Source organism: Corticium candelabrum, chromosome 1 (genome assembly GCF_963422355.1).
Source record: "Corticium candelabrum chromosome 1, ooCorCand1.1, whole genome shotgun sequence".
Classification (NCBI taxonomy): domain Eukaryota; kingdom Metazoa; phylum Porifera; class Homoscleromorpha; order Homosclerophorida; family Plakinidae; genus Corticium; species Corticium candelabrum.
Genome location: NC_085085.1, coordinates 4,455,882 through 4,526,258, shown reverse-complemented (window position 1 = coordinate 4,526,258; position 70,377 = coordinate 4,455,882). Strand labels below are relative to the sequence as shown.

The following is a 70,377-nucleotide window of genomic DNA, read 5'->3' as shown; positions in this document are numbered from 1 at the left end:
TTGCAGCGACTGTTCCGACCGCTTTGTCTACTTTTGGTGTTGAAGCCTTTGAAGACCCTTCAACTGCTTGCTAAGCGATTTTAGTACGAGGTCGCGACGTCTTCGCCTTACCTTACCGGATTCGGTAAAGCTACTCATTTTCCACGTTCCCCTGTACGTTTGTAGTCGGCTGGCAGCAAAACTACAGCTGCTTCTGGCAATATCCCAGGAGCCATCTGGTGTTTGTTATTGCTCCTAATTTACGCGTTATCGATTAATATGAAAACCACCTATTACCAAACTCAATTACAGTAGAGCTGTCCGAAGAACTGCTTTCTTCTCTCCTCCCACCCTTCCCTCCCATCACGTGCACAAAGCAGTCTGAAATACCAGGGTAGTTGCTGTAGAACCAAATATGCGTTTACCGTACATTTGCACGAATCTGGTTGCGGTATTGATTGCACCATGGGAACCGCCTCATTAGCATAGCCACTTGACAAAGAGTATTAACCAGCAGAGCAGAACGTTTGAAAATTGCACATGCACTCACATATTCCACCAGCTCATTTTCTCGTAGATGTCGAGGTGTCCTTAGCTAAACACCTAAGGGGTCATTCCAGTCACATTGTCAATAACTGTCGGCGAGACGGCTAGCATGTATTCACGCTGCTGACTACATAGCCATGCCAGCTCTCGCCAGACAGCGTTTATGATTTGTTGCATGGCACGAATAAATTGTGCCTGCCACCACAGCACCATCAGACGGTTGTCGTCAAGCTGTACGTTCGCAGTCGTTGATAGCTATTTGCGTTTCATTCCGATTGACGTCCAAATGTCTCGAAAGAAACCTGTTGAAGATGTGTTTTGGCAGGAATAGAAATGCTCCTCTTCTGTACTGCCATCGGCCGAGAAATAACTAGTCTAGTAGACCACTGTCTCTTCCCTTAAGTGTGAACTTTGAAAATCTGCGATATCTTCGCTGCTTTTTTATCTTTGCAACGATCTTTGTATCGTTAGGTCTGGCATTTCTGTATATTAAATTATCTAAGCCCTTCCAACAAAGAATACCAAAGGATAACGTTTTTGCATATCAAAGGTCAATGAGAAAACAATAGGTGGTGCAACAGTCATTATCCAATTATTTTGTTAGACTAACCGATTACTGTATGTTATCATTACGCTGCTACGCATCTGAAACAGCGTCTAATCGCAACAATTCCCTGTCGTTCTCGTCTATAACAGTTTCATATTGGTCTTGTTCATCGTCGGAGTCTTCTCCTTCTCCTTCGAATTCTATGTCTCTAACCTCAATATCATCGTCGTCATCCTCTATCCCCAGTTCTATGATAAATTCCTCCACACTCTTTTCTTGGAGTCCATCCTTCTCCCAGAAGCGCTCTTCCTCTTTTTGCACATGCTGGCAGTGTTTGTGCCTCATCTCGGATGTGACGGATTGGAATGCATTCGGAACCAATTGCTCGAGGTCTGCAAGCTTAAACGTTAAACGTATTTGTGGACTTTGAGATATCGTTTGACATCAGCCCAGACCAGCTCTATGGGGTTAAGTTCGCAATGTGCGACAGGAGAGCGGAGGACAATGTGGCGCATGCCTTGGCAGCTCCGTTGGTAGCGTACAACTTCCTGTTTGGCACAGACAATTGGATTTTTGCAAACAAATCCTTTTTAGGTCTTTGTCACTAAAAGGAATTCGCTTTCTTGTAAGCCGCTCTTGCATTTTTTCTGCTTGATTATGTCGGAACCTTTTCTACTACAGAGTTGTGGTAAAGGGAGTTATTAAGCACTATAACTGAGTCCTGTTTCACTTCCTGCGTGAAGTATGATAAGGCGTGGACCCTTTCCTGAAGGTCTTTTCCACCCACCGCGTCCCTGTTCATCCAGCCGAAGTCTCTTCGGAGCCATGTGTGAGTTTGCCCAAGTTTCGTCCAAGTACACTATGGGCTTCTCTTCTAGACTGCCTAATTTGTATGAGGTAATTATGGCGCTGCTCCATAATGTCTCTACGTTCATAGAAATATAATTTGTCGTCACGTAGGGTACATCTGAATCCCATTTCCTTCAGTAAGCGAAAGAGAGTTGTCCGCCCGCCAGAAAATACGCCTTTTTCGCGGACGCGCACAAGAAGTTTGTCCAAGGTTGGATCGTCTATATTTTCATACATTTCATTTACTGCTCTCCGTATTGCTGCTCGATCAAAATCATCAACGTTGATGGTCAGTCGGCGTTCTCGTTTAACGTGTTTCTTCTGCGGTGTTTAAAACTGTTGACTTGACAAAAATTCTATGTGGATCTTTGCCAACGTTGTTTTGCCTAGGCCAGTGGCAGCTACCAGTCGGTCAGTGACCCTGTAGCTGCACTACAATGGAATGTTTGGCTCGTCGTTCTTCTTCGAAGAATTGCCTGACACGTTCAATAAGACGCTTTTCCGCTGAAACAACTCGTTCGCTTTTTCTCCTTGCCATGAAACCTCTGCTAATCGTAACTAATAAGTTAATTATACAACATGCATGCGGTTTTATAGAAGACGTGCAAGGATGGATATATCTAAGAATAGGAAGTGCTTGCTAATCATTTGGTCACAGAAGACAGGGACAGCTGGATTGCCTACTTGAAGATACACCAACGGTTCCCACGATGCAGTCAATACTGCAACCAGATTCTTGCAAATGTGCGGTAAACGCATATTTGGTCCCATCGCAACCAAACATAGTAGTTGTTGATTTAAACGTTAGAGTTACCGATATGGCCTATTATCGAGGAGCTAAGCCCTCACGGCTAAGGTGTCTTATCACACCAACATCCCGATCACCCGTGTTCACGTGCAGGCGTTTCAGAGCATCGTGTACAGCTGCAAACGGGCACTGGAATGTACATGCTCTCAGGTTATATCAACGACCATCAGAAAATCTGTGAAGAGCTTATTCTAAAGCTCTGAAGGAACATTCTTCAATTCTCCAAGATTCTGAACAACTACCGAAAAAGCCTGTCGAATTAGCTAATGACTTGCCTAGTAAGTTAAGAAGTCATTTCTCAAAGTGCGCTGTCAACTTTTACTTTGGTAGACAAGATTAGGCTAGAGAGTTGCAGCTGTTCGTATTGTGTTTGTTGTGTTTGGCTAAAGACTTGCAGTATCATATACTCTATTTTGTGGTGTTTGCTAAGTGTAGCTAAGTGCTTTGTAGCATAGAATTGCTAGGTAATAGATTACACGGTTGTGTTGATTACTGGTGTGAAGTGGTGCTATATCGTTAACCTTACGCGTTACACATGCAATAGAACAATGAGCGCACCTAAAGGTCTCGTGATATGTTATAATGAACTATACCAACAAGTGCCTGTCCCTGTCCTCCCCTATAAATGATCATTTACGCCTGGTTTAAAACATTTTGAAACGTTTGGGATGAGTGTAGTGGATGTTGTAGGGTAGATATAAGTAGTATAAATATACGGGACATTAGGCTAGAGTACTAGTAGACTGTAGGCGTTGTTTCTCTTAGTGAAATATAGACGTATAACACGTTACATGGTGTCAAGAGTGTTGGATAGACTTGCGACAAGAGCAGAACAATCGACACAACATGTCAGTTGATGAGCATCAGCCAGAGGTCTCCGCCGCGCCCAAGCCGCAAGTTGACGCACACGCTGTGGAGGCAGCTGCAGTCGCAGGCGCAGTCCTAGTACAAGCGACAGGGCCAGGGGCGGATCTAGGATCTGACTGAAGGGGGGTGCGCGACGGTGCAAAATCAATTGTGGGCGTGGTCAGAAAGTTGTTTAATTGAAAAGGGGAGCCAAGCTGCATCTATATATGTGGAAATAAATGACACATACACGCGCGCGCACGCACAGGTAATGTGTATGTACACGTGCAGTATGTACCGTAAGTATAGTCACAATCACTAAATGCAAGATCGAACAACGAGATCACACCGCTTCTGATATTGAAAGATGACTTTGGCATATTAGTACGCACAATCAACGTCGTATGCAGAGATTGTCAGTGTATAGAGAATCAAAAAGCCTTTAAAATATTGAAACTACGTCGTCTTTGGACTTATATATATATATATATATATATATATATATATATATGCTTCCAAGTCTTAATTAATGACTACAGATCACAGCCATTGTCCACAAACTGATCTTGCAGAGGACTAACGAGTAGCATGCGCCTAGGATGTGCTGTGGCAAATCGATCCAAAACCCGATCTAAATCAAGAGGCAAAGACTTGTGAATGTAAAGAAGCACAAGAGCATTTAGACAAGCTTGGCCCATTGAGCTTCTTAATTCTGCTTTTATATATTTAAGTGATGAGTTGGCTCTTTCAACATTAGCGGATGTGACTGGTATTACCGTCAATAGATGAAGGATGCGATGAATGTTTGGATAACTTCGCGCGTTCAGATCTTGTATGGCTTGCTTGAGAGTAGAAGGAAGATTCTCGGCATCTGGTTTGACCCACTTTTTCTGCCGCCGTTCCACTTCTGCATGAATTGAGATAGATTCCAGTAGATCAGGTTTGTAGGCGCTGCGAATGTCTCTTATATCTGAGGGCAATAGCTGTTGCTTGGAAGAAACAGCAAAGCTTGCACAGCCTTCTGCATGTGAGAGAGCTACAAAGCGACATTTTAGTTTTAAGACCAGAGAATCCAGAAATGGAATGAAAACTGATATGCGCCAGTATTCGTCAGCAGTAGCGGCAGGTGAATTGTTGCGATGCGTTTGCCTTCCACCTAGTCTGGGAATGACAGGAGCCTCTGTTCCATCCAATGAGGTCAAAACGGAAGCAGACTTGAAAATTTGGGGAAAGGTCTCATCTGCTTTCAGTCGCCTGTTCGTCAGAACCTCAATTGTGTTATTGATTTCCGAATATGCCTCAAATGTGTCCAGATGTGATCCTTGCAAAAGCTGACATAAATTGAGATAACCGGACACAAAGACGTTACAATGCAGAGCCACAATGAATCTGTCTGAAGACAGAGCATGAAACAGACCATTGGCTTCAGTCCTCAATTTTCTATCAAAAGACATGAAGATCATGGGGATCAGCAATATCAGTTTCAACCTGAATGGCCATCGACGGAGCAGGTGATTCCCCACTAATAACCTGCAGGCAATAGATCACAGATTGATAGATGACGACAAAGTCTGTATTGGCTGTATGCCGCTCAACCCATCTAGCTTGAGACGACAGCTTCAGTTTCAGCTTTGGGATAGCCGGCTTTCCGTCCTGCTGGCACCAGTGATTGATCAGAGCTGTGCATGATTCCAAGCACCTTTGACGTTTTGGAGAATACTTGAAGTATATTCCTATGGATTGCAATTCAGATAACATGCATTTGAACTGACTGCAGAGAACAAGCCTTAGTCAACGCAAGATTAAGTTGATGACTGGCGCAGTGATAGTACCTTGGAGCGGGCACTTGTTCACTAAATTTCGATTTGTAACCGTTCAGGTAGCCACTCACAGAACCAGCTCCATCATACGCCTGTGCGCGACAGTTATTGGGATCTAGACCAATCCGCTTCAGCTCAGACATGATCTTACCGCAAATGTCCTCACCAGTTACCGACTTGCAATCTACAAAGAAGACATGCTTTTCTAAAGCGCACCCTCCTTAACGTAGCGGATGGTCAACCCAAGCTGCTCCCATCCGCTAACATCAGTTACCTCGTCAGCCTGAATCCCGTAGAAATGCGACTGCTTAATTAACGTCAGCCACGATGCTCGCTGTTAATTCTTCGCCCATACAATACAGTAGTTCATTCTGTACCGTCTTGGGTATATTGCGCATTCTTTGGGCTTGAATCAGCATGCCGTCGTAAGACTTCATCTCCACATGCTACGGCAAAACGAGTAAGGGCAAGGAAATTTCCCTGAGATTCACTTTCAGTTGAACTCAAGTCGTCGCGGTGACCACGAAGACCCAGTCCCTGGCGACCTGCAAATTCTAGACAGCAAAGGATCGAAAGGAGTATGTATCGATTCTTCTCTATTCGTCAATGAGATCTACAGCTGATGTTGAAATCTATTCGTTGTTTGGATCGGAAGAGGTAGTGAGGAATCTTCTCATCTTCTCGGCAGCGTCTTCATGATACTCGAGACAATCGTGACATTCTGCATCTTCCGGTAACTTCTTGAAGTTACGGTAGATTTTGGTGACCATATTCTGTGCTCTTACAGAAGCTTGTCAATGTTTTGTAGGAAACAAAACACATGCCACGCAGAATACACCAGCTTCTTCAAGGTCTCCGTTGGCGTCGTAGTAACCTAACCAGTCATGCTTGTCGAATGTGGGCTTCTGCAAAATTGCTTTGAAAAAACTGAACGATTTCCTGCGATCCACAACGAACGTAGCTGGAATTTCGGTTGTTACTTCTGGCTGTCTGTTGCTAATTAGAAACAGTTTGTTCTCATCTGAACAAGAGAGTCCAGCTAGACCGTCCATGACAAGTTCACTATGCCGGGAAACAATGCCCTTGGTGCTACCGTGACCCGACTTTATTTGTTTACTCGTAGATAGGCCGTATTGGCCGTCACCGACAGCAACTGGACCAGAAGAAACGAGAGTCGTTTCTGCGGGTTGGGAACACAAGGCTGCCTCTTCTGATCTTTGTCTCTTTGCAAAGAAACTGGCAACACTAGGCTGTTCTGACCGTCGTTTGGCAGGACGTGACGGCATCGCGTTTACGTTGTAGCACCAAGCTGAGAGAGAGGAGAAACTACGAGTCGTAACTCATCAGTTAATCAGCTTTCTGACACGGATATACCCGGATTGGAGCCTCGTGATACTGAACAATGTGCGCAAAATGGTACTAAATATATATAGTACATCGGGGATTGGCGTTGTTTGTGTTCCGCCAACAACCAGGTGTGACTCCTATCTTTACCGGATACACTAAATTAAGTTGTCCTTTCGCACTATGTACACCTACTGTATACATAGTATGATACTGCGTCTAGAGACATTGGACTAAGTCTGCCTGAAGGGGTGGCGCTCGCCCCTCGCGCCCATGCCTTGATCCGCCCCTGAGTGCCGATGCCAGGACCACTCAGAACAAACGGAGCGCTATCCCAGAACTGGAGAGCGTGGCAGCAGGTTTGGAATTCTTATGAGATAGTGGCGCGTCTCAATTCCCAGACAACCGTCTGGCGACGTTCATAAAGTGCATCGGGCATGCGGGACTGAGACTGTATAACAGCTTGCCGTTCGCGAATAATGCAGAGAAGAGAGATATGGCCAAGGAATTGAAACAAATGGAGGCCCACGGCATTGGAGAAATAAACGTGACGTACGAGAGATTTCTCATGGATAGGAGACAACAACAGCCAGGTGAGACATTTGATACTTTCCTAACAGCAGTAAAGGAAATAGGGCATAGATGTCAGTTTGGAGATAAAACTGATGAAATGTTGAGAAACAAAATTGTCTTTGGAGTCCTTGATGATAGCCTGAGGAAGCAATTGCTTCAGAAGAAGGGGTTGACTCTAGCATCCTGCGTAGACGTGTGTCGAGACCATGAAGCAACTGTGAAACAAATCAATGATATGGGAGCGAATGGAGATGATGATGCACATGTAGTTAGACGCTCCAAGAAGACGGTGAAGTCCAAGCCTGGGATGACAGCAGGACAACCAAGAAAACCTGAGAAGTCCAGATATGAGTGCAGTTACTGTGGATTGAAACATGCAAGAGGACGAGATAACTGTACAGCAAACGGGAAGAAATGTAGCAAGTGCAGCAAGATGAATCATTTCGCGAGGAAATGTAGATCAGACACAGCAGACAAGAAAACAGTCCATTGCACACAACAGAGTAGTGATGAAGACGATCTGTTGCAATTGACTCTTACTCAGCAATGTGCCAATTCGGTACAAGGGTACCAGAAACAAATATTTGCATTGATGGAAGTAGGTGGAAGAAACGTCAAGTTTCAGTTAGACATGGGGGCAACGTGTAATGTCATTCGGAAAGAAGACGTGCCACCAGGAACAAAAATTGACCCAACAGAGCAACAGTTGTCTATGTTTAACAAGACCAAGCTCAAAGCAGAAGGCAAATGCAATATTTCCCTACGAAACCTGAAGAATCAAAAGAAGTACAGGAGCAGGTTTGTTGTTGTTGAAGGGGTGACATCTTCTATCGTCGGAGCTAGGTCTGTAGAGCAAATGGGGTTAGTAAAATCAAGTACGACAGGATACGAGCAATGGAGGAAAAGAAGAGAGACCAGCAACAAAGAGATATTGATCACCCAGGACTGACATTGGCAGATCTGACTGCAAGATTCAAGAATTTTTTGAGGGTGAAGTAGGTCGACTGGGCGAGAAGTTGCAATTTGAAGTTGATGAGACTGTGCAACCAGTACAGTTACCAGTCCGAAGAGTTGCTGCTGCAATGAAAACTAAGTTGAAATCAGAATTACAGAGACTGGAAAGGCTGAAATAATTGAGAAACAGGAAGCACCGACGAAATGTGTGTAGCACGTGGTTGTGGTTCGGAAGCCAAACGATCACATTAGAATATGCTTAGATCCAAAGCCTCTCAATAAAGCTTTGCGGAGAAGTCACTACCAGATGCCAACACTTGAGAAAGTTCTCCCTCAGTTGAGCAAAGCAAAGATCTTTACTGTGGCAGACGCAAAGAATGGCTTTCGGCATGCAGAATTGGATCAAGCAGCAAGTGAGATGACCACCTTTGGAACCCCTTTTGGTCGATATAGGTGGAAGAGAATGCCATTCGGCATAAACATCGCACCAGAGGTTTTCCAAAAACGAATTCGTGATGCCGTGGAAGACCTACCAGAAACCTGGGCATTGGCAGATGATATCTTGATTACTGGCGATGGAGATACGAAAGAGGAGGCGATTAAAGATCATGATCAGAAGTCAATTCGTTTCCTGCAAAGATGTGAATCAAGAGGAATCAAGCTGAACAAGAAGAAATTTCGGTTGACGCTAGATAACATCAAGTACATGGGTCATATCTTGACCAACGAAGGAGTCAAACCAGATCCAGCAAAGATCAGGGCAATAGTTGAAATGGAGAAACCCAATGACGTAGCTGGGGTGCGGAGGATAAAGGGCATGGTGAACTACCTTGCCAGGTATTTGAAAAACCTGACAGACGTAACAGAACCAATGAGACAACTTAATCATAAAGATGCGAAGTTTTATGGACAACAGTCCAAGAGGAGGCATATCAGAAGATGAAAGACGCAGTGACAAAAGCACCACTTTTGAAGTACTTTAATCCCAAAGAGCGAGTGACGTTGCAGTGCGATGCATCCAGCCAAGGATTGGGAGCAGCAATACTCCAATCTGGACAACCTGTTGCTTACGCAAGTAGAGCATTAAGAGATCCTGAGACTAGGTGTGCTCAAATAGAAAAGGAGCTTTTGGCAATAATTTATGGTGTTGAAAATTCGATCAATATGTCTATGGACTACCAGTCATTGTGGAATCGGATCATAAACCATTGAAGATGATACAGCAGAAACCACTAGCAGCAGATCCGAAGCGTTTACAAGCAATGCTGTTGAGACTACAACGGTACGATGTGACAGTGAAGTACAAACAAGGAAGTAAAATGATATAGCAGATTTGCTATCGAGAGCCTACCTCACTGATGAGACAGAAGACAGTGAGGGGACATCCTCACGTTTGGAGAAGAAGACGAGATTTCGCAGGCTCCAGGAGGAAGTCTGGCAGTTTCAGAGGAAAGACGGAAACAGATAAAGAAAGCGACAGCAAGAGATGAGACTTCGACAGAGCTAACGGTGATACTAGAGGGATGGCCAGAAACAAAGCGCAAGATATCGAGTCTCATAAAACCTTCCTATGGTGCCAGAGATGAATTAGCAGTTCAGAATGGACTAATTTTTCGAGGAGAGAGACTTGTAGTTTCTCAGAGTATGAGAGCGCTAATGTTACAACGAATACACTCATCACACATGAAGATAAACAGCTGCATACGAAGAGCCAAGGATAACCTCTACTGGCCAGGCATGAGTTCACAAGTCAAGGACAGAGTAGAAAGATGCGAAACATGTAGAAAGTTTGAGACTACGCAACAGAAAGAGAGTTTGAAACCACACTTCATTCCAGAACGACCATGGGTGAAGTTAGGAGCGGACTTGTGTAGTTTTGCTGATCATGAATACCTTGTCATTGCAGACTACTTAAGCAATTTTATAGACGTGGAAAGTCTAGAAAAGACAACATCAGGTGCAGTGATTCGAGCACTAAAGAAACAGTTTTCAAGACATGGTATTCCAAATGAGCTTATCACTGATTATGGCCCACAATTCGTGTCTAAGGCGTTTGAGAAATTTGCACAAAACTGGGAATTCACACACACAACATCAAGCCCAGAATATCCGAAGAGCAATGGAAAGGCAGAGAGTGCGGTCAAAGTAGTGGTGCGCTAGGAAAGAAATGTGCGCGGTTTATAATTAGACCATTAGGTGGCTTAGTAAATGACTGAACAAACTAAAGGGTCTGAACAAACTAAACCGACTAAACCTCGGATAATTAAACGGCTGAATCGGATAATTGAACGCGGGATTCGGATAACTCAATACCGAAATCGGATAATTGAACGCAAAATATTAGAGTAACTACTGCAGCTGCTGTATATCTAAAAATTGCAGTAACAAAGTAGTTTCAAATGCTAAACGTAGCCTCGATGGCACCAGACCCTCTCGTTGAGAACAGTCAGCTGGGACCAAATGGGCCAAGAGAGGACACAATGGGCTTGGACTGTTTGGTCCGCCCAGAATGGACCGGCCAAGTTGGTTCGAATTAACTTAATTAATTATGGGCACTTTGGATTGGGAACTCAAATATTCCATTACACCGGTTTGAAGCCACATAGCTTCCACTATTCTTACTTATCGTCGAGGGAGCCGACCCCCACGACGCAGCTACCACCTAGCTTTCAACGTTTTATTTATCGTCAAGGGCGCGCACTAGTCTAGTGTAGCCAGACCTTTAGACCAAAAGAAGGTCTGGTGACTATCGCAGAATCTTCCTGTATTACGCCAGAATGTTGCCGTGCCTAATTGGCAACACCGGAAAGTTAGAGTGACCAATGCATCAAGCGACCAAACGACCAACCGACCACCGACGCGCGCTAGGATTAGACTGTTATCGCTGGTTATCACTGGCATTTTTAGCTTCGCACTGCACATGTCAGTCTATACTCTCTTTTCACTCAGTCTCTCACTTTAGACTAAAAAATTGCAATAGCTCTCGTATTTGATGGTTTTGTACTAAATTGTCACGAGAGCCGACGCCGACGCCGACGCCGGCGCTGACGCCGCCAATTATCTCAAACGTCTGTAGCAAAATGACATTGCACTAATTAGTGATTTAGAGATACGCATGCGTAGCGAGTAGAGTTGTTAGAGTGTTCAGGCGACCTCGTGGTTGTAACGTAAATACTACATTATACCGTTACACTGGTGACAGAAGTGTCTGAATGATCGAGCTTACGAATGGGGAGGATCTTGCCCATCACGCAACGCCAGATCAGACTGCGGAGCCGCCACTGACTCGGCCGGTCATCATGCCGGAGCTGTACAGTAGCACAGAGTCTCGTTTTCAGGACTGGTTTACTACCTTTGAATTATGCGCCGAACTGAATGATTGGAGTTCATACGTCCGACAAAAATTTCTAGCCGTTTGTCTCCGTGGATTAGCGCGTGAAGATTACGACAGCCTCGATGATGTTACCCGTGCCGACTACCTGCTGCTGGCGAAGGCGCTGTCTACACCAGCCTAAATCCAAAGAGCCAGATAACAAAGTACAGAACCGAGTTTCGTGCCCAACGCCAACAGCACGGGGAATCCATAGCGGAGTTAGCGCGTTCCATCCGGAACTTGGCACGTCTGGCGTATCTGTCTCTCCTCTCCCCACCCGCGACCAACTGGAACGGGATCAATTTACTGACGGACTGGCGGATAGAGATACCCGTCGTAACGTTGTTCCCGCATATCCTAAAAGTCTTGACGACGCTGTTCGCGCGGCCCTGAAATTCGAAATCGCCAGTAGAGACGCTGCAATGCCCACCACAGAAAAAAACAACGCTCTCAGGACAGCCAGTCATCCGCTCAACCTTATTGCCGTCTTGAAGGCCAATACCACTGCTATGAAAGAAGTCATAGGTGCCCTTCACGACCTGACAGCAGCACGGCAAACAGACTCTAGTTGCTATAGCCGTAGAGAAAATAGTAGATTTAGTGCACAAAGTGGACGCGGCTCTAGACTTAGTGAAGTGATCTGTAGAAAAAGTGGCCAATCCGGTCACGTGCAGGCAGTGTGTACGAATACTAGCCGTTAGTAGTGCGCTTGTTCTAATATAACGCCCGAGCAGCATGCTAACAAAAGCAGAGATGACTCGCAGACAGCTAAAACACCAACATTGACTCGAGTATTGGGTGCTATAGACGACATCCGTACGCAACTGCTAGTTGACAGGGGTCTGCAATACCGGTAATGAGCCAAGCGCTACACGAACAACTCGGACGCGAACTTGTTTCTGTGCAGAGGAACACTATATTAGCGACTGGCTACCCGGTAGCTGCTCTTGGATTGCTTTCGGTTACCGTCTCTACAGGACCCACCAAATTTCACCACCGCGCCATTGTATGCAGACACGTCACCCATGATTTTATCATTGGCATTGACTTTCTCAACAAACATGATTTCGACATCAAGTTTTCAACACTCACTCTGGATTCTAGTTTGGAACCAAAGCGGGTACAGCTGTTGGTAGCTGCTTCGACGGCACAGCCTTGCCAAGTTGCAGTACAGGAGACCGTGGTCATCCCAGCATTTCACGAGATAGTGGTGCCAGCCGCGACAGTACCACAACCGGGTCATCAGTCTAACATGTGCTGCGGGATGGTAGAGCCTCGCCAGGAATTTGTCGACCGTAGCCAGACTCTTGTAGCTAGGACGCTCGTTAATGCAACTGCCAAGGACATTCCTGTTCGACTCGCTAATAATACGGTTGACCCTCAAACTATCTACAAAAACACGCACGTCGGCCACTTTGTCCCCATCCAAGATGAGGAGAGAGACTACCAGACATCAGTCAACTCTTGTGAAATAGAAACTCACCCAGGATTAGACAGTGAGAGGCCTATATATGACCAGAGACCTTTTGACATCGAGCATTTGACAAGCGTACAACTCAATCAACTGGAGCCTCTAGTACGCTCAGCATGCCGAAGTCATTACCCGATTGAGCCACATATGACTGCGATCACAGTCATCCGGTTGAGTCACAGTCACCATCCGGCAGTTTTAAGAGTTAGTCATCAGCCGGTTGAGTTCTTCGATTCAGTCATCACCCGGCTTCTTCATAGTCATCTTCCGGCCACAGGTGCAACTGTCACGAGATATTCGTTCTTTAGCTAAACATCTACCTATGTAGATGTACACTATAGATGATCGGGAACAGAAATTAAGTACTTTAGTTTGCAGTACAATCGCGAGTCCTGTAACTTGAAATCAGTCTGGGACGGCGAGCAAAGAACAAGAGTACACAAATCACTGGAGACCAAAATCACCAGCAGCTTTGCATCATGACCGGTGATATGTGTACTGTACGTGTACCCGACATGAGGTCTGGAGCATCGAGTCGACTGTCTGGAGTCGCGAGCAAAGCAAGAGAGTACACAAATCACCGGGTGTTACTTGTTACGGGGATTTGTGCACCCCGGTGATTTGCGCTTTGCTCGCGGTTCCAGACCGTCAGCTCGATGCTCCAGACCTCATGTCGGGTGCACACACATCACCTAGTCTCGCGTAGCCAGACCATCTCCGCCTACATCCTTCCGGCGAGAGATAGTCTGGGGAAATGCTTATCTAAACAATTCTTGTTCTGCGCTCCCCACGAATCATGGAGGATAAAGACCTCTTTATAGATAGCAGAAGGTCTATAAGTAGGTGTCACGCAATCGCATTCCGCTCATTTCGTTTGTGTTGAGAACACAAGGCGCTATAGCGGCACTCTGCATTCAAAAAACACGCTAAAACAAGCAGAAACTGAATAAGACTAGAGGACGGCGAAAGAGCGTAATAGCTAGACAAAAGCACGTCCCATGCTATACGTCAGACACACAAGATCACGACAACAGATATAGAAATCAGACGTCGATCGGCGAAGAAGCACAGCCTCGCGGACAATTTCGCCACAGAACGTATGTCCCTCCTGCAACAAGACAGTAGTTCAACGTCTACAGATCGAAGAAAGAATATCCAATTAGTGTATGTTCACAGGCATGACCCTAATCAACACAAGCGAAGTGAGGGGAATGCGATTGCGTGACACCCACTGATAGACCTCCTGCTATCTAGAAAATGGCTTTATCCTCCATGATTCGTGGGGAGGGCAGAAAAAGAATTGTATAAACATTTCCCCAAACTATCTCTCACTGGAAGGATGTAGGCGGAGGTGATCTGGCTACGCGAGACTACATATCACATGATGCAAAGCTGCGCACCGTCTCATTTCTTTTCGCCGCAACACTTGAAGACAAGTACGATTTATTTCAAAGAAGACTTGGTAATTGCAAACCAGAACTAAGTGCATGGTAGTTGTGATTTGAGGTTCATCCATTGTCTGTGGTTGCCATTTATGACAAAAATGTACTGCTGTGTAATTGAACAGCACTAAAGCGTGTCACATGCATTTATGAGTGTGACAAGGTCATACACCCACGTACTGTACATATATAGTTCAGAGACCGAAAGTGAGTCAAGTCTTTTGAGCATGCTAATTGCAATGCCACGTGACTGTCACAGAGTCTCGTTTTATTGCTGTTAGCATGCACTGCGCTGATGACAGAAATTTCATACTGGTAAGGTATTCAATACTGCGGAATACAGTATAGTTTGTTACTATGTATCCAAAGAAACAGAGAGAATGTACAAACAAATATCAGATCAACAAAAAATGCATCCCGGTAGACAAACACGTACACATATAAACAAACCAATGAACAGATATAGACAAACAAACTGATTAACTGACCAACATCCGTACATACTGTATTACATACATACATACAATAATAACATGATGATGACATGTCCACTGCTGCGGTGAAGACTATCGAACAGTGTCCTTTGTGCCTTTTGTGAGCATACATAGATACAGACATACATACATACGTATATACATATATACATACATACAAACAGACAGAAAAACACACAGGCAAACAGAAAATGTATAAACAGACTGAGAGCAACTAACCTGCAATAGAAGGAGTCTTCAACTCCAACCCCTCTTGCTGTTCCTCGGACTTTGCCGCAGGACTCGTGAGCTCCTCAGTACCAGCAGTCTCCGCCCCAGACGTCTCCAACTTTCTCCCACGCACCAACCCGTCGACACCTGGTTGCGCTATGTCAGCAAGCTTCCTCTCAAGTTCTTCGCATTTACTCTTCCATGTGTTGACACTACCCTCTAGATCCTTTCTCCTATTATCATACTTAAGTTTAACGTTTTCCTTGTCTACTTTCGCATTTCTTCGACATTCCAGTAATTGACTGTTAAGCGACTTCACTTCATTGTCGAGTTGCTGTACTGCGGACTCAGCTTTCTCGCACTTGTTCTTAAGCTCTAGAATTGAGCCTTGCAACTCCTTGATTTCGACTTGGTAGTTGTTGCAGCACGTATCTAATCTTGCTTGTGCCTCTTTGTTGAGGCTCTCGAGGTCCTCTTTCAGTTGTTCTGGCGTGATCATGAGAGACATTCTATGTTTGAGTTGGGCGTTTTCTTGGGACATCTCGTCGCGGAGGTCTTGAGTGAGTTGTGTTTCCGGTAAATTGCTTGGTTGATTTGTTGTTGTCGCCATTGCCTTGGGTTTGTGCTGCCGAGGTCTCTATGGAAGCTCACGTGTTGTGTTGTTAGTTGTCACGTTCCTCTAATAGTCTGTAAAAGCGCACGCTAAAAGCAAATTGAATGTGTGAAGAATTCCATCTAGACCTTGCACAAGAAAGGTGCGTGTGCCTATAACACTGCATGCGTAGCTATAGGGGTTCTGGGGACGCGAACGAACCAACCCACTTCAGTGAAGGTCCCCTTTTACCTCTGTCTACGACGAATCTGCATGCAATATTTGTACCAAATGTAGAAGCTGTACAATCTAACTGCGGAAGTGCAGGCCTGGGTCACACCTTCCAGATGTAGCTATAGATTGATGTAAGCAGATTTAAAGTTCAAGACTCCTCGGCGCGTAATGCGCAGTGTATCAGAATTAGATGTATACTATGCATAATTGCCAATTAACGTCGTCCAATAAACCTGATAATTCATAAATAGATTCATTAGAATAGAGCATGTTGAATTGACTGAGAGGTCCACTAGAGTATTGAAAGCGCCGACCCATTAATGCGCCAGCTACGCCGTTGCAAGACTAAAGTATGTTAGTAAGGTAGTAAAGTCATTTGTCATTTGGGAATTTTTTTGAGTGGGAGGATGACAGTTCTATCTCTGGCTATACTTGGAGAGAAACTTTCATCACTATCATGTACTCCACGTTTGAATTACGCATGTCTTTGAGCGAAGGTACGTAAACCAGGACTGGCCCGTTCGTGGTGAACTGTACACCTCAAGATATCAGATAATAATGAACGTGGTTACTTATAAATAATACCAACAATGTCTAAAAACCAGATCAATTAAACAGCAAACGTATACATACAAAGTACCCTTTGATAGCAGCACATTTCTAGCAAAACTAGTGTCCGCGAAATATCTTGCATGCCAGTTCATGGATTCTCTTGCGTGTCCCCAGACTGATCATTATCATAATTTAACAATTTGACACCCCTCTTCCAAAACGCATTAGCGCTATACAATCGAAAGTAGACTCCCAGAGGATAATACGCTTGCGTTACAAATGTCCAAGACTCGGTCGGATACGAATAGTCAATAAGGTAACCTCTTGCCGACCTGGCCTCTCTCAATTCCAGCAAACAGTCTCCTAAACCTATTGCGAGATTGGTGAGACTCAGAAAGAATAGCGCAATGCCATAGAAAATATTCCGACAGTTGCTTTCTGTTTTTACATCAATTTGATGACGAGAATTCAATATCAGAAGAAGCCATGCTTGAAGAAAAGGACCTTCCAAAATATCTAGTGACAAACTTGCAATCTGCAAATTGATTATACCTTGTTCCTGTGTCAAGCCGCAATCATTATTGTGTTTACATTCTCCAAAAGAAACCAGATTAAAGACACAATGAATAGTAACTGCATTAGAGGTCAAGATCACTATGACATCATTGATATTGATTCCTTTGAACAGACTACTATCCCGTTTTTCTTTCACAGTACAGTTCTTCAAGGTAACACAGACTGTAAAAAAAGCCGCCACTAACAAAACCACTTGGTATACCACTTGAGCAATTACAAATACTTTTATCATGTTCATATAGTTGTTGTTCGATCTTGATAACAGCGAACACAATGATAACTTATCAGAGGAGGTGTTTGGTGACATGGTCAAGTCAGTGGCATTTGTTGTTGAATTTGACGTGGTGATAACACAAACTGAAATACAGCCATAAACAGCGAAAGAAAGTACTCCAATAATAATTCCGGGAAAAAAATTGCACGGTATAAAGTTGCTGGGTATTTCATCACAACTGCTCCTGTTTTTTGATGAAATATTCTTCATCAACACTGAGACTAAAATCATGAGAGTAACAAAACAGAATTGCACTTTAAGTGGCGTAAATATGTTGTTGGTCCACTCATCAATTTTCTCCAGTGCACATTGGCTCATATTACTTGAGAACGTATTGTTGCACTTTCTAAAGGCACTAAAGGTTGTTTCTTGAGCGCCTTCATCTGCTGCAGTTGACACCAGCATTATGAGAATAGATATCACATAATAGCCAAGAAGAAAACGATGACAACAAACAGACTTTACTTTTACCCAAACCTTTTTGGGCTCAGATGCATTAGATGTCTCAACAGTATTGTTTGACTCAGATGTATTAATTGACCGAGCTGCCTCAACAGTATTGTTTGACTCAGATCGAGAAATGGGGTGTTCAGGGTTGTCCAACCATATAGCTACCATCATCAAGACGGTAGCAAAGATAAAAAAAATTTCGCTTATCAAGTAAATGAACTCAAATCCTATCAGTGCCTTTCCCATATGTGTGCTTGTCTCTAGAGTTGCTGAAGATTCTTGTAAACAACGCCTGAAGACATCCATCTTCCATATGTTTCCACCAAGGATACCTACTCCAAGTATGGTCATTGGAACTATCTCTGGATAATAGCAGAAAGCAAATTTAAGCATTCTTCGGCTAATGTCACAACATTGACGACGTCCAGGAAACTTGTATTGCGATTTGCATGGGCAGTAGCAGTTCTGTTTCATCACGTAGCCAAATCCCAACACTGCTGGGACAAACAAGAAAAATACACTTTGCACCGCAGCATATGCTACCACTATCGCTTCTTCACCGTCAAAGCATGCGTCAGGAAGCCGAATGGACACAGTAAAAGCGGCAACTGCAACACCTACAGTGAGAGCCATATACACTTTCGCAGCTGGGTCATCACGTGTTTCACTCTTTGTTCTGGTGTCCACTTCAAGTGCACGTTCTTGGTCCTGACCGGTAGACATACTTTACCTAGCTCTCCAGAAATGCGGTAAGCTCAAGTACAATATCCCGTATATTCAGTGACAACGCGGGCGACGGTTTGGTTGTAAACTTTCCGGACCTTATAATCGCACGTTCAATTAAGTTGCCATGACAGATTGCGGACATCATCTCTTTGAGAAAGCTAGTTACAATTAACTATCTCTCTCAAATCAAGTGTTTACACTGGCAACCTTCTGACTGGGATGGGGCCTTCGACTATGACATGTTTATCAGATTGATGGGAGTTGCCACCACATTTTCACATTGCAGTTGGTGACCTTGCGAGATACTGATCCCGGAATTTTGGAACGCGGTTTGTCTAGCGCTGGAAAGATGTGGTCTGGTAGTACGAGAGTATCAGCGCAGCCAGTCTGCCAGAGCCCTATATAGTAATTTCTTACGGCTCTGAGCGCAAGCCGCAGCCAGAGCCTCTGCACTCAGAGCCGTATCTGCAGCTCTGGGCGCCGCCAGATCTAGAGTCCTATACCAACAGTAGCGTACACGAGGTCATTCTCTATTACTAGCAATACCCTATACAGGCCAGGGCCCCTTAATTAAGTATGTCAAGACATATAGAAATTGTTGATTTTGAGACATCAAACTCGTGAAGATGGAAGAAGATTGATTCCTACTTGACAGCTGGTGCAGTTCTGTGCTCCTTGAGCTTCTCTTTATGTGTTTTCATATCTTAATTAAGTTAACTGGCGTTTCAGCGGTTCTTCTCCAGCACATTGCATCCTTAGTACTCTTCTAGATTCTGTGCACCTTATAAATACCTGTTACTACAGCTAGTTGTGAGCATAGCTTTAGCAAGGTAGGGGCGCATTTCTTTATTCTCTACCAGCTAATCTGGTTGAAGTCGTGTTTATTACGGTAACATTTCTTTAGAAATCTTCAACCAGAGTCAGTAGAGCTCAACCACCCTCCACAAGCTAATTAATCCATGCAGCCATACGCTGGATTAGTTGGTTGAGCTCTACCGATTCTGGTTGAAGTCTTAAAGAAATGATCTCACCCGGTAGAGGTACATGCAACCTCAACCAGATGGAGAATAAGGAAATGCGTCCTAAAACTTCTCAAAATCTATTTGCGTTCAACAATTAAGGACCAATTTAATGACAGGATGACATCACTGACGCTATTGTCTGTGGCCGGTGTGGTTGATTTGTATCTCAAGAGGAATCCTCGTCCTATATGGCCTTGGAAATTTTCACAGCTAATGGCTAATTAACTATATAGCCTTTCAACTAGTGAGACGTTTAAGTGTTAAAATGTTTTTCAATCTGCATTGTTGCACCGTTTTAAACTCATTACAAGTTAATTGAATAACATTATTATTGCTGTATATCATTAAAATATTAATGACGTCATCAAAAATGGAAGCACAAGCTTCCTTTAGCAATACCCTGTGCAGACCCTAGCTAGAGATATATACGGCTCTGCCCCAGTGAATAACCTTGCGCACAACCACTGATACCACTCTGGAAGCAGCCATTGTGTAACATTGCGATGGCCATACGCGTTTTTAGAGCTTGATTAATTAACTTAATATTTTCATGACTTATGTGCGTTTTCGAGTGTACATGCAACGGACTTTTATGGAGCGTCAATTTAGAGACGTTGTTGTCAAGTTTTGTTGACTTCCTCACGTGACCTCATGGACACAAGAAACACATTTTGGACTAACCAATGTGGCGAAATAATCTTCGCAAGCTCGAAGCTTCTGTGTATGTTTCATTCGTTAGCTAATAAATAAACTAGATTTTGGATTTAATTACTAGACAGGAAGGCAAGCGACTTGTGCAATAAGGGTTGTAAATGAACGACCATGGACTATAGCAACTTCACGTCCACCTACTGGTGCTATCACGACCAGGTTTAATTAAGGTTACAATAGCTTTAATTAATAACGAATTGTAGTTACTTGCACTAGAACCAGTGTAATACACACAGGTGTCAAAAGCAGTCTTACAGCATCTGCTCTTGCATCAGGTAGTCAACCAACCGAATGTTGATTTAACTTTGTGGTTTGCTGAAAATGACTGTATCTAACCCTTAGCAAGACCAAATCTATGACTATTAGCAACACAAGTATAGAAGAATTTTTCAATTCGTCGAGGTCTGATACGTAAGATTAAGCAGCCTCTCCAGTATATTTACAAGCTACAAATACCTTGTATTGGCGTCCAGATCAACAGACATCTCACTTGGTCTAATCAATTGAACATATTGTGTCTATGTCTTCTCTGACTCTCTAAACCATAGCTACCTCAGAAAGACAAAACTGTCTTCTATACTATGGTCACGTGATGTGTGATCAGTTAAGAAGCAAGTGCGCCAAAAGTTACATTCAGTTAGTATCACCCTCTCACTTATACTTATATACACATCACGCGTCCATCAAGTAAATAACTTATTGTATGATTAGTGTGCTATACGGCTTTTACCAGCACAAGGGGCAAAGTCAGAACCCTGCAAACATATCGTACGTTAATCATACGATAACCTATACTTATACAACATTTATTCGTTCTTTCAACGAAGTATGCTTCTGTTGCCTGGCGTAACTGTTCTAGAATCACATTGCACAGGGTAGAATCTATCAAGAATTGTGCTCTTAGATTAATCACTGGCTCTCCTTTGGAAACTAGAACTACTCTGCTCCTCAAATTTTTGAGTTGTCTAGTATTGAAGATTGCTGGAACTATCAACGAACTTTCATGACATTTAGATGTTTATTAAATCGTATCTGCCTTATATTCCTACAAAATTTCTTGCCTCTTTGCCCTAGATCATCTCCTAATTTGCAACACTCTAAGTTTCAGTTGCAATGGAGTATATATCTTCCAAGTCGAAGAACAAATCTTTTGAAATGAGGCTTAATGTTCCTTCAGAGCATCCCAACAATCGAACAACTTACTCCATTCTCACCTTATTGCAATATCTGTATACTCCCTCAAGAAACGTTACAAATCTTTGCTTGTATCTGTCTAATTTATACATCTATAGTCTGCAGTGTTGTAGTTGATATATATCATGTTTACATGATTGTATAGTGTTAATTCTCTGCTCAACTTGTATACAAAATTTCAAAGAGAATGGCGATAATTTAATTAGTTGAAAGGCCGGCAAATAAGCAGACCAAAAGACATTTTGTTAGGATGTCACGTGTGTATGAAGTAATTATATAATTAATTACTACACGTAACTGGACGGAATTCTAATAATTGGTCATCTCATCAAGATACCATGCCATCATCTCAAGCCTTTACAAAATGTTAAATTAGCTACTAAAGTTACTTGCCAGCAGATTAAATCAACAGTTATTCTGTTTACACTATACCATTTGCTAGTCTCGCATAGCCAGATTTTAACCCCACCCTCAACAAATTGTGTCCAGCATCAATCAGAACAAAATAATTATCAAAGTACTTATCTGGATAGGCAGGACAAGTGTGATGTAAGCAGTCCACTTTCTTATTGGTCCACAAAAAATTAATCCATACCCAGAATCAACTACACCGTAACTTCTTTCCAAAATTGATGAAAATATCACAAGAATGAGTGGTACCACCCAACATTTTAGCATTTGTATCGCATGGATCTTGCAACCAAAAGCTTCGTGCTTTCAATAGACTTCCGATCATCCAGCGAAGATTGAAGATGAAACATGTCCAGCAAGAGAACATGACCATGTATACAGATAACTATTAGCACTTCCTATAATGCAATGAGTTGCAACTTAGTATAAGATCATATATAAACAACAGGCTTAAACCAGCAGCAGCAACACAGAGCACAGATGGATTATCTATCACTGACTGCACACACTTCAAAAGGAAATTATATCGTCTTTCAAGTGATGAAACCCAAGAAAATTTGTTGCATGGCAGAAGACATCTTCCTTCACTATCCATGAATAACCAATTCAGGATGACAGAATTAAATGATTGTCTTGCAAAGACAACTAAAGTGGTTGAATAGACGTCAGGATCAAGATTGAACAATAGCAAGAAAGCATGTATTGCTGTACTGGATTGGTGAAATATCCAACTTTATCCAGTAGAAAACAGAAGCAGAAAAGATGGGAATGACATAGCACAACAGAAGTATATATCCTTCTCCCAGTTAAGCAATTACAGAGCGACTTCTCTCTAATTTATGAAAGAACTAATTGTTTCTAAACGTCTCACACTCTATCGTATTTTATAGGATACACTACACGCGCCTGCAGCTATACATAGACGTACATGACCGTTGCTATATATAGACTCACTCTCTAGCTCTAGGTGTAGATGCGGCACTGTTAGGCTAAGAAATCCTGTCGGAAGTCGAGCTGTAGCCTGTAGCCTGTAGACTGATTGTTGATCGGTTCAAGTAAACACTATTGAGTAAGATGCGCATGATCGAAGCCTGTACACATGTACGTTACGTAGTCAGGTCTCCAGTTTCATTCCAGCTGGAGTGCTCTGTGGTGATTCTTTACGAACGACCGCACTTCTGTAGAACGCTTTGCGCCAAGCTATCTGTTACACAATGCCCACACTCCACAATGCCTATGACTGCATACACCGCACAAACCAGAACAAACAATGGCAGATTCCCGTGGTGTATCCGGACAGGAGCTATTGTGACCTAAGACCCTGATATCACACTACATGCAGTACTGTATGTAGTTGTGTACTAAAAAATTCTCAGGAGTGGCGGGCGATGTCACAGTTGCCTTTCCCATATGCATGTAGTGGTGTTACCTTGACTCTCCACTCATGTTTACTAATACATGTGTAGACCTTGAACAGCTCGTCAAGTCGATCTAGTGTACATGTTGAACGTGTCATTGCACTACAAATCCCTATTCTTTAAATGCATTGACCTGCCAATATAATCATAATGTTATGTTAATTAATGCACGAGACTGGCTTAGCAGATGGGTTGGTTATTTTATTTGTATAGTCTGAAGGTCGGTTAGACAGCATGACACTCACAGATTATCATAACTGAATAAAAATTTTATCATATAAATTGCCAATTTTTGAATATATCCGTTGTATAGGATAGAACCAAAGTCATGCTACTTTTTTAAAGCTTGAATCAGACCTTACATCATCACTCATTCAATGCTGGTCGATTATCTTTTTTGCACTTCTGTGGCAATCAGGACATAACCACTAAATTTCCTCAAAGTACACGCCTAATTTTATATGTGTATACGTATACAACTGTTATATCAACAGGAATCACTACAAGCACTGGCGTAGCTTGGCATGGCTAGACCAGGCTATAGCCCATCATTTGTAAGTGTGGTCATAAAAATTGTGGACTAAATACGTGTGAGGACCAAAGCTGTATATAGTATATACACCACCCTTTCTCCGAGTTTGTATCTGCCACTGATTCTACCGTACCAATCAATTAGGAGACAATAAAAGTAGGCGTGCTCGGCGCATCGTGAAGTTTAGCCCCCCTCATTTCTAGAGGTCACGCTACGCCCCTGCTACAAGACGGTCTATCTAAGCTACTTTAAAGCTCAAACTTGTGAAATGAACGAAAATTTACTCGAATGGCATAGCAGCCTCATGGATATTAATAAACACTTTGTCACTCCAGAATAACATTTCCAGGTAGAAGTTTGTCTAGAATGCCACAATTTCTAAGGTAATTGTCAATACATGACCACCCAGCCTCTTCAAGTAAAAGAAACAGCGTTCCGAGGAACAATCCAAATCAAACATTTTACAGCATTATAGTGATCATAGTTTGACCATGTTTGTGCTATGGCCATGTGTAAAGGCAGCTGGTTTCTCATTAGGTAGTTGAAACCAATAATGAATTCAAGATAATTACAGTTTTCTAAACTCCACTGGCATAGTCTTTGCTAGTGGTTCACGCTCAGGCCACATCACCAATGGTTGCATGTACCTTCTTATACATGTAACATAAATCCGCTTCTCAAAGTGCAATATACTGTAGACTGATGGGAACTAAAGGAGTCGGACAAATCTACGTTAGAGATATGGATTTTCAACATTCACTTCATCACTGTCACTATGGATTGTTGAAACCAAAGTAGACTTGTCTGGTCACCAGGAGCAACAGATGTGGCTATGAAGTTGAAGGAGAGTCATCAGAGGTTGAAGGATGGTCATCGTCCAGTGTTACCTTATTTTCATCACTTTAAACGAACTTTCAGTAAAGACTTATTTGCCAACTGCTCCTCTTCCAAGACTTTTCTTGCCTCAGTAGCTAACATTCTGACTGAAGGCAGTCAATATAGTTTCCATCCTAACTTCCGGCAATATGAAGGTGAACAAGCTATATCTACAAACTAGGTCTTCAAGCAAAAATGCAAATCCTCAGATATGGTACCATCTGTTTCCAGTATGTAGCCTGGCACAATTCCTCTGCCATCACAAGTCTTCGTTTCTTAGATGCCAGGACTCACCCATATTGAAGCCTATGTTCTGCATTTAGCTCTTCTTTTCTTAATGCTGCCTATATGTACTCAAATAAGGACGGGATAAAACGTAAGCAGGGTACTGGGATCATTGTCTTTTCTCTATTTACAAATAATGATCACTGTAATGTACAGCCAACAGAAATTAAACAAGTACACATACAGTATATTTAGACCCACCATCACTACTTAGTAACTACATTTCCCAATATGCTGCTATAAAATCAACAAACAGAAATATTTGTCACTGAATCCCGATCAGAAAATACCACGTTTAGGTCTTCGTTCTGCGACTAACGATGAATTCCAAGTTCCTCCGCCACGTTAGAATATATTGGATTTGGTAAACGTTTACATGCCTCCAACAGCAGATTATCCATGTTCTCCACACCAGCTTGTTGAGACCTTTCATGGATAATTGCAGACAACTTATCACCATAACTCACTTTGTTATGACACAAAGCTTCAAGCTGATTGTGGTTAAAGTTCAATTTGAGTCCAAATGAATACCACTGAGATGTACCATGCCTAATAACAGCATCAAAAACTTGACTAGAAGGAACTGAAGCAGGTTGACCATAGGGTTGAACAACCAGCAAAGCACCAAGACTTTCTACAATCACCTTATCACCAACTACTTGTTTTACAGAAGCATTTGCTCCTTCTTCCTTTTCCTTCGCTTCTTTGATTTTTTCTTCAGAGTAGGTAGCAATTAGTTTCAGTTCTTTCCGGTCATCCAAATGTTGTCTACTCAGATATTCAGTCTGATATTCAGTGTCAGGACTGTCACTGTATAATATATCTCTCCAAAGAGACATGACAGTGTCCAGCAGGGAAACACATTTTTGTTCTGTTCCCTTACCTCCACGACACACAAAGTCAACAGAACGAACAGGATCTATCATGGCTACCAAACACTCAACCTGACCATAAACTGTATCACCTTGCAATAGGATCAGCCCATTCCTCCACAGCCTTGCTTCTGGGTCTATTGTTGTGCAAACCTTAGATTGAAACTTGCCAAATGTACATGGACTGAAAATGGTCATCTGACTGCTGCACACTTGACGTCGACCAACATGAACTGTCTTACTCTTACTGTCATCGCTCTCCCACATGGCAGACAGATCCTTATGAGGCAAGAGAGCTGGAAACATGTACATGTCGTCTCTGCCTTCCACTTTGAAGCAGAGACTAAGAGATTCATTTACAGCAAGGACTTTCTCCCAGTCAAGTTGAACATCAATCTGATGATCCCTCAAAAAACGGCAGATTGCCAGTTTTGCTTCTTCTCTTGTTACTGTGCCATCTTTCCTCTTTGACATGACATGCCAATTGAAATCCTCAGAAGCAATGATAGGACGGATGGCATATTGATGCACGCATGCAGGATTGAGAGCTGACACATCACCAACAACAGCAATCTAAACATAAACCATAACAATAAAATGCACACACACACACACACACACACACACACACACACACACACACACACACACACACACACCCTCCTCCTCCTGCATCGCTGCCCTAAAACAGTCATGCTATCCCTGTACGGAAAGTAAAATGGCAAAGTCCAAGGACTGTACATCCATGAAACTCCTGCCGCTGCGCTCTTTGTGCATAAGAAGCAAACTGAGAGACTTGCACAACCTCTGCAGTTATGCAAGAAAGAACCGAGTTTGGGTGACGCCATCAAGCCGACATCCCGGGCCCGTGCTCAAATGGTTATCCTCTGCGATGCCCTGCTTCTGCCGTAATACCTTGTCCTCATCGTTGTAAATCTTTTTTCGGGCATCTGATACGTCTTTAGAGTCAGAGGTAGCCAAACGGAGGCAAGCAACTACACACTACAGCGTACTGTGGCTGCCGCCATGTCACATCAGCAACACACACACACACACACACACACACACACACACACACACACACACACACACACACACACACACACACACACACACACACACACACACACTGGACAAAATGGATATGCCCTTCAGTACAGTACTATAGATAGCACCCACAGCCTATTTTTAGGTGGGGCCTCCAGCACTACTCAGAGTTTTAAGCCGTGCTGACGTACCCCTAGGTGCTTGGTCAGAGCATCGCATGGCACTGACTTTGGCACAGCCTCGGAACTGGACCTCAAGCCCACACTTGCCCGTCTGCTGTGTGATGTTCTGCCAAGGCAGTGGTCTTGTCCACCACAGTCAATGATCAGGTACTCATTTATACTCCTGAGTCGAGAGAGAAAATTGCGTGTGAGTTCCTTGCCTAAGGAAATTACGCCTGTGCCTAACCTGCACTTGAACTCATGACCCAAAGGTCCTGGATGTTTCCATTTTCCAAATGCGCTCTCTAACCAATTGAACTACAGACACATCACACACACACACACACACACACACACACACACACACACACACACGCTCACATACTAGTCCGTGGGCCAGGTCTCAGAAAGTGAAGTTGCATTGTACCCACTCTAAGACACAAGCTTCTTTATACCAAACGCTAGATGGTTCCAAATGCAACTGTATCCACTTGGCCCCCTTCAAAGGTGGTCCGATTGTTCGCAATTGTGTATTTCATTAATAACAGCGCCAACACTCTGGAACCCAAGGTCATAGCTTTGTTTTCGGATTCAGTAGAATTTCATCAACTGAATACGCAATATCTAACAACTGCGATGTATTTCGATAACAAATAGAATTGCAATTGTCTAATTGCAAACGCAAAGATATGGCTATATCTGACGATCATAACGTGTGCTGGGAGCGACATTGCTGTACTTGTGCTGGATGGGTTCTTGTCTAACAATCGCCGAAGGAGAATTATTTCGTTGCTGAGAGACAGTTAAAAGATATGAAAACTCTTGTTTTCGCTATGATAAATAAGTAAAAGCAGAAAATCTCGTCTCTGTATCGTAGCTACGCAGTTATATAGCATGTAGAGCTCTAGAGAGCTGTACTCGAGAAAAAAGCAACTGACCTAGAGTTTACAGCCAGGACTCAAAGTCAATTGCAACATTTTGGTAGTTGACTGCAGCAAAGGTGTAAATATTAATGCTACTCATCTAGCTATAGCAATGCAAATTTTTAATTAATGAATTAGTCAATTAAACAAGTCAAAGAAATAGGTTCACATCTCAGAGTCGGTCAGTATCTGTATCATTTGCACAGTCATCATCATCGTCTGCCATCTCGGAAATGGCAAGTCTGGTCGCAGTCAATATATACGTGATTGATTAATGACAGCTGTCGCAGTTTTTTCATCCGCAAACATTTGTGCATAGCAGGTAGAATGTACATAGCTGATTTCTGAAGCAGCAACTGGTAATCTACTCTTGCAGTAACAGTTAAAATTGCTACAGGGGCCTCGTCCATTTGACTGATATGGTTACAATCCAGCCATGACCATGGGGCTGGGATTGTTAGGTTAGGTTCCAGAGCGTGTTTGCAAATGTATGTCTGGTAATTAGCCCATATTAAAAATTAATATGTTGGTCCAAGGCACCTGTACTTGGAGACAACTTTTCACACACAGAAGTTTAGCACAGATCTTGTAGAAGGTCTTGCATGTATCTATAGCTTCGTTCACGAACACACAAGCATGTTAACTGTGTTGACTGTCTGTCAGGCCACAGTCAAGTCTTCGTCTAAACATTGCAAATAGCTTGCAATTTCAGGAACAGGCATATTGGGTCCATGCATGTCTTTCTAGTCCCAGTTTACAAAATCTCCGGTTGGTAAAAATATAGCTGTCCTTCAAAACGTTGACGAAAATGACGCTTCAATTTTGCAGTGCTGTTATCAGCCCTATATAGCAATATACCATTCTCGTCTAGCAGTGAGTTGTATTGAGAGCAAATGTCTGCCATTGTGCCTAGGAGATAGTCTGAGAAAAGCGTTAATGTTTTGTTTTAATTATAATTTGTTTTAAAAATCATCACAGTGCTTCGGAAGACTTCACAAATATTTGGTTATAGATTCAGTAGGTGAGTCTTCAAGGTATCGTAGGTTAGCTGGATTGGTAAAGTGCTTGTAGAATATGGATGATATCCCACATCTGATGCAATTGCATCGAAGACATCTAGAAAGATGCAGCAACCGTTTATCTTGTCCCAAAGTGATGGTTCTAACGAGTGCTTCTGGTTTATTATCTAGCTGTTGGTATTAGGAAAGCGGCTCTAGCTTTCAACGATTGCCTGGCATTTCTTGTCAATCTGACAGATGATGCAGAGTGAAAAGGTTATCTTCAGATTTCTTGCTCTAATCAGTTGACTGATTTTCTCATTTATAATGGTCTTTGGTGACATAGATGATCTAGAATCAGGTCTATCCGGTTTGTCAGTAAAATCAGTCTGAATAATGAAGATGTAGTTAGTAGTACCTGAAGAAATGTGCGGTACCATACTGTGCATACTGATTGGATACACTGCAATATATGCGTTCCTAATCTATCGCTTTGCATGCAGATACTGGCAATTGCGGGCATTCTGACATTCACGCACGGTTACACTCATGAGCAGTGATACACGCTTACTTATTTACTACAAATAGTGCTTGTCAATTACTTGCTAGTACTAGGTCGAGTGTACTTATTGTATCATGCTCGATGGCAGTATCCTATCGGTCCCGATTCCCAGTGTTCACAAACAAGGTTCCAAACGTTGCATCTCTGCTCTAGATACTCTTTGAAGAGACTGAGTATTCCAACTAACTTCTGAGAAAGACGTAAGTTTTCATGACTATTCGTACAACGGCAAATACAACTTAAGAACTGTTGTTGGCGGACCTTCCAATACCTCGTGGGATAAACGCTACAGGTACCGGCACCAGCCGTTATCTTCAACAGTCGAAGAAAATGTAGAGTACACAGTGCTGCACACGGTTAAAATAAGTATTACACAGCTATGAAAAGATCTAAGTCTAGCAATTGCACATATGATCTAGGATACTCAGCTTCTAGACTTGCATACTTGTGGTAATGCCCCATTACATCATAATTTCTGTACTACAGTTTCTATTAGATCATAAAACTCTAAAAGAAACAAGCCGACTTAGCTGACATTACAGTACCAATGCACTTACGCTAGCTATAGGTTAAAAACATAATTGCAGGTCAGAGGTTGACTATTGCCAAATGTGTAACATCCTGAAAATTCCCCAACCGCAGAAATAGTTTTTATCACACTTGAAACAATTGTCTATAAAAGTTTCTGTGGTCTCTAGAAGCGATGCTTTTCTACAGAAGAGCAACACGTGAAGTAACTAGCGAGCGTTAAGTAAACAATAAAAGATAGAGCAAACTAGAGTTTGGGATAAGTAGTTGATTGGTTTTATTAGAATTACGCTTTAGTTGTTAGAAAATGCATTTTCAATTGTGTGGGTACTACTGATTTGAGCAACGGCGAAGCTGACCTCTAAATCCATGATATCAGCGCTGTCAGTAGTAAAATACGCAACTGTGAGCGATCGGACAACTTTTGAAGTGGGGGACAAGTGGAAATTAGTTTCATCTGGCACCATCTATATTTCGGTATAGAGAAACTTGTGTCGTAGTGTGGGTACACAGGGAGTCGATTTCTGAGTGTCTCCTGAAACCTGGCCCACCGGAACACACACACACACACACACACACACACACACACACACACACACACACACACACACACACACACACACACACACACACAGATAGACAGACAGACAGACAGTAGGTAGAACGAAGCCCTATTGGCTTGGGTAGTTATTATTTAGTTGCTTTGCTTAGATGGTGTATAATAGCTCAATGTTTGAAAATATACAAGAGACAGACAGACAGACAGCCCAGACAGACAGACACACACACACACACCTCCTTCAATACTGTAAATCAACAAAATTTCGTACGCATCTAACTTTCTTAAATTTCATAAGCGTTCTCAGGTTTACTAAAGTTAAATGGCTACTAATTTTTGTCGCTCTCGGTTTCAGTAACACTTCACATAGTACATTACGTGTCACGTATACCACACAGACAGGCACCTCGTGAGATAGGACAAGTGTGCCTAAGCGTTTAGCAGATATTTACGCATGGTGCTGTGGTTTTGATTTGCTATTGATTTCGTGTTGATGTTCTGCACAGAAAAGTGGCTTTGTCCAACAAACTCACACTGCCAAATACCCTTCTCAAGACTGCTAGGCACTGTAAATGCACACTGAAGGTTCCACAACTTTGGCATATGAGCTCTAACTAGGTGTTGTTAGATCCAATGCCTATTGTTTCACATGTTGATGAGTGCATGAGGGGAATATGGAAGGCGAGTGACCCTGCCATGAGCTGGGTGTCGTAGTGTACATTCGTTGAGTACGTACGACTCCTGGTCACGCCGTGACGATCGAAAATGACTCGTGTCGTGAGTACAATTTTCTACTTCATCAATGGAACGCTTACAAAAGTTTGCTGCTTATGAAATGGGGAACTTGGACACTTATGAAAGTTTCCGCTTACAAATTTTGTTGATTTACAGTAACCAAAAAGCTGCTAGTCATCTCACCTCTCCTGATTCCTCCAGAAAACCAACTACCTTCTCTATAACCTTCTTCTCTTGTCCTGGACATGCTTCCTGCTCAATTCTCTCCATGAGTGTTTCAGTCTCCATGAATGGATCTTTCTGTGTCTTACGAAGAGCAGGAAGCAACTTGGACACAACTGGCTGACAAAGGCGAGGATACAGAGGAGCTGACTGTAACATAAATCTGTATTAGCAGGTAAATAAATCTAATACTGCATTAGTCTTATGATCACCTGCTGAATGCGCTGCTTCACATTGCAGAACAAATTCTTGAGTTGTCTCATTTCAGGAGAATCACTCTTCCTGCAGTCGAGAACCAAACAATCTTCAATGATGTTGATTTTGCCTATGAACAGCTCACAAATGAAGTCAACCACGCGACGTAACACATGCTGACCATCACGATAATAATCTCCTCGACTGGCCATTATCAACACTGTAGGTATAAACTTTCCATCCAAACTGGCTCTAAGGAATGAGAGCCAGTAGTGAAGTTCATCTCGCAACTCCTCATAGCTGCAGATTCGCCTTTCCTTTCCTCTCACTAGACTCACTAGCAAGATGAAAAGCGAGTTGAATGAAGAAAAGAAGAGGCCGAGTGTTTTGTGGAACTGCCTTTGATCTGCATAGTCCCACAATGAGACAAGACCCACTCTTGGAATATCGACTGTCATCACGTTGATACCAAGTTTGTATTTCTCTTCACTGTTTGGGTCATCTTCTTGATTCTCATTCGTAAAACGCCTCTCTAACCATCCTCGTTTGAGAGCCTCCATAAGTGTCGTCTTTCCGGTTCCGTCTGAACCGATGAAACACAACTTGATGGTTTCTAGTCTCACCGTGTCTTTGGCATAAAATATAGCAGTCCGTTGTTCATCCTGACAATACAATTAACCTATCAATTCTACACATGTACCACCATATCTCAACTATATGAATGTCTCACATTTGCTTTCTTCAGTCGTCTTCTCAGTTCACCGTCAGTCAGTTGGTACGGTCTTTTACCATTCTGACAACACAACACAAACAAATAAGTTAGGCAAGTTAATTGATAAGATAGTGCAAATATGAAATGACACTACAGCGACAGTAAATTCCAGTTTCCATAACACAGTTGATTTGGCCCAAAGTCTGACAAATCAACTGGTTGAAAGATATATAATGTAATTAAACATTTATGATAACTAGTAGCCTACAGATGGTACATCTTTGTCGCCTTGACTGCTGTATGTGTAAATGTACAATTCATCACTACTAAGTAATCTACTCCAAGCCTGAGTCTACTGTATGCATGCTATAATCTTGCTAAAAAATGTTGCATGGCCTTGTGTCTAACACGTATAACACAATCAACCTAAATGACTTCTTGTAAACTTAAGAGTGTCACACATAAAGTGATAAACCATTCACACCCAGATCACAAAAGTTAGCACACACAGAGCCAGTATGCTCTGTGTGTGCCAACAGTAACCATAAATTAATAATTTTCCACTTCATGAAAGACATGATTGCTGCAAGAGTGTCACATATAAAGATGAGCCGCAATTTTTTGCATCGATATGCTCCTCGGTCACTGCACCGACCTCGGGCAAAGTTGCAGTGGGGCTGTGTTTTATTATGATCTAAGAAAGCGTGTTAAGGCATCATACTGCTAAACAGCAGACTGACAGCACTTTCACACACAGGGTTAAGTTGGAGTTAAGCAGAGACACGCCCTAATATATGCAAAGACACGCCCTAGAGATCAATCACGCCAACGTACCAATGGCTTGTCCTTTTTGTGCTCCGCTATCGACGTTTGCTTTCCTATTGTCAAGCAGAAACTTCAAGCCATCGATGTATGCGCTCTACTAATTCTGCATCTAACTACCTGGTCCTATGTGTGAACACAAGTTGAGTGGAGTAGGGTTATCATACCTCTACCCAAGTTATCATAACCCAAGTTTACATTAACCCTGTGTGTGAAAGCGCTCTGAGATGTCAAATGATATTCAGAAAAAGTGTCCTCAAGTAGTTCAACTAGCTAATGCTTACACATAAAAGCAATTGCACAAAGATAGCAAAATACCCAATGCTTCAGTCCAAAGCTAGCCAATGCTTAGTAAGCAGTTCTTATATTAGTATGCTATACAACTATTCATGCATCACAGCACGTATGCTAAATGAAGTGCAGATCCAGCGTTTAAAACAAAATTGACTTATATAATCGGTGTTGTATATTAATGTGCAGTGTAAGCAGTTGCAGCCAATACAAATCCTTACTTCATTGCTGTCTATAGTACACATGACTGACAGAAGCAATTTTCAGAACTCACACTTTCTACATATTGTTGATCAGCTGGTTGTCATCACCAACCAACACCTACGTGTAATTGTGTATACCAATGCTTTCGAATCTTAACTAAACTAATTTCCAAAAATGCTTTCTGTGATACTACATCAACTGCTGTAATTTGATTCTCAGACAATTGGTACAATGTAACATTTAAAAGATAAACATTTATTAAAGGGTAACTGCAGCGCAAAAATAAAAAATATATTTTATGTTGGAAATTGATAGTTCTAGTTGCATACATGACAGGAAAAGTTTTAGATTTTTATGTTAAATATTCGTTGAGATATAGCAGGTCAAAGTTGCTTCCAGTTCTTCAAGTTCCGGTAATGCATTATAATGGGCGTGGTGCAGTGTGACCTCACAGAAGGGAGATGCCACGCTAGCGTGTATTGTAAACAAAGGAATCTGTGACGAAAGAATGTTCGATGTTGCGTGGATGCAGGATGCACCAATTCGCACAAGTCATACGCAATTGTGCTTCAATTTCTGAAGATCCCCAAGCTAAGAAAAAGTGGGAATCGCAAATAAGGAGGACAATTGCAGAGATGTGTGTGTCGTCCAGGTGACTACAACTGAGTACGACACGTCCTACTGAGTGGACAGGAGTCAGTAGTAGCCACTTTTAGCTCGATTGCTTCAAGATACGTACAGCCAGGTCTATTCAAGAACTTGGTCTGGGTTGTAGAAGAGCGAAATTGAGGCCACCATTTTCAACTACCTGCCTCTACACTTCAAGATTGCAGCATTCTGGAACCTTCGCAAAAGAAATGGAGAGTGTATTTGAGAAGCAGGAGGGTAAGGAAGACTCTTGTGCAGGACTAAAAGTACTGCAATAGCTAGGAGAGGTCAGACTCTAGATGAAAACCTAGATCATCATGTGTATTGAATGCAGTCGTACGCATTTAATACAGTATACTGTACAGTGACGTCAAACCTTGTGTCAACATGAATTCATCGTACGAACTTCAACTCATTTGTTCTCTTTCTCACAACAATAGAGTTTTGCATGAACTCACCGCTGTGCCACTATTGTGGCTAGTATTCAACACTATTATCATCCTTATTTGAGACAACCTCAAATACGATTTGACAGCACACGCACTCCACAAGAGTACGTATCCATGATCTCACAACGACAGCATTTGCACCTGTGATGGTTGTTTACTTACCCGGATGTGCATCGATTACATTTGCTACTGTACTCCTATTTCAGAGATCTACTTGCAATGATGACAGGCTATCGGGTAGCCTGTCCTCTTCCTCGTCCGCTTCCAAGGCAGCAGGCGATCTCAAAGTTTCAGAAACACTGTAGCTGAACTCGAACCTGTGTGGTCTAATCACTACAATGGCTCCCAGCAGATCTTCATCCTGTGATTCATGCGATAACAGAACGTCATCATCATGTAAAAACCTCCAGAGGCCTCTTCAGATTCTGCCGTCGCCTCTACCCAAGCAGCGTTGCCTTAGCTATGAAGATGTAGTCATATTTACAAGCCGCTGACTATACAGACGCACACGCGTCTCCCCTCTGTGACGTCACACTACACCACGCCCGTTCAAACAAGTTACCGAACTTGAACAACCAGAAGCAACTTTGACTTGCTATATCTCAGCAAAGACTTAACTTAAAGGGCTACTGCAGCAAAAATCAAAAATTATTTTTTGAGATAAATGAAAAGGTCTATATGTGTACTTTAGTAAAAAATAAAATTAGATTTTTTTGCGAATGTACTGAGAGAATGAGAGCAGTTGAATATTACTTCCGTTTTCCATTCCGGAATGGGGCGGATTAGCACATTGACGTCATTGGAGGCACCCTATCCATTGTTGTGATACTTGAGTATGGTGCAGCGGCGTGTTGCAGCAGGCTGTAACAACTCTAGTCAGTCTGGATTTACTGTATTTTGGTTTCTAAAAAAATCCACAGCTTCATAAAAAAAGTTTGGAAAAAGTTTGACGAACAAGAGATGGCTGGGAAGGTCCAACAGAGCGCAATGGAGTTTGCAGCTGTCACTTCAAAGAACACTGTTTTGAGAAAGAGTCCGACGTAGTACCAACCATTTTCGTGCATGGCAGGTTGATTCTGGAAATGTCTGCACACCGCAACCGCCTCGGAAGAAGAAGAGGCTTGGCTTCGAGAAGCAAGAAAGAGCTAGAGCAAGCGCAGTTGCTTGTTGACCACCAAAAAGAACAAATAAATAATCGTTTCACTTTCAGTTGTTGAAAGCTCTTGTTTCTGTTGAAGAAGAGAGGCTTGAACATTCACAAACTGAAATATCTTCGGAAAGTGAAAGTGACAATGCAACACTTATTATGATGATGGTTTACGCATTACTTATGTGCAGACGGCTGTAGCACTGTCGTTCCATATGCATGTTCTTGGCAATACTGATAGTACGCTGTTTGCAGTACAGTACCAATACGCCAAGACAGTTGGACAAAAACCATGCACTGCAAACTGGCAAGGTATTCTCTCATTCTGGAGAGACCTTCTGCGATTTCGTTGAAACACACACACACACACACACACACACACACACACACACACACACACACACACACACACACACACACACACACACACGCACACACACACACACACACACACACACACACACACACACACACACACACACCACTTGCCCAGTACTCATAATTAGTAACTGCAATCACACCTAGCAGAGACATTTCGTGTACAGCTGTCGGCAACTTCTGCTTCTGCACAATAGGACTGACCACGACAAGTCAGACAGCCGTTCACTGCATTCGTCAACATCAGCAGATGAGGGGAATTCATCAGTAGATGCACTGTCAGCGAGTGGCTTAAACATATATGGTTCCACAGATCCATTGTCTTCTGCTGCATTCAGATGACGATGTCAACGGACTGACATTGCCCTCCCACCTGCTCCAGTACTTTACTCAACGAAGAATCAGATGACGACGAATCCTCTGAATCGCTTTCTGAATCTCTACACGTAGCAAGGTCGCTCCAACGTGCCATTTCTGAACCACTTGCCATACTAATTAGTAGGTACGATGGCGCTACTCTGCCTCCACTGACGTCAGTGAGCTAACACTGCCCCATTCCGCAAATAGTATTGCAAAAGTAGCTTTGGACTGCTCTCATTCTCTTAAAACGTGTGCTAAAAATTTTATTATATTTTTCTAGACTACACACATGTAGATCTTTCATGTTAGCTTATAAATAATTTTCAATTTTTGCACTGCACTGGCTCTTTAAAGATCTAAAACACTTTTTCCTGTCATGTATGCAACTAGAACTATCAATTTTCAACACAAAAGAATTTTTGATTTTTGCATTGCAGTTACCCTTTAAAGCAAACATTAAATGTTTCTAATATACTGTTTACCTTATCTTTAGCATCTGCATTGATCTTCTTCTCCAAGAGACACTCGACTGCTTCGCGATGACCAAGTTGAGCAGCAAAGTGAAGTAGAGTGCGACCAGACTGCATGCACAACACAAAATCATCCCTCACACACATAATCAATAGTACTGTAAACTAGCTCTCACGCTCTCCTCTACTGATTGTCGAAACTGCTCTCCAATCTTTGTTGCAACATTCACTTCATTCCTACTACATGCAAACTGCAGCAGCTGACACACATTCTATTATCAACAATAAACAAAGAGAATCAAGGTCACATTAATTAATTAATCCATAGACAATACAAACAAACATAACCGCTGACTCTCTAACTGTAGAATAACAGTTACTCACCTGAAATGGAATATGTTCAACTGACTGCATGATTGAAAACATCCGACCAGCTATTGACATGTGACCACTTGTGAAAGCCAAATCAAATGGTCTGTTACCATCCTACCACATAGAATTGTAATGTGTCAGTAAGAATATTACAATATGACTTAACAAGGGTCCTGAGTCTGTTTAATATAATACACGAAACTTGCTGTGTAATCAGACATCAGTGCCAAGAGTTTATGAACAATACAGAGACGAGCAATGGTGCTACTGCTCATACAAATTAATAATTAATCGCATCTCACCCTTACAACTCAAACACACAAATATATTTACTCCTCCTAAAGTTGTTCAGTGACTACAACAGTAAACAACATACTGATAGCGTGACACTCAACACTAGAATTATGCTGCAGCCTCACATTCAACTTTCTCTAGCATATTAAAGGGGAACTCTCACCAAAATCAACCATCTCTCAGATAAAAGATTTCACTTCTTGACACAACCCATTGCAACCGTTTACTGCAAACATTTACCGTAACAGGGAAACAAAGCATTGGAATTTCCTGTGCGGGCATGTTTAGTACCCGTATGTATCGTCAGAGTAACTCAGATTGTTCATTGGCAAGGCAGACTGATACCTGTGTACTTTTCAAAGAAAGGATTGTGAGACATAGGGTAGCAAGTTGTGATTTATTGACTAAAGCAACCCGGGACCCTAAACTGTCATGCAAGTAGAGACTGTCAATACAACCATGGAGGCTCAAAAGGACCCTTTTTAGATTAGTTCATAGATCATATCTCAACACATTTTGGGTGCATTAGGAGCACTTGGCACAGTTAAAGCTACAATATTTACTTCCAAATGAGGACAGAGAGTAACTAACTCATACGGGGAATCGTCTGAACAACTCGAGGCCCATTCTCTGCTTTTGTCGCTAATTGGACAGCAAAATACCACATTTTCAATTTTAAAATTTAGTTATAACATAGGTTAAACAGTTCAGTAGCTACAAGATTGTTTTTGCAGGATTTGAACGACTCAGGCAGGGTCAAGAAATTTCATATGCATTTAATGTAATAAATAGTGACTTTCTTAGCATTACCTCTGTGTAGTGTACCATTACATAGTAAGACAACTCTGCTAAAGTAAACTCTCTAGATTTGTGTCATTCATGCCTTCATAGGTATGTCTATTACTTGTTACATAGTCAGCCAACTGACCCTACAACTGATGCTATACAGCTCTACTTCCTATGGGTAAGTTTCCATTGCATCTCTGTAGTATCTGCTGATCAGTCACAATTTGGCACTACAGTCGAACCTCGCTAATCCCAAACCTTACTAATCTGAATTACCTTTGGCAACCTTATCTAGATTTCAGCAAATGTGCATACCTGACTATCATAAATCCTGACTGTCAAATAAATTAGAAGTACAAGCAGTCGTTGCAGCTGTGTTCTTCACCACAAACATAACACATGTGTAAAGATGCGTAAATGTGCCAGTGGTCTGGGTGTCCAAGGCTACACGTTTTGGCATTTTTGCTAAAATCCAAACAACTTCACTAATCTGAACAAACTTTGGCACGGGGCTGTTCGGATTAGCAAGGTTCTACTGTACATAGACCTCTAGTTTCACAGACTATGCTCTAAAACTCTGCAAGGTTTTGCTCTAATAGCTCGTTCATACTAGTGCTTGCAACTGTGCCAGCACGGTGCGCCACAGTTTGGTTCGGCTTCACTTCGCAGTGTGAACGCCGGCTGAACTGAACCGAACCAAACCAAACTGTGTTGAGCTGGCTCACCTCAACCTACCTTGCCACCACAGTTCAGTTCGATTAAATTCAGCTTAGTCCGGTAGTCCAGTGGAAAATCGTCTCTGAGACTTCGGTGTTGTACATCTCACTGTGATGGACTGCTGAGATGCCAATTAAAACAGGGCAATCGCATCTTGTCTCGCAAGAATTACCCGGATATACACAGTTAGCTGAATACACGCCCACTTTCTTTGACCACGCACTCTCGGCACGCTTTCCGCCTTTGACAGTGTGAACGCAGGCCAACACGGTCAGCTGACGCGGTTCGGTTCGGTTTGGCTCGGCTCGGCTAGGCTATGTAACCATGCTAGTGTTTCGCACAAGTCATACGCAATTGTGCTTCGATTTCCGAAGATCCCCAAGCTAAGAAAAAACGGGAATCGCAAATAAGGAGGACAATTGCAGAGATGTGTGTGTCGTCCGGGTGACTACAACTGCGTACGACACATCCTACTGAGTGGACAGGAGTCAGTAGTAGCCACTTTTAGCTTGATTGCTTCAAGATACGTACAGCCAGGTCTATTCAAGAACTTGGTCTGGGTTGTAGAAGAGCAAAATTGAGGCCACCATTTTCAACTACCTGCCTCTACACTTCAAGATCGCAGCATTCTGGAACCTTCGCAAAAGAAATGGAGAGTGTATTTGAGAAGCAGGAGGGTAAGGAAGACTCTCGTGCAGGACTAAAAGAACTGCAATAGCTAGGAGAGGTCAGACTCTAGATGAACACCTAGATCATCACGTGTATTGAATGCAGTCGTACGCATTTAATACAGTATACTGTACAGTGAAGTCAAACCTTGTGTCAACGTGAATTCATCGTACGAACTTCAACTCATTTGTTCTCTTTCTCACAACAATAGAGTTTTGCATGAACTCACCGCTGTGCCACTATTGTTGCTAGTATTCGACACTATTATCGTCCTTATTTGAGACGACCTCAAATACGTTTTGACAGCACACGCACTCCACACGAGTACGTATCCATGATCTCACAATGACAGCATTTGCACCTGTGATGGTTGTTTACTTACCCGGATGTGCATCGATTACATTTGCTACTGTACTCCTACTTCAGAGATCTACTTGCAATGATGACAGGCTATCGGGTAGCCTGTCCTCTTCCTCGTCCGCTTCCAAGGCAGCAGACGATCTCAAAGCTTCAGAAACACTGTAGCTGAACTCGAACCTGTGTGGTCTAATCACTACAATGGCTCTCAGCAGATCTTCATCCTGTGATTCATGCGATAACAGAACGTTATCATCATGTAAAAACCTCCAGAGGCCTCTTCAGATTCTGCCGTTGCCTCTACCCAAGCAGCGTTGCCTTAGCTATGAAGATGTAGTCATATTTACAAGCCGCAGACTATACAGACGCACACGCGTCTCCCCTCTGTGACGTCACACTACACCACACCCGTTCAAACGAGTTACAAGAACTTGAACAACCAGAAGCAACTTTGACTTGCTATATCTCAGCAAAGACTTAACTGAAAGGGCTAGTGCAGCAAAAATCAAAAATTATTTTTTTGAGATAAATGAAAATATCTACAAATGTGTACTTTAGAAAAAAACAAAATTAGATTTTTTTTGCGAATGTACTGAGAGAATGAGAGCAGTTGAATATTACTTCCGTTTTCCATTCCGGAATGGGGTGAATTAGCACATTGACGTCATTGAAGGCACCCTATCCATTGTTGTGATACTTGAGTATGGTGCGGCGACGTGTTGCAGCAGGCTGCAACAACTCTAGTCAGTCTGGATTTAGTGTATTTCGGTTTCCAAAAAATCCACAGCTTCGTAAAAAAAGTTTGGAAAAAGTTTGACGAACAAGAGACGGCTGGGAAGGTCCAACAGAGCACAATGGAGTTTGCAGCTGTCACTTCAAAGAACACTGTTTTGAGAAAGAGTCTGTAGGCTATAGTCCGACGTAGTATCAACCATTTTCGTGCACGGCAGGTTGATTCTGAAAATGCCTGCACACCGCAACCGCCCCGGGAAGAAGAAGAGGCTTGGCTTCGAGAAGCGAGAAAGAGCTAGAGCAAGCGCAGTTGCTTGTTGACCACCGAAAAGAACAAATAAGTAATCGTTTCACTTTCAGTTGTTGGAAGCTCTTATTTCTGTCGAAGAAGAGAGGCTTGAACATTCACAAACTGAAATGTCTTCGGAAAGTGAAAGTGACAATGCAACACTTATTATGATGATGATTTACACATTACTTATGTGCAGACGGCTGTAGCACTGTCGTTCCATATGCATGTTCTTGGCGATACTGATAGTACGCTGTTGCAGTACAGTACCAATACGTCAAGACAGTTGGAACGAAAACCATGCACTGCAAACTGGCAAGGTATTCTCTCTTTCTGGAGAGACCTTCTGCAATTTCGTTGAAAAACACACACACACACACACACACACACACACACACACACACACACACACACACACACACACACACACACCACTTGCCCAGTACTCATAAGTAGTAACCGCAATCACACCTAGCAGAGACATTTCGTATACAGCTGTCGGCAACTTCTGCTTCTGCACAATAGGACTCACCACGACAAGTCAGACAGCCGTTCACTGCATTCGTCAACATCAGCAGATGAGGGGAATTCATCAGTAGATGCACTGTCAGCGAGTGGCTCAAACATATATGGTTCCACAGATCCATCGTCTTCTGCTGCATTCAGATGACGATGTCAACGGACTGACATTGCCCTCCCGCGTGCTCCAGCACTTCGCTCAACGAAGAATCAGATGACAACGAATCCTCTAAATCGCTTTCTGAATCTCTACACGTAGCAAGGTCGCTCCAACGTGCCATTTCTGAACCACTTGCCATACTAATTAGTAGGTATGATAGCGCTACTCTGCCTCTACTGACGTCAGTGAGCTAACACTGCCCCATTCCGCAAATAGTATTGCAAAAATAGCTTTGGACTGCTCTCATTCTCAATGCATGCTAAAATTTTTTATTATATTTTTTTTCTAGACTACACACATGTAGATCTTTTATTTTAGCTCAAAAAATAATTTTCAATTTTTGCACTGCACTGGCTCTTTAAAAATCTAAAACACTTTTTCCTGTCATGTATGCAACTAGAACTATCAATTTCCAACACAAAAGAATTTTTGATTTTTGCATTGCAGTTACCCTTTAAAGCAAACACTAAACGTTTCTAATACTGTTTACCTTATCTTTAGCATCTGCATTGACCTTCTTCTCCAAGAGACACTCGACTGCTTCGCGATGACCAAGTTGAGCAGCAAAGTGAAGTAGAGTGCGACCAGACTGCATGCACAACACAAAATCCTCCCTCACACACATAATCAACAGTACTGTAAACTAGCTCTCACGCTCTTCTCTACTGATTGTCGAAACTGCTCTCCAATCTTTGTTGCAACATCCACTTCATTCCTACTACATGCAAACTGCAGCAGCTGACACACATTCTATTATCAACAATAAACAAAGAGAATCAAGGTCACATTAATTAATTAATCCATAGACAATACAAACAAACATAACCGCTGACTCTCTAACTGTAGAATAACAGTTACTCACCTGAAATGGAATATGTTCAACTGACTGCATGATTGAAAACATCCGACCAGCTATTGACATGTGACCACTTGTGAAAGCCAAATCAAATGGTCTGTTACCATCCTACCACATAGAATTGTAATGTGTCAGTAAGAATATTACAATATGACTTAACAAGGGTCCTGAGTCTGTTTAATATAACACACGAAACTTGCTGTGTAATCAGACATCAGTGCCAAGAGTTTATGAACAATACAGAGACGAGCAATGGCGCTACTGCTCATACAAATTAATAATTAATCGCATCTCACCCTTACAACTCAAACACACAAATATATTTACTCCTCCTAAAGTTGTTCAGTGACTACAACAGTAAACAACATACTGATAGCGTGACACTCAACACTAGAATTATGCTGCAGTCTCACATTCAACTTTCTCTAGCATATTAAAGGGAAACTCTCACCAAATAGTGACTTTCTTAGCATTACCTCTGTGTAGTGTACCATTACATAGTAAGACAACTCTGCTAAAGTAAACTCTCTAGATTTGTGTCGTTCATGCCTTCATAGGTATGTCTATTACTTGTTACATAGTCAGCCAACTGACCCTACAACTGATGCTATACAGCTCTACTTCCTATGGGTAAGTTTCCATTGCATCTCTGTAGTATCTGCTGATCAGTCACAATTTGGCACTACAGTCGAACCTTGCTAATCCCAAACCTTACTAATCTGAATTACCTTTGGCAACCTCATCTAGATTTCAGCAAATGTGCATACCTGACTATCATAAATCCTGACTGTCAAATAAATTAGAAGTACAAGCAGTCGTTGCAGCTGTGTTCTTCACCATAAACATAACACATGTGTAAAGATGCGTAAATGTGCCAGTGGCCTGGGTGTCCAAGGCTACACGTTTTGGCATTTTTGCTAAAATCCAAACAACTTCACTAATCTGAACAAACTTTGGCACGGGGCTGTTCGGATTAGCAAGGTTCTACTGTACACAGACCTCTAGTTTCACAGACTATGCTCTAAAACTCTGCAAGGTTTTGCTCTAATAGCTCGTTCACACTAGTGCTTGCAACTGTGCCAGCACGGTGCACCACAGTTTGGTTCGGCTTCACTTCGCAGTGTGAACGCCGGCTGAACTGAACCAAACCAAACCAAACTGTGTTGAGCTGGCTCACCTCAACCTACCTTGCCACCACAGTTCAGTTCGATTAAATTCAGCTTAGTCCGGTAGTCCAGTGGAAAATCGTCTCTGAGACTTCGGTGTTGTACATCTCACTGTGATGGACTGCTGAGATGCCAATTAAAACAGGGCAATCGCATCTTGTCTCGCAAGAATTACCTGGATATATACAGTTAGCTGAATAAACGCCCACTTTCTTTGACCACGCACTCTCGGTACACTTTCCGCCTTTGGCAGTGTGAACGCAGGCCAACACGGTCAGCTGATGCGGTTCGGTTCGGTTTGGCTCGGCTAGGCTATGTAACCATGCTAGTGTGAACAGGCTATAAGTAACCTTCACAATGAAGAGACCACAACAATACAACCTTGAATAATTGTTTGTCAAGTCACCAGACTATAAAACTATATTCTCAACCTCTGTCTATACCCTGTCTACAAAAGCAACAAATAGACGAATATCAAATTAAGAATCAACAAATACCAAAACCATTGTCCAATGCATATGACTGGTGTGATAGTCCAGTTTAAATTATTATGATTTTAGAAATGCTCTTAGGTACTGTACATAAATATATACAAACCCGAACCACTTGGATTTGTTATAAGGCTTCATTTGCAATAGCGAAAATGTTAGACGTGTATCAAGCAACACAATTGTTTGACAGACAACTCACTATCTTGTACCATACATAATGATATGTAAGTATTGACTCAATAATGTCCTTACCAGAGTCACTATGGTTGGTATATATACGAATGCAACAGAAGCAATGGGTAAGCTTCGAATCTGCTTTTATCAAGGTTCGAAAAACCGGTCGCCAAGTCGCCATATGGCGATCTCTGTCACGGGAATGGCGAGTAGTCAAGGTTAGGAAGTCGAACGGTAAACCATGAGGAAGATACACTTTCCAGATTTCCCAGTTTAGTAGGAGCTTGAAAACTAGTACGGCGTAATCTAGGTACACCAAAACCTCAACTTTGCAGTCTACACGAATGTAAAATGTCCACCCCTGTTCCAGTGCAGAGCGATCCATATGCGCTGAAGCATGTGCACAAGGAATGGCACTTACCTGCACCTGGGAAACACTTATGTAATTAATTAATTAATTAAAGAAACCACACAATAGGCTCGATGCTGACTGACTTCCTGCACAATGGCATGCATTCAGCACTTACGAAAAACCTGCAGAAGTCAAAGCCAGAACAATTCAAGCCGAGATCGGCAAATACTAATATCCCCGGAAGCCAGCTACTAGTTTCTTGTCTCGGTGCCAACTAGATTTACTGGCTAGAGATCTGATATCAGACAATGCTCCTGCAAGTCTGCTTCCAGTAGCTGTGGGCGCAGACGGAAACTGCCTCTACAGGGCCATTTCTTTACTATTTGCGAGGCACAAAAAATGCCATCAAGAAATACGGCTTCGCTCTGTTCTTGAGCTCATGCTCAACAAAGACGATTACTTCAGTTGCTGCAAGAAACGCGCTGACAAGGTGTCAATGGAGTCTGGCTTCTCTCCTAGCGGCAGCCTCACAATCTATTTGTCTAGCTAGTGTTACTTCTGGTAAGAACCTCAAGTATGAGATAATGGTATGTGTGCTTGACGTCTGCACATGCTAAACAACTAATTCTTTAAAAACTCTGCTTGCATACAGTCTATCTGGCATTAATTGTGTGCCAGCTATATAGATTCTTGGGCAGTATTTGGTTCTGGACCAAGACATGTAAGAGGGCATGCATTAGGAAGTGGACGAAAGTGTCCATCACCAAGTCTTGACTGTCTTGACCTCTGCACGCGTTGAGTTGACGAGTTAAACTGTTTGTTGCTTTAGAACTGTTTGCATTACAATTGTTTAGTGTAGCAGACTGTTGGTCAGTTGGTCAGTTAATTCACTCTAAGATGTCCTAACAGTTGAGCCTAGATATTAATCTAGAGAATGAAGCGTATTCTGTGCCTACATGTTGTTACATTGCCGCATGATACTATTGAACTAGAATGAGTGTAACAAAGAGTAAGTAGATCTAATAAGCCTATCAAAGATACTGTTTGACTAATAACTTCTGAGCACCACAAGTAGGCGTGGCCCACAACATTATCAAGGGGTGTGCCATAATAAGAATTGCTTTGTCCACCAACATTTCTTAGGTTTTTTGAACCGTTTTATACTAGAACAGTGTATAACATGCAACACATACCTACATGTAACATGCAGTATTTGATTGTCACTGCACCTACCTTGTCTACAGCATCGGCATCAGCTTTGAAGGCCAACAGAAGATCAACCACATCACGACTGCCATCATGAGCAGCATTGTGAAGTAAAGTTCGTCCCAACTGCACCAACAATACAATAAAGGTCATGCAAAGTAATACAAAATCCCATTTCTCACATCATCATCTTTCCATTCTGTTCCCAGCCTCTCTATAATAATTCTTGCAACATCAACATTTGCGTTTTCACATGCCCAATCAAACATTGAAGGACAAGTCTACACAAACCACACACTTCACTTTCTTTGCTCAAACAACTGATTGTCACACATCTCAACTGTAACATCTTCAATGGTTTGAGTTGCCAACACCAAACGACCAGCTGCTGACAAATGGCGTCTATATATAGCGGCATCATATGCACTCTCATCATCCTAACAATGTACAATGCATATTAGCAATGTGTTGTCCAACACACAATCAATGCAATACAACTGCCAGCGGATTACTGCTCATAATACAACAGTTACACCATGTCTGCTAGTAAAACTCTCATCTACATCTCTTACTACTGCATACACACAATCAACACTTTCTAATCAAACATCAAACGATCTCTATGCTCTTTCAACTTCACATAATTTTATTACAATAAATAAGATTGTCGTAAATCTCAAAATATCATTTGTAAGCACATTAATTAAGCTAGTGTAAACTGATAAACATGTATTTCTCTCAGTCTCTGCAACATTTGTAATGGGTGACTATAGTTATTTACTTTTCACTTTTTAGTATTACCTAACTTATGGTTGGAAGTCGTTATCATGATAAACTACCAAGAGCCTGAGGACTTCCCGAGAATAATTAGCTGTGGCTAACAATCAATTAAATAATGTTTTAAATTTTGTGGGCAATAAAAATATCAAGGGCAAGCCCAAAGACTCGAGGTGACTTGTTGTATGATTACTCAGAATGCTGGCCATTACTTTTACTAAAATAGTCACTAAAATGTGAGGAGTGTAAGATTTGATGGGGTGTTATGGTATTGAATCAGTCTTGATAAGGAAGTCAACACGTGATGTGCTAGCAACTTTGAACAAGTCACATCCATAGTTATTAACTATTGTGTTGTGTTTTGTTCAATGGTAATTTACAGTCTATTAACCGGTCAATAAACAATTTGCAGTTGCGTTGATAGGTTAGCAGTGGCTTTAGTATATGACAAAAAAGTTAGGGCATCAACCGTCCGATTAACTAATTAATTAAAAAGGTGGGACACCCCCTTTGTCACTATACTAGATGCTTTATGACGGGAAAGACTATTTGTCCATCGACGAATTGTAACGGTGACCTGCAAGGACATAGACACAGGTAGGGTCGTTCACATACGGGTAGTTAGAAAACTCACCAAGCGCACGCATTCAAAGTGTAGTTCTATGCAAAGCAGCACTGTACACACTTCACACTTAATTGCACAAGACATAGGAAAAGAGGGAGGCAACAAAGACCGCGAGTTTGATTGCTTCGTTCCTCCATTTCAAACGTACAAGAAACGTACCCAAAAAGGAGCCTTACTATTCAATTATCTAACCTAGAATGAGGTCTTCAACGGTAGCGTCGCGCTTCGAGTAGATCTTGCTGCCATACCTATTGGGTTGTACGGGCTGTTAGTGGTCTCGCGTGGCCAGACGTTTGCGCGCGGGGGGAGGGGCGTGTAGTGTGGCCACTAATCAGCACGCAGGAATGTAATGTGTTGACTTCCATGATTGGTCAGATCCTCGTTACCATTATTCTTCGGTCTGCCGTTGCAACAGCGTTTCTTTCTTTCTCTTGTATCAATCGTGTGTTTGTCATGCCTCGTCATCCGCGTAACAGAGTTCCTCCGAGACCTCGTCCGGAGCGTGACGGTTTTGTTGCTCCCGAGGGGTTCGGCCTAGTTGATCTGTCTTACTTGGCAGCTCAACTAGAGCCAGTTGCGCTTTGCGCTAAGTGCACAAAGGGACATCTACGCCTGAAGATCGGCGTGAACAGAATGGGCTTTGCAATTCCGCTTCTGTTCGAGTGCACCAACAGGTAAGAATGTGTAACGGCGTAGCCAGGTTAAAATTAATATTAAATTGTTTGAAATTGTCTATACTTTTTAGAGATATACTATTAACTTACGGTGTCTAAAATATACACTGTGCCTACTTAGTAACTAGGTCTGTGGCCTTGGTCTATCGCTGCAAATATTTATATCAACTACTAGGGAACACTCATCCCTATAATTTCTAACGTAAAGACTGTACTGTATGTATATACGTAGGTTTACTAATTAACAACGTATCATCTCGGTACTGTATAATTAATTATGTACATAAAACTAGTTGTAAAGTATCCGTAGGTGCCTCACGTTCGTGAGTAACACATCCAACAAAATTTTCAGACCATCTGCTGAGTCCTAGCTAGATTTGTTGAAACCCTATCATGGAAGTAAACATGCAAACTTCCTAGTAGTTTAGATTACGTATATATGCCTGGTATACGTAGTCGTCGTCTTGCGATCGTGATCAAGACAATTGAAATGTATAGTCTAGGTATGCACTCATTTCCATTGTAACGACAGTGGTATGGTATTTACTGACATAGAAATTGATATCAGCAAACATTGACTATCAACAGTGTTGGATGCAGCACAGTGTAGTAAAGGATTGATCATACTGTAAGTATGGGAGGCGTGAATAGTTGACTGTAGGTGGCATTCAACTCCTGAAGGTGTTTCTTGGTTGTCAAGTACACACAGTCCCTAGCTACAATAGAAAAGGATGGGGCGATGGAAGTTCATGAAGCATTTTCTTCGCCATTTGGTCAGTTGCACGAATCGTTCCTAGACTCATATGTAGTCGGACACAGAAACGATATATTAAGGTAGGTCCTATCATGAAACGTGGTTGTAGAGAGGAGAAATTTGAGATTTGTGTGTGTGTGTACACACACACACACACACACACACACACACACACACACACACACACACACACACACACACACGCACACACACACACCAAAAGCTCGATGGAGACCCATATAGGACCATGCCCATTTGTGTTGTGCGACCCGGATTAGAAGCCTCGCTACGCTCGGCAATTACTCTATTAGACTATGAGCAACGATGCCCATAAATTTGGGGTACTGAACCCCCAAGAATCCCCATAGCCACGCCACTGGAATGTGTCGTCTAACTAATTTAGTGACTGAGAATATTCTTTCTTTCTAGATTTTGTGGTGGAGATGTTCGTACGGGCCATTGCTGTTTTTCGTCTCAGAGGGCTGCTGGTAGTCAGGCGTTCCAAGTGAACAGACGGATGGTTCTCGCAGCTCGGGAAATTGGAAGTGGCCACGCAGCTTTGCAGGTATGACTTTTTGTTTTCATATCTTGCGAAATTCTCTATTGCCTTATTTTTATATAGAAACTAGTAGCAGTGGTTGGCATGCATGGTGGGCTTTCGAACGAGTCATTTGCAGTCAACCAGAAGGTTGTCGAGGCAGCCACTACTGCAGTTGCCAAGGAAGAAATGGCCAGAGCTGCTATTGAGCTACGTACCCTTTGTGATTCCACCGTACCTGATCCTGGTAATCAATTGTGTTTAAATTGCTGTTGACTCACGCTTCGACATGTGACGCGAATCCTACTTGATGATTTGACATTTGCTTGCGTAACCTGACTCACTTGACAACACCTGACACAAAAGCTGCTTGATGATTGGACATTTGCATCTTGATTGCATACTGTACATTGCCTGTACAAAAATGCCCATTATGGCATAGACAGCCACAGTTTACAGAATGGTTTCAAATAACTCTGATCTCTTACTAATTATGTGGTAATGTCAAAAACTTGGGTAATCACTAATTGGGTGTTTGTAGCTACTTATCATCCTGATGACAGTGATGACGATAATGATGATGATGATAGTGAGTTTGCTGGCTTTGCCACTACTGACGATGTTGTGGACGTTGCTGTATCGACTGATGGCACGTGGCAGAAGAGAGGGCACCAGAGTCTTTTTGGCATCCAGGCTGCCATCTCTGCTGTAACAGGCAAAGTGCTGGATATTGAAACGCAGAGTCGGTTCTGCAGGGAATGCCAATTCCACAGTTCTTGGGATCAGTCTACTGAGAAGTTTCGGCTATGGAAGGAGGCCCACGCCCCAACTTGTAGCATCAACTTCCGTGGGTCATCCAAAAGCATGGAACAGCATGGGGTACTTTTGATGTGGTGCCGGTCATTGGAGCTGCACAAACTGAGGTATACCACATTTATAGGTGATGGCGACAGTTCTTCATTCAAGTCAGTAGTTTATGCAAATCGTTATAGTGTTCATAAGTGAGGGTAACTATTCTGCTTTCAGGACGGTTACAGCGGCTAAACCTTATGGGGATGATGTCACCATCACGAAGAGTGACTGCATTGGCCACGTGCAGAAGAGAATGGGGACGGAGCTGAGGAGGTTGTGGACAGAGCACAAGGGTGTCCAGATTCGACTTCCATCTGGGGAGTATGTGAGGAAGGGCTTGAAGGGAAAGAACCGGTTGACTGCAGACCTTGTCAACAAGCTGCAAAATTACTACGGTATAGCCATTCGAAGCCACATTGGTGACAAACCAGGGATGATCACTGCCATCACAGCCATATTCTGTCACCATGCAAATGACCATTCCTACTGTCCACCTGGTGAGAGCTCGTGGTGCAAATATAACCGTGGTGATCCCAGCTATGCCCCAAAGGAGATATGGCCAGAAGTGCTAGAGCTCATGGAGCCAGTTTTCGAGAGGCTGAGCGATGAAGACCTACTTGAGAGGGTGCAACGCGGTGACACGCAGAATTCAAATGAATCTCTCCATAGTCTAATTTGGAGGCGTTGCCCTAAGGAGATATTTGCCTCTCATGAGATTATTAAGTTTAGCACGTCTTTGGCAATTATTCAAAGGAACGCTGGAAATGTCGGCTTGGTCAAGGTACTGCAGTCTTTGGGAGTTGGAGACACTGCTTTTTCTCAGCGTCTTCTTGAGAAAATTGATGTACGGAAAGAGTACAATATTCTTAGGAGTCGAAGTCTGGAGAGCAAGAAGAGACGACAGGTGCTGAGAGGGATGAAGAAGCGTGTGGAGGATGTGTTGGAGAGAGAGGGTAATACTTATGAAGCAGGAGGTTTTGGGATGGAGGAGGAGGGTGCAGAAAGTGGATCGAGCAAAGGTGCTCGAAAGAGGAAGAGGAAGAAGACAGTGAGAGAGCAGGAGAGTCAGTCAACAAGAAAGCGTGCTCATCGTGGTACATCATCTGTCAGCACTGCACCATCTGAGGACTGTCCACCACCGGCATCCCGGAGACGTCAACCTACTGTGAGGCGTCCACGAAGATTGAGAGACGGTGATGATTCAGACTGGTCTCCATCAGGCCAGTAGCTTGTACTCACCATATGTGCTCATTCCTTAGCTACTCCTTATTCCTTATTCCGTATCTCGTATTCTAAAATTTTTACTAGTAGTGGTGAATATGGCCAGGCCATATATTTGAAAACTACCCGCTAATGTAATCGGTCAGTGTACATTACTGCAGGTTCTGCGTACTGACTTGCTCAGGTTTCTACACAAACATAGTAGGGTTGTCAGTCCCCAGCATACAAATGGCACTAGAATGATGCTAGGACCAATGAGAGCAAAGACTACCATATGGTAAAATTATTGAAAGAGGAACAGTGGTTGCACATTATATGACACACTGCCCACTACTTACTGGTCCAGGTTTGTAATTTGGTGGTGCAGCTATAAGAGAATATCAGATGGTATTATAGAACTAATAATACACAGGTAAGTTCTGTCACTGTTAACTATAAAAATAAATGAGGGAGACTTACAGAACAGCAACTAGATTCTCCTAGGAGACGAAAAATGATAACAATGACAGAAGGAGCTCGGTTCTTGTTGGCATTCTTTGCCACGAGCACTTAGGCCCATACCAATAAAATTTTTGACCATCCTTGCACACTGTTGTTCCCTACTGGCTGACTCCCTGACTAGTATTGCACATGTGCAAGCACAGTGAACTAGAAGTTAACTAAATAAGTCAGACAGAGAAACTTTCAAACCACTTTGTTCCTTTGTGCTGAGCATTCAGTGACAGCAGTTTGTGATTCAAACCATGTCAGTAAGCAAACCAGAATCAACCCTCTTGTTTGGGGACGTGACGGAGAAAACACAATAGCAGCTTAGTCATAAGAATTTCCGCCTTGCCTTACAAAAATCCTGGGGACAATCCTGCATATTGTTGTGTATCCTAGGATAGTATGGTATTGCAGTGGTTGTGTATAAATAAATCTAGTTGTTGCTGTATGAAATGAGTATCACAACATGACAGTGAGGTAGTAGTGTGTTTGTGCTGTGGGTACTATTGGTCAGTTTTCTAACTACCCGTATTAGGAGTACGTATCACCATATGTTACAGTCTGTCGATGGACAAACAGTCTTTCAGGTCCTAAAGCATCTCTTTCAACTTGTATTATAGTGACAAAGGGTGTGTCCCACCCTTTTAATGCACAGTCATGCAACAAACGCAGAGAGAACATAGCTCTCACACTTCACACATCACCACATCAAACTACATCACATTCACTCACCCTAGTCTTCTGTCCAGCATCAGCTCTAACTGAAAGAAGGAAGTCAACCATTTCATCATCACCATATAATGCGGCTGCCACTAGAGCAGTCACACCCTGCAATGACAATAATCGTGTTTAGTTGTTTCTTTCTACTATAACCTAATATCCACTCTATCACAAATGTCATCACATCATCTAAATTTCATTCTCTTCATTTATTCACTTTCAACACATTTATACCACAATAGAATCAGCTTTGTTCACATCTGCCCCTCTCTTCACTAGCAGTTTAGATACTAAACTGTAGCCTTCCAAACAAGCTATCACCAGTACAGGAAGTCCCTACATTAGAATGAGTTGTTGTAAACAAGCAACAATAAAATGAGTCACTTAATCTATCACTAACATACATCTTCAGCACACACATCCGCTGACGCTCCTAGATCTAGCAATCTTTCAGCTTCATCATCTGCACTTTTCCTCACAGCTTCCACAAGTTGGGAATTCAATGATGTGATGTCTCTCTCACTCATTCTAGTACACCCAGCAATTATAACATCAATAACAATATAAATGCTTACAATTTCATTAACAAACGACAATTCACTCAACCCGTGTTCTCTCTCAATCCAATCCAATCAGTCCACACCCACACCAACCCTTTACTCACATCACACTAATCCAACACCTCGGACGAGGCCCCACACCCTACTACATACATTCTACTACAACAAATTTATTGCAAATGGACGATACCACCACAAACCCATCGAGAGCCATTTGAATAGAAGATTCGCGTGTGTACAGACGCGGAAAGACTCCTCCTTCATCACGTGCACAAAACCAGAAGACGGAAAAACTAAGGAAGGTAAAAGAAAGCGTGTGCTCATCTGTGTCTTGTTGTCATCAAGTTATTTCTTGTGTGCTTGTGCAGTCGGCTTTAACAGAAATGAGAAATTCAACGAGATCGTAGGTAGCGGGGAGACGTCGACGAGTTGGCAGAAAGAAATATTGCGCCCCTACTCACCTTTAATCTGCTCTCCGCTCCACGCAGCTTCGCAGATTTCATCGAGTCCTAGTCAGAATGATTTCGTATGTGTCCGCGGCCGCCGATGTGTGACACGTGACGTCATGGCATCTGACAGCCCATGACGGACGTCACAAATTCTTCAACTGACAAATAATTTGAGCGGACCGAATGCCGGACAGTATCCCAGGATGCTTCACCGCGTACAGTGCCGGCCTTCACATCCGGGGTCCTGCCACTTATCAAAGGAAGGCGGGTCGTTTTGAAGACCAGCATGTATGGAAAAAGGTAAGAATCCAAACGAAAGAACGCGACCGTAAACGGAAACATTTTTTAGCTCTACGTTTGTTCAGTTGAATGTTCGAGTGTGACGATGACGCGTCATCAATTTCCAAGTTCTCTAACTAAAGTTCTGTAGTCAATGGCTCCTTTCAGACAGCTTGGTTTCAAAGTTGGCAGATAAACTGCGACTCTGTTCTAGAGCTCAAGGTATCTACGCTTAATTTAATTATTGTATGTCTATTATTGTAAGTATTGCAAATCATAATTTTCAATGTTGAGGTCATTGCTATAGATATAGGTCTAATTAAAATTTTATTAGCAAATGATTGTAAGTACTTTAGCGGGAGCTGATATATAGCCTAGTCCACCTGCACATATGCAAGAGCTGTCACATCTTTCTAACAAGTTTCTAAATAAAATGTATTTTTGGATGGGTTGTTATTGCACAAAGAAGATTGGTTCTTGAAGATATATATATATATATATATATATATATATATATATATATATATATATATATATATATATATATATATATAGCTATATCTCGTGTATGAGACTCTTTGTAAGAGAAACAGTTTGTTGTTGCGTACAATGGGTTTAGCAATTGGTCTCTCCTCGCCATTGTTTAGGTAAAATAAGATCTTAGAGCAATGATCGATGACAGAGGCAATACAGAATGAGAGAATGATACTGGCATTTTGAAACAAGTATACATGCAGCAGGCAGACAAGCAGAGGAAAAGACAATGTATTATATATTAGAGTGTGTGTGTATCAAGTATTGTGTTTTACACATGCATTAGCTGGAGAGAAGTCTAATAACTATTTGTCATCTTATCAAGATACTTTGCCGTCATCTCAAATCTTTAATTGTAGTTAATAACTATACTTGCTGGCAGACTAAATCAACACACATTCTGTTTACATTATATCTAACTGGTTGTTGTTGTTGTTGTTGTTGTTGTTGTTTCTGTTGTTGTTTCTGCTGCTGCAAGTAAACATGGCCATTGTTTTCAAAAGTTAGATGTTGCTGCTGGACATCAAGAAGTTGCCTTGCAGCACACATGTCTAAGCAGTCCTACTGAAATTTCCTGTAGTCCAGTGCGAGCTGCACGTTGCAAGAACAAGAAAACTGGTATCAGCATCATGGTCACCAAAGTTCCCTGTACTAGCACAACAATGGAAAACGCAGGATATTGGTAATCAAGGCATTGTTTTGGACATTGTTCGGTATCAAATGGGAACATGACAAGGCACTTGTGATACTCATTGACGTAATGAATGATTGTCTCTGCATACATTGCTTTGACACCAATATTGACTAGCAATATTGACACAGACTAAGGATAGATATGAGCCATCAAACTAAATTCAGTCGAAGTTGTTGAATCTCTTGCACTTGGGTATCCGGTTGCACTGTTTGTATCCATTGAACTAATTAGGTAAAGGGACACCATCTCTTCTTGAAATGCTTGTGCCTACAGAATAAGTGTGATCTGAGCAACCCACTTTCTTCTTGGTCCACATAAAATGATTCCATATCCAAAATCAGTTACACTATAATTCTTTCCAAAACTAGACAGAGTGGCACCCAACATATTAGCATCTATATCACATGGATCTTGCCAGCCATAAGAGACAAGTTTTTTTGCTTTCAATGGATTTCTGATCACCCAACAAACATTGAAGATGAAACAGGTCCACCAAAAGAACATGACCATGTGTAGGTAGGTAACTTACAGCATCTCCTATACATGCAATAATTTTCATCAACTTAGTATGCGACTTTTAGCTCAAAGAACAGGGAGGTGTTTACCTGCAGCAACGCACAGAACAGGTGGATTGTCTACAAACAGTAACATGTCCATTTTGTTGCAGTACATTGATCGTATGTCAATAGCAATGGAGCATATTATCATGATGCTTGAAAGAAATTAATTGTGGTAGGGATTCTATTGAATGTTGGGTTGTACATTCTTACTTAAAATTGAGCCAGCCCAAAGAATATATAGAGCTATCATGTGAGGAAATATTCACCTAGAAACCATCACATCTATGATTGATCACATTGATTACACTCATTGATCAAGACTATACAAGACACGACGATGCTTGATCCATACTGTTGTTGTAACAATGCACTACTAACGAGAAGTATCGCTGACTCCACACACTTGAAGAGAAGATTAAAGCGTTTTTCAAGTGATGGAAGCCAAGAAAAGTTGGTGCATGGCAAAAGACACCTTCCTTCACTATCCATAACCAATTCTGGATGACAGAAGGAATTGTTTCGTGAAGACAACTAAAGCGGTAGAATAAGTTATTGCATAAACATCACAATCAGGATTAAAAAAAAAGAAAGCAAGTAAGTTTACATTCGTCTCTTTGGTGTACTACTGGCTGGGTGGAACATCCAACTTTATCTTGTAGAAAATAGAAGCAGAAAAGATTGGAAGGACATAGAACAACAGATATAGTTTACCCCAAGTCAAGTAATTGCAGAGCGACTTCTCTCTAAGCAAAAAATCTCGCCTTACCATCTAGCATACATGCATACACACGGCATATGTGCTATATCTAGACCATGGTTACTCACCGTCTAGGTGCTGTAGGTGCGCTACCAGCGTAATAGCTAGGTTGAGAGAGCCCTTCTGAAGTCAGTCTGGTGTCTGTAGACTCATTGTTGATCAATTGAACGTCTGCTTAGATAACAATGAACTGTAAAGGGAGCTGTCTTCTATGGGTGCACGTGCATGGGCACACTGCCTATAGCTGTACACCTGCATGCATCTGGTCAGGTCAAACTTGCCTCTATAGCCTCATCACCAGCTGGTGCTATTGTACTCTGTTGCTATTATCTGAGATTGACTGCTTGTCTGTACGACACTCTGTTCCAAGCGATGTTCTGTTGCATAGCGCGTCCACACTCCATCCACAAGATGCATATGACGCAGACAACTGTAGATCTTACGTACGCACTTGAACCGCAGAAACTAGAATAAACAATGCCAGCTGTGATGCATCCCGTCACGAACTACACGCTACAATACATCCTGTTGTTGGTGGTGTTTGTCCAGGCTTGGTCTTGAACGTGTTGAATTACAAATAGTAAGGTGTTTCATATGCATTATTACCAAGTCTTTAGTTGCATATTGATCACGATCCACTGCCTGTTAGATCTCTAGTGCACCGGACTGTGGTTTAGCGGATGAGCCTTTATTTTGTTATATAATATTGTGTTTTATAATTCAATCAGAGGAAAGGATCGATCAACTTTAATATCTATCACGTGAGCGTGTTAATTAATTGAGAATATAACGGTTTATTTAATTATAATTGTGTAATTGAGTGTCCTAGTATTTAGCGGATCTTCTAGATCGAGTGCAGTACAGTACAAGCTAGCAGAGCAGTTCAGGGCGGATCCAGGATGGGACCCTGGGGCACGTTTCCATGGCAGTAGAGATTTCAGTTATTCATGAAATGAATTGGAAAAGCAAGCCTATACGTTAAAAGTACGTCTATAGCATACAAAGCCACGGTCCGAACTGCGAGGCGTATTACATATGGGAGATATTAGACGCTTCTTGGATTGGAAATCTGAGAAACGGTAGGCTGCTTCTTCGACTGCATATATTGACTATCTGTCAGAATAACTGGAGACCTAGACCCTCTATTATAGATAAGAATGCATGAATGTCGTCTGTTTGCACTCTAGTCTACTAACTAAAAGAACATGCACGTAAGGAAGAAACAGGGCGAAGCAGGAAACTACACCATGCATCTTTTGCAAAGTGCGCAAGAACAACGGTTAGCGCAAGCTTCGTTATATATATACACATTAAGAGGGAACTGTACATTTTAGGTGCGAAAGGAAATATATCATTCATTCATTCATTTGCAAGTATCGATAATTGAACTGTAGACAGCTAGCTAGGCCGGTGCATGCCGTGCAGAATTTGAAATTCCCTATTTGTTGCATCTCCGAGCGATATTCACTAGGGAATTTGCTATCCCCGAGTCGTATTCTCTGCATGAGGGTCTCATCGCCCCACTTGGCATCCGTTGGGGTATTTGGTATCACATACATATTATCTAGGGGCGCGTTCGATTGACATCTTCTGAGAGAGGCTAGGCTGGACGAAACTGGAAGACTGGAACCCAATTGAACGCTCTATCCATTCCGAGAGGGTTCTAGCGGGAGGCTGATTGCGCATGCTCAGTTAGAACACGTGTTTGGATCTCAGGGCAGTTGTTGCTTGCGTAAATTGCACTTTAGAACTGTTTTATATATATTAAGTATGATGAGTTACTACTCTTGTTAGATGGAGAGCTAGGTGAGTGTGTATATCTCTTGGGACCCCTTTTGAGGAACACGTATGGTCTTCGCGTGCCTGTACCTCGAATACGTGGCACTTTTTCGGTTCCGACAGATGGCAGCAGAATGCAAATTGATCTTCGCGCCATACGGACATAACATGCGAGACTGACCATGCGTAGCCACTCCTCTCTTCCAGCATCTTCCAGCCAGGAGCTGGAAGAGCTGGAAAGAGTTTTTCAGAAGAGGAAGACTGTCAATCAAACGTCTCTTTCATTCCCCCTGTCTTCCAGTTCTGGAAGAGGCTGGAAGAGGTTAATGGAACGCGCCCTAGGTAAACAAGCAGTCGACTGACGAACTTAGTTTTACATACTTGTGCACTTCCAAAGAGTAATTGTGCATTGACGACCATGTACACGCCACTACGCAACAGAGTGCACGAACTTACGGTGATGTCATTGTTTTAGTACAAACACCGACTGCCATGCCACATGTTCTCGTACCAGATGGGTCCAGTGCCACCTATCTGTATACGTCTCGATTGTCTCTCATCATTTCTAATGAGTTCTATCATTCTACAAAAGTGTTGCAGAAACCGAGAGAATCATAGATTACATGGTCTTTACTGTGGCAAGTCTAGTTGGGAATAAGTGAGGTCAGCATGTCGGCGGTGCAAGTATATAGGCTGTATGTTGATTTTGGCGTCACCATTTAGGTTAAAATCACTCGACACGGTATTCCAGAAGTCAGATCACATAACGGAGCGAGGCTGTAACGTCAGCCTATAGTAGTCGTGTGACGCGCCAGCGCTGCACGAAGGGGCGAACGAACTCTATGGCTTCGGCATGGGGACAAGGCTAGCAAAAGACTAGCACTTTAAGTTTTTGCATACAATAGCAGTCCGCGATATCCTCAATCGAATGGAGAAGTCGAGCGAATTGGTATTCTCTAGCGGAAGTTCTGACGCAAAGATAATTAATTGAGAAGACTGGTAGCTCTTTTACCTAAACGTGTTTCCTACAGAGAAATACAGGTGAAAGAACCGGTTCAAAGAGAAATGACACTTAAAGGAGAAATTTGATAAACACCATCGAGTCGTATATACATGCAGTATAGCAACACCGTCAGATGCATTGCGTAGAAACAGAACAGACGGCACATTGACTTCTTAACCTTACCTTGACTTCTTACCTTGACTTCTTACCTTGACTTGTTGTCATCCGTACGACGAAGCTGAGCCGTAAGCGCTAGTCTGTCTGAGAGAAAGGCAGGTTGCAACGAGAGGAGGAGTCACACTGAGACCCCGTATACGTCTGCTCAGTGAGGTCGGTGCTTTACGCAGACCGAACTTCGTCCCCCATTCGTTTTTCGCGTAGCAATGTCGTGAGACCCGTATACGGAGAGATGAGTTAGATGTAAAATCTGTCACCGCGCGTAGAGCTGGCAGACATGGTCATGTTGGGCGGAACCGAGGAGGCGCCAGTTGTTAATCGGGTCGTCTGTCATCCTCGCCGTCCGCCGTTCCAGCGCGCTCGCGCGGTCAAGGCGAAGTCAACTTTGTGTAACTACGTTACACATCATTTGACTTCTTACCTTGACTCGGTGTCTTCCGTACGGCGAAACCGAGCCTTAAGAGCTGGTTTGCCTAAGAGGAAGACCGGTGGCAACGAGGGAAAGGAGTCACATTGAGATCCCGTATACGCTTGCCCAGTGAGATCGGTGCTTGAGGAGAACCGGAATACCCAGACCAGACTCCGTCCCAAACAGTTGTAGGAAGATTGAAGCAACAAACGACATCCTCCGACTCAAGCACCATCTCACAAACTTTCTTCTTCCACGATGTCGCTACCAATTAACTGCTTAGCCCCCGAGAATACAATTTGCAAACATTGCTCAGCAACAGTCGTTGTAACTTTGGTAGTGGGGATGCGTCCAGTTTTATGTGCACCGTTTATAAGCATCGCTCAGCAAACAGCCAAGTGTCTGAACCGTATAAAGTCTTCTACACTTTCGCCGCCGCTGTCATAGCTGTCCTACTTCTGAAGCTATATGGCCAGCATTGAGGTTGCAATCAAGCCCTAAGGCTAAGAATGCCCACTGCACGTCTGTATACCAAGCGTCGTCGTGATAAACTGGTGCCATCGCCGAACACAACCAGCGGTTCTGCACTGCAGCCTTTTTTTGCCAAGTACTCCAATAACGCGGTCACTGGACACAGTGAATTCCCTGTCCATCATATATAGCACTACTGTGCCGTGCCGAGATGGATCAGGTTGGACCTTTTAGTCTATCGAAATATCAGCCTGGGTCAAATGCGAAGATGAGTCAAACTGTTCGCGTGAATCCACTATGAACTCTCCCGCTCGCAAGAATAAACAAGCCTGGACAACAAGTGGCCCACAGCAATACGACGTCATAACTTCCTGCTTGCTGAGATCAGTGTCAATGCAACGCTCGCAGCTGTGATTCCTGGTGATATCGGCATCCGGGGACGTTGATCCGCGAGGCGCTTTGCTTGGAAACGTCTTGCACTTCGGAGAATGTATACTATAGCTTACGAGGTATTTGGGAAGCAAGTATATCGCTCTGACCTCCCGCAATCTGCAGATGACAAAACGCCTACCAATAGCCCTTGACTGTACTGTAAGCCAACTTGACTTCTACCAGTTATGCCACGAAGCGACCTGTAATAGACGATATTTGGGGTGCGGAGCTTCTAGAGCATGCGCAATCTCGAGAGTAACAAGCACCTTTCGCCGATGTCACTGTACACAAAGTCCACGTTTCTGGGTCTGCTTTTGAACCGTAGATCATCTTGCCGTTGACTAGGCTTTGTAAGTGAGTTTACTACTTACCATTTTGTGCATCTTAAGAGCGACTTTGCTTGCGTAGAGACGGGTAGGAAGCCATTTCTAGATTCCGGCTTCTCGAGGGTAAGACACTGGTGTTCAAGCTGAAGTTGCCTGATTCACACTCTGAATAGATATACGTGGAGTGGAAAGACAGACTACTCATTTCATAACGATGGAAGTCTTGTCAGATGAAGATTTTGTGGTAGGGGAACCCATTGTGAGTAACCAAACGTGACGCAATGTGTGGCTGAATAGGACTACTTGTTTTCCCCATCTAGCGTTCTTGAACTGTGAAACTGTGTACCCTGTCGAACTAGAGTCAGCAAGAATTTGTCTAACCTATCCAACCCTTCATGGAATGCGGTGAGCTCATGAGCTTACATCACTTGATGTACAGTGGTCTGATAATTTTTAATTTGCTATACAGAGTAATAGTCTTGGTTGCTGGTTCAATCCAACTCTACACTGTATCAAGCACATTTCTTGACACAAAACCCGTGTACACTTGATTTTATCATTTGGCAGTGTTTTGAGCGAGAATACCTTTCCTTGCAACTCAGACTTTGCAGATGCAAGGTCTTGCTCGAGAACTCTAATCTTGTTTTGAAGTTCTACTATTTATTTGCTTGCTGTTTAATTATCCGACGTTAACCATCAGCTTCAGTCTCAGTGACATTTTCGACAATCAACAGCTTCTGTGATCACCACTATACACATGTCTTGATCAACTGCGGATGAGGAAGAACTGTCTCTGCTTTCTGATTTAGACATTACAGCTATGAAATAGTGCGTTTGTGTTGTGTTGCTGAGACTTGTAAACTGGCAGTGCTAGTTTTCCAATAAACAGACTTACTACAGTAGAGTACTGTACTCTGATCCGCGTCAGTACCTATCGAGTGCAAGTTTTCACAGTAACAACTTCGAATTGGCAAATCACATATACAGAAGCAAGACTGCCCAGAAACAATGCGAAACGTCCTACATGTCTGGTACCCCAAATGGGTTCCCAGGTGGCATGATTTCACTTGCCAATACTAATTCATTGCTAGGCAATGAGTAGTCTGTGCTTCCACTTCACGTGTATCTGTTCAGAGTGTGAATCAGGTGACTTCAGCTTGAACAACAGTCTCTTCCCTCAAGAAGCCGCACTCAAGAAATGGCTTCCTACGCGTCTCTACGCAGTAAAAATCACTTACAAGATGCACGAAATGGTAAGTAGTGAACCTACTTACAAAGCCTAGTCAACGGCAAGATGATCTACGGTTCATCAGCAGACTCGGAAACATAGACTTTGTGTACAGCCAGATCGGCTAAAGGTGCGCGTTAACTCGAGATTGCGCATGCTCTAGAAGCTCCGCCCCAAATATCGTCTATTACTCAGACATCGACATAGGGGAAGGACCGCTACAATGGCAAAAGTCTTGAGAGCGGTACTGCCTACCGCTCTGGTGGTGCTCGAAGCTATTCCGGTTGTGAACAAGTGACGAACAGTGTTCATGTGTCCGGTGTTTACGTCAGATCGTTGCCCCGTAGCAAAGAAATTGGCCCACGGTGCAAGAGAGATCTACAATATATAGCTTCGCTGCATGTCGAGGTTGCAACAAAAACCGCGAGCTTAACTGATTGCACGAAATAGCGTCTGCAATATCGCGTTGACTGTACCAGGAATACGTTTTGCAATGTACATATTATTGCTTCCCACCACAACAAAGTGTAATATTAAACCTCAGCAAGTACATGACCCATGCGTCGAGAGAAGAGCTCGATCGCACCGCTGCTCCATGTAACAGTAGAAGTATCCACTTCGAACAGAACTTGTTCTTCCCGACCATCGACGGCCCCAACAAAACTATCTAAACACCGTCAGAAGCATTGGGTAGAAACAGACGTCAAATTGTAATAGACCATTGACCAGAAGAACCAAAAACAAGAAGAACCCATACCAGAAGAAGACCAGAATACCGATAACAGGAAAGAAGATGCAACAGTAACAGGAAGTCCAGTGCAACATCCTTCTTCAATCCAACCAGGAATAACAACAAGGAGTGGTAGCATTGTGAAGCCACCAGGGCAACTAGACTTATAGTTTGAAGTTTGACTATAGAGTTGTTGGGTGTTTGAGTTATTACACAAGTCTGGTTTTGAAGTTTGTTTTACAGAGCTGAGAAAGGGGGATGTGGCATGAGGTAGTATTTTAGCGTTAAGTTACGTTTGTGTAATTAGTATAATCAACAGTATAGTGCTATAATTATACACAATCAGTCGTACCCTACCGAGCCTGCATACAACACTATCAGTCGGCTGTCTGCACAATGGAGGCGTCTGCAGGAGACACAAACAACAAGAAGAGAAGGCACTCTCTACTATCTGGCATCAGTTTTGCAGGAGAAAAAATCTTAAACTTGTCTGGAAAACTTTCTATTCTCTTTGCTGGGTTTATTCTGACTCTGCACGCAGCGTTCTTGCTGTGGGGATCAGTATTACTGTGGCACAGCGACTGGGTTTGGCTCATTGGTCTAGTGGTGGCCGTCATGGATGTGATGCTTGTGGCAAGGATGTGCAGACCCTCAAAATCAGTTGGATGGTGGTATGCAATAGATAGACACATTTTTTTGTGGTAATCGATCTCTCAAGTTTACCTCCATTTGCTTAGGTATCATCCAATGATCATGCACATGGTAGTAGCTGTGATTGCTACTTGGTTGATTCTGGTTGGAATGTACATTGATCCTCCCGAGACGGAGTCTGAACTAAGATTTCTCAACGTTAGTGCCAACGCAAGTGAGGAAGAACTCAGCATGCAACTCCTCCAGATTAGAACTAAAAATGCAAAGGAATCTTTGGCAGCAATTCAGGACTCAGTTGGCAATATTGGAATCAGTATCAATGTTACCCTAGTAAGTATGTGGAAAGTGTAACGTAGGATGTGGAAAGTGACGGACAGACAGACAGTCTATCCTAGATATGAAAGTAAACACTCAGTCTGTTAGTAGGCGTCACCTTGGATCCATATCATGAGTGCACCCAGGGTTGTACATTGACATGGCTAACAAAACAATGCAACATTTCTTCTTCAAAAGGCTGAAAGAAGAGAAAGAAAAAGGGAAAGTTCATTCCCCTCTATATAATATAATACTAATGTGTTATAGTGAATAGTTCACAATTTACAAGTGCGGATGTGCCTCGGAATTCTAGTACCTTGCTCGCGCCTACCGCGTACAGCTAGACGAACTAACTTGTGATTTCTCTGGTTCTGTAGCAAGACCACTAAGCTACAGCCCACTGACTTTAATTAGGAAAGTAAATTCGAGCGCTGTTCAGTCAGTTGGAAGCAACTGCAAGCATTAGTCGCAACACTATTTCGATCGATTAGAAGATTAGTCAAGTTATTCCAGTGGGGTTTTGTAATGTGCAGTTCCTGCTCTGCTACCAAGTTGGTTTTGTGACGACATGTCTCATTACTACATCATCTCGATCTAGCAACTTTCCTGATCTAGGCGACGGCAACCGGCACGACGGCGCGAGAGGGTCTGGTACGAGGCAATTACCGCAAACTAATGCATCACGCAGTTCCCTGCAGACCGAATTTCGTATTTCCAACTTGGATTTCCTATAATTTTTAGTGTGGGTTCTTTCATCAAGGACACTACAAACCCACGGAAAACACAAGCTCTACATACTGTATACCTGGATTTGTACATATATTTCTTGCGTGATGTCCAAGAACGCGCTAATCATAGTCTCGCTTAGCCAGACCCTTTTGCCGCGTCATACTTCCGGGCGATAACGCCTCTTTGAAGTCGCTGTGTTGCTGCTTAGCCGACGAACTAGCGGATTGGTTTCCTAAGTTAAACGCTCACTAAACACCAGATTGGTATGCTTCCTATCTCAGTTAGCTTCTCTTGTTTAGGAGAGAACAAGAAGTAAGAGTACAGCTCTAGAGTCGCATCCATCCAGTTTGTTTGCATTCAGTCTATGTTGTGACACTAGCGCACAATTCTATACGTCAGACGTCTATCACGATCGTGCGATGATCGAAGCCTGTCGACGGCAACGTTCCCGCGGTCGCGTTGGTTGCTTCAGACATGCAGATTTCACAAACAACAAAGACTCTAGCTGTAGAAGCAAGAGAAAATGATTGAGATGCAGGATTGCACTGCATGCGTACCAATCTAAAAGCGTTTACGTTGGGAAGCCAAATCTTGTATTTAGTTAGCGATGTTTGGATAGGCGGCAACACATCGACTTCAAGCTGTTCGTAGATTACCTAAATAGTAGTACTAAGTGCTATTTGTAAGTGTAACTAAGATAACGAAATAGTTGAGTAAGTTGTTTGTTCGACTAAAGTTCATACCAAAATTAGAGATAACGTGGGAATTGTGGTAGTGTCTAGATGCGTAGGGAGTGGTTAATTAAAGGAGCTAGGGGTCGTTAATTTTCTCTGATAATTTGTTACTCTAATTAATTAAGCCATAGAGGAAGTCATTATACAGGTAGAGAAGAAGATTCAAGTCTAGACCGCGGAAAGATCTTTGTCTGTGAAGGAAATGATAAGAATGTTGACTCTGACTGTAGTTACTTATATCACGTGCGCGGTATGCTTATTAAAGCTAGGTGGTTTTCCTTGAATGCTCTTTAGCTTTTATTGAGGGCTGTCTTTTACTCACGTGTTTATTAATTAATGCAGTAAAGGACCAATGACATACATATTAGCTAATTGTCATCGCCTAGTCACGACCTTTTGAATAGTGTTGAAATCGACTCTCTAAGACATGGATAGTTGAAATCCGGGAATTCTCCTCGTTGTGTCTATGTTTGGTGGACTCTAGTTGCTCGATTATGACTCCATCTCTAGCAAACTACAGGTCTCCATCACAGACAGCCAAGAGGTTTCTATTATGTCTAGAAGACCTCATATTGACCAATTAGAATAGTTAAAGGCTACGTGACATATTGTAAAAGTCCCAGCAACACTTGATATCCCTAATCGATTCCCAGATGTTGTAACTTGGATCACAGCGTGGCACGTACGTGGTCTGAGAATTCACACACACACACACACACACACACACACACACACACACACACACACACACACACACACACACACACACACACACACACACACACACACACACACACACACACAGCACCGCCACTGCCGCCACCACACAACACTGCCACCACCACCTTAGATATTCTAGGTTTGTCCGTTATTGAGAGAAACATTGAAAAAGCAGTTTGCATTATGGTATAGGTAGTACGTGTTTAGAGCATATAGGTCATTCAGGAAAACGTCGAGAACAACCAACTTACAAAGGCAAGTGAAGACACAACAGAGCAACAGCCTAGCATCTGATACCTGCATGTACTTTGATGCATTAACTACCAAAGCATGAATATGACACCAAGAGTATACCCATTCATAAAGTTTAACGGACAATAACTATAGAATTTTTGTTTATATACACTGATTAAATCAGCAATATGATTACAATATTGCCTTTTGTCAGAATATTCAATTTGAAACAATTTCTTATGTTGGCATCCAACTCATTACTCCTGTCATTATCTTTACTCGATGGATGATGCCACGAATTGACCTTACAAACAAAGAACTCTCAGAATTGTTAATGAGTGGAGTGGCCATGTCTTTTGATATCGTAGAGCTACAAGACAACATACAGAATGAGGATCTTCGTAACAATAGAACGCTTGCATATCTCATCTTGGTCTTCACATCTCTTAGTCTGCTACAGCTCTTGCGGCTATCTGAGGCTCTGGCCAAACGTGTTTTCTCATCTGCACGATGGGAAATGTTTTGGACAGTCTACAGCATTGTGTGTCATGAAATCCCTTTTTTGATCATTCGTATCTACATTCTTAGTGTATCTGGATTTGCACTTGTTCAAATAATTTTCCCTCTCAAGAATGCCTATAGTATCGTGTTTGGTATCTATCACATCTTTGCAATATTGAAGACAAAGAAGAGGAAGAAAAAGAAGGAACAGCGCAGATCGAGTGCTGCTGTGTCTGAAACATCACATGACGCGTCTGCATCTTTCATTATTATGCTAACGAATACCATGTCATCAGCTATACAGTTTGTGTTTGAGGAAAAATCTTTGTATATGTCATGGATCAAAATTTTCTTCAGTTTTGTTCTTCCAATTCTCTTTCTGGTAGTTCATTTGATGGCTTTGACGTGGCGAGTAACACTTGTTAATGACAACTATTTGTTCTGGTTGCTTGGTCTGTGCGTTTTGCCATTTGCTGCTATCACCATTCCAAGGATCATTCAATACAGACGAGGCATCCCTAAAGAGAAGATGAAAGTCAAAGTATGGTACGTCAAGAATGCTAGTTAACTTTCCTTAATTAAATGTTATGGTTACTGTACTCTATGCATGCAACTAGCTTGTATAATTAATTAATAACTTGAAACAGATGTCAGTGCCTAGGGAATATGCTGCGAACAGCTACTGCCCTGCAGTTGTTTTGCACTGTAGGGTGAGGAATCTGACGTTGGGTTGACTCTCTAAATTTTCTTTGCACCATTTCAGTGATATAGTCAAACAGATCATAAACTTCGTTTATGAGTTGTTTATTCTTCTGTGATGTCTGCAACAGCAAAAGTTCTTTTGTCTCCATGCATGCAGTCAAGTATTGAGAAGTATAAGCTATATGTTGGACCATGCAATCCATAAGTATATACACACACCGCAAACAACAGTGAGCTAAGCAGGTATATGTATATATGTTCTTATAATATATTGTATAGCAATTTTAATATTTTGACGATAGCATTGTCTTGTCACTGTTAGTGATTCTTAAGACAAAGTTATTTATTGATCGTCTTTAGATAGTGTGGGTTTGGCTGTTTCATGTCAGTGAGTATCTGTCATGTATTCTCTATTACACCTTTCTAATTCTTTGCAGGTACCAACCATTGCTTATCTACCTAGCTGTCGCAATAACTTGTTTCTGGCTCATCATTTTACCTCTGGTTGATGACAAGAAATTCCTTTCCAATGACTTGATAGACTCAACAAACAGCCTGACAACTGAATGTAACTTATCAAAGCTTGAAACAGACACAGATGGAAGGAAGCTACTGAGTACAGTAGCAACGATTTTGCCATCACCAACTGCAGTACTGTTAGAGCCACATTTTGCAACTCATTCTTATTCTGCTCAGAGTACTGGTATTGCAATTGCTGGCATGTCTTTATATGAAACTGTATTCTCAATGGCACCGAGTAATGGACCAGTAGATTTTACACAACATGCAATGGCGAGTTCGACGCCAGCTGAAGTAGTCAGTTCTTCGCATTCAGTCACTTCTTTTCTCGTTCCAACACCATCAGTGAAAGTACCACGAAGAAAGCATCCAGCAGAAAACGCTCCACGAGCCAACACCACGGCCATTTCTGCCAATGAGACAAATATTTCTACTTACACTACAGCTAGTTCTACCTACACAACAACAACTAATGACATAACAACTATTCCTAAAAACAAGACAGTCACGTCTGCTAAGCATAAGGGTTCAGTCAACTGTGAGACGGACACATCAGATGCAGAACTGGTATGGCAGCTGACTTGCATCCAAATTGCGTGCAGTACAGTGTACTTTTGCTACACATTAACTAGTGAAATAACTCAAGTTGCACATGCACGATTTGCCTATTGTAATCATTTAGACACATGCGCAGTCACATGAACATAGACAAGTACGTGCACTGCATCTCCAACTCTTTATTCATATTGTGTTGTGTACATGCAGTTGGATGAAGAGTCGTATGCACTGCTGCAACTTGTGCTCCCACTTACAATACTTGGTCGATGGTGGATGCCCAAAGAGGGTCTGACTTCCAAAGCATTTTCCAGTCTGTTGCAAGTGGCTGTTGCTATGGCGTTTGACATTGCAGAATTCACTCATTTGGTAGTTGACGAACCTGAATTGCACAAAGATCGAACTCTTCTTATTATGGTGCTGACATTTACATCAACTAGCATCTTCCTTTTGGTTCAGATTGATGTTGGCATGGCATCAGATAACACAGTGAATGAAATTGTGTGGACAACATTGACTATTCTTTTTTTGGATGGTCCGTTCTTTGCTCTTCGAGTCTATATTGCATCAGAGTACAGCACACAGGACTTGCAGCTAGTATTTCTTCTGAAGAATTTGTTTGGAATTATATTTGGCAGCTACAGAGTTATTTCACTTTGTGGCAGTGAAGACAAAGAGTCCAATTTAGATGAAGGTGATGACATTATAGAGAAAAGTAAGAAAATTGCTGTTTCTCAATCTCATGTACATAATGTTCTTCTGCCGGATTATTACGTTGAAGAGATGTACGTCAACAGAAGAGCAATTAAAACAGACAGTGATGGTAAAGAAAATAGAGAAAATGATCTCAATGATATTCAAGTATCACGTGATGGAGCAGTTGTTATTCCGAATGTAGGATCTACTAGTTCACACGTACATGATGACTCATGGGTAGTCTCTGATGAGGCAGGTTCATTACGTGATGATGGAGGGCTTATTATTTCCAACAAAACTGCTATGTCAAGTGGCAACCAAACAAGTAGCATTACTCATTCTGCCATCCAAACAAGTAGCATTACTCATTCTGCCATCCAAACAGATCAGCAAGAAGTCAGCAACAAAGAAGGTGCTCGTGGTGAGCAAAATGGAAACAACAGTGATGTCAGAG

At 42.4% G+C, this 70,377-nt stretch overlaps 4 protein-coding genes across 6 annotated transcripts in view; 3 read left to right on the top strand and 1 right to left on the bottom strand.

Annotated features, from left to right (window-relative positions):
• Positions 1–9,480: 9,480 nt before the first annotated feature.
• Positions 9,481–10,426, top strand: LOC134180806 (uncharacterized protein K02A2.6-like). The gene is made up of 2 exons (XM_062648025.1): positions 9,481–9,580; positions 9,669–10,426. The coding sequence occupies exons 1-2, from the start codon at positions 9,481–9,483 to the stop codon at positions 10,424–10,426; spliced, it is 858 nt and encodes a 285-aa protein (XP_062504009.1).
• Positions 10,427–25,212: 14,786 nt separating this feature from the next.
• Positions 25,213–54,416, bottom strand: LOC134190042 (uncharacterized). Of its 3 annotated transcripts, XM_062658472.1 has the most exons (18): positions 54,201–54,415; positions 53,584–53,707; positions 53,414–53,515; positions 53,192–53,287; positions 46,874–46,969; positions 46,715–46,813; positions 46,560–46,658; positions 43,150–43,251; positions 42,942–43,037; positions 42,778–42,876; positions 37,777–37,878; positions 37,569–37,664; positions 37,405–37,503; positions 32,642–32,704; positions 32,381–32,573; positions 31,929–32,317; positions 31,678–31,866; positions 25,213–26,554 (listed from the first exon to the last, which is right to left on the bottom strand). In XM_062658472.1, exons 2-18 carry the CDS (start codon positions 53,704–53,706, stop codon positions 25,424–25,426), a joined length of 3,174 nt encoding a protein of 1,057 aa, XP_062514456.1. In that variant the 5' UTR covers position 53,707; positions 54,201–54,415; the 3' UTR covers positions 25,213–25,423. The 3 variants fall into 3 exon arrangements, with proteins under 3 accessions (XP_062514456.1, XP_062514448.1, XP_062514440.1); XM_062658464.1 differs by having other exon boundaries at positions 31,929–32,573; positions 53,584–54,111; positions 54,201–54,416; XM_062658456.1 differs by having other exon boundaries at positions 31,929–32,573.
• LOC134190281 (uncharacterized) lies at positions 48,298–52,188 on the top strand. Its single transcript, XM_062658738.1, has 5 exons — positions 48,298–48,608; positions 49,792–49,927; positions 49,985–50,147; positions 50,442–50,865; positions 50,927–52,188. Exons 1-5 carry the CDS (start codon positions 48,298–48,300, stop codon positions 51,978–51,980), a joined length of 2,088 nt encoding a protein of 695 aa, XP_062514722.1. The 3' UTR covers positions 51,981–52,188.
• Positions 54,417–63,963: 9,547 nt separating the features above from the next.
• LOC134180701 (uncharacterized) overlaps positions 63,964–70,377 on the top strand; it is a 6,758-nt gene continuing 344 nt past the window's right edge. Inside the window, exons 1-6 of the mRNA XM_062647920.1 lie at positions 63,964–64,238; positions 64,305–64,548; positions 67,165–67,997; positions 68,591–69,239; positions 69,438–70,278; positions 70,309–70,377. The exon at positions 70,309–70,377 is cut by the window's right edge and continues 344 nt beyond it. Coding sequence (XP_062503904.1) covers positions 63,964–64,238; positions 64,305–64,548; positions 67,165–67,997; positions 68,591–69,239; positions 69,438–70,278; positions 70,309–70,377 — 2,911 coding nt within the window. The remainder of the gene's footprint in view (positions 64,239–64,304; positions 64,549–67,164; positions 67,998–68,590; positions 69,240–69,437; positions 70,279–70,308) is intronic.

Bases quoted from the DNA above. Each gene is read 5' to 3' on its own strand.
- LOC134180806 (XM_062648025.1), top strand. From the start codon at position 9,481: ATGATACAGCAGAAACCACTAGCAGCAGATCCGAAGCGTTTACAAGCA. The intron at 9,581-9,668 runs GTAAAATGATAT...CGTTTGGAGAAG, and splicing joins AGTGAAGTACAAACAAGGAA to AAGACGAGATTTCGCAGGCT.
- LOC134190281 (XM_062658738.1), top strand. From the start codon at position 48,298: ATGATTGGTCAGATCCTCGTTACCATTATTCTTCGGTCTGCCGTTGCA. The intron at 48,609-49,791 runs GTAAGAATGTGT...CTTTCTTTCTAG, and splicing joins CTGTTCGAGTGCACCAACAG to ATTTTGTGGTGGAGATGTTC. The intron at 49,928-49,984 runs GTATGACTTTTT...ATTTTTATATAG, and splicing joins GTGGCCACGCAGCTTTGCAG to AAACTAGTAGCAGTGGTTGG.
- LOC134190042 (XM_062658464.1), bottom strand. From the start codon at position 53,706: ATGAGTGAGAGAGACATCACATCATTGAATTCCCAACTTGTGGAAGCT. The intron at 53,516-53,583 runs GTATGTTAGTGA...ATTCTAATGTAG, and splicing joins CGGATGTGTGTGCTGAAGAT to GGACTTCCTGTACTGGTGAT. The intron at 46,659-46,714 runs GTGAGAAATGGG...TTGTTGGTGCAG, and splicing joins CAGAATGGAAAGATGATGAT to TTGGGACGAACTTTACTTCA.